Source organism: Ptychodera flava (genome assembly GCF_041260155.1).
Source record: "Ptychodera flava strain L36383 chromosome 3 unlocalized genomic scaffold, AS_Pfla_20210202 Scaffold_27__1_contigs__length_13241970_pilon, whole genome shotgun sequence".
NCBI classification, from domain to species: Eukaryota; Metazoa; Hemichordata; class Enteropneusta; family Ptychoderidae; genus Ptychodera; species Ptychodera flava.
Window position 1 is genome coordinate 12370478 of NW_027248281.1, and position 60948 is coordinate 12431425.

At 36.6% G+C, this 60948-nt stretch overlaps 1 protein-coding gene and 1 long non-coding RNA gene across 2 annotated transcripts; both read left to right on the forward strand.

Annotated features, from left to right (window-relative positions):
• The first annotated feature begins 23508 nt into the window (after positions 1-23508).
• LOC139126404 (uncharacterized) lies at positions 23509-44757 on the forward strand. The gene is made up of 8 exons (XM_070692467.1): positions 23509-23606; positions 23806-23952; positions 31327-31515; positions 31887-32219; positions 32616-32845; positions 41737-41814; positions 42869-42937; positions 44626-44757. The coding sequence occupies exons 1-8, from the start codon at positions 23528-23530 to the stop codon at positions 44755-44757; spliced, it is 1257 nt and encodes a 418-aa protein (XP_070548568.1). The 5' UTR covers positions 23509-23527.
• Positions 44758-48420: 3663 nt separating this feature from the next.
• Positions 48421-58044, forward strand: LOC139126438 (uncharacterized). The gene is made up of 4 exons (XR_011550573.1): positions 48421-48469; positions 53132-53164; positions 54730-54763; positions 56392-58044. It is a non-coding gene; the product is annotated as an uncharacterized lncRNA (long non-coding RNA).
• Positions 58045-60948: the final 2904 nt, after the last annotated feature.

The window sequence follows — 60948 nt, forward strand, 5'->3', positions numbered from 1 at the left end:
GTGAATATAACCTGGCTTGTTGGGTATCATTAGAAAGATAATTTACTAATCTTTAGAATGACATATTGTAACATGCAATATCTTCTATAGTTTTCATGAAATATTACCCAAAATTACCCCATACCCCAAAATTTTCATTGAAAATTGCAGTCATAGCTAAAATCAAATTCTACCATATTCTTTACCTAGACATATAAAATCAGGCATTTATTTGTAAGAAATCTATTTCATTCGGTAATGGGTCATGTAAAAAATATAAAATAGACTTTTAGCAGAAAAAAGATTGGAATTCTGTAGTTGTAACAGTCAGATTTTGAAGGGTACAGGAAAATCTCAGTATTCCTCACTTACGTGCATTTTTGTTGAATCTATCGTCTTTTAAGCCATCTGCTGAGCTTCTTATAGAATATAATGTAAGTTGTTAGGTATCATTAGTAAGATTATTTACTCGTCTTTAAAATGACATATTGTAACATGCAATATTTTGTACAGATTTTTATGAAATATGACCAAAACTTACCCAATACCCCAAAATTTACATCGAAAACTACTGTCATAGCTAATGTCAAGTTCAAGCAATTTTTTACGCAGACATAAAAAATTAGACAATTTTTTGTATAAAATCTGTTTTATTTCGTACTTGGCCATATCAGAAATATGAAATGAACTTTTAACAGAAAAAAATATTGGTATTCTATAGCTGTAACAGCTGTATTTTTAAGGGTACAGCAAAATCTCAGTATTCCTGATTCGCATGCGTTTTTGTTAAATCTGTCATCTTATAAGTCGTCTACTGAGCTGGTTATTGATTATAACTGGGTTTGTTTAGTATCATTCATAAGGTAATTGAATAGTTTTTACAATGACATATTGTAACAGGCAATATTTTGTATGCTTTCATGGAATATGACCAAAACGTACCCCATACCCCAAGGTTTATATTGAAAGTACTGTCAAAGATAACGTGATCAAATTCCGTGAATTTTTAGCTAGACATGATAAAAATAGCTCTGTTTCGGTATTAAATCTGTTGTATATGGTACTGGGTCATGTCAGAAATGTGAAATAGACTTTTAACAGAAAAAATATTTGGACTGTATAGTTGCAACAGCCATATTTTGAAGGGAAATGCAGAATCGCAGTACCGCAAACTGGCACCTTTTTTGTTAAATTTTTCTTCTTGTAAGTCATCTGCTGAACTTATTTTGTGACACAACCAGGCTTGTGAGGTATCATTAGTAGGGTAATTCATTCTTCTTAAAGATGACATATTGTAATATATAATGTCATTCATAGTTTTCCTGGAATATGGTCAAACTTTACCGCATACCCAAAAAGTTTAAATCGCAAATTACGGCTTATCTTAAATTTTACCATTTTGTGCTGCACATAATACAAAAGGCAATTCTTGTTTAAAATCTGATTTATTTGTTACAAAAGTATGTCACAAGTATAAAATTAACTTTTAACGGGAAGTATTACAATTTAGTAGCCATTTGGATCATTTTTGGAGGGGGAACCCATATATTGCAAATGTATGTGTTTCGGCAAATTTGCCCTGATACCTGGATACCCTTCCAAACATGATCCAAAAGGCTACAAAATCATATTATGTTCCTGTTAAAAGTTAATTTCATATTTGTGACATACTTTTTTAACAAAAACACAGATTTCATAGATTGCATACAAGCATTGCCTTTGGTATATTAAGTTAATAAATTGTAAAAACAGGTAGAGTTTCAGATTTGCACGAATTTGCTGTGTAAACCTTGGGGTATGGGGTAAGTTTTGGTCCTATTTCATGAAACCTAAACAAGACATTGCATATTACAATATGTCATTTTAAAAACTAGTAAATTACCTTTCTATTGATACCTAACAAGCCAGGTTATGTCAAAAATCAAGCTCAGCAGATGACTTATAAGAAGACAGATTTAACAAAAAAGCAAGCGAGTTGGCAATACTGTGGTTTTGCGAGACCTTTCAAAATATGACTGTTACAGCTGTAGAGTCCCAATATATTTTCTGTTGAAAGTCTATTTCATATTTCTGACATTCCCCAGTACCAAATAAAAAGATTTCATATAAAGCATTGCCTTATTTGTTATGTCTAGCTAGAAAATTGGTAGAGTTTGACGATAGCTACGAAAGTAATTTTCGACATAAACTTTGTGGTATGGGGTACGTTTTCGTCATACTCCATGAAAACTATATCAGATATGGCATATAACAATATGTCATTTAGAAAAGTAGTAAATTAGCTTTTATAATGGTACCAAATAAACATGGTGATGTAATAAAATAAGCGAAGCAGATTTCCTACAATGGGACAAAGTTTACAAAAACACATATGAGTCTGCACTGCTGTGCTTTTGCAGTACTCCACAGAATATGTCTGTTACAGCCATAGAATACCAATATTCTCTCTGTTAAAAGTCTATTTCATATTTCTGATATGTTCTTGTACCAAATAAAATAGATTTAATAGCAAAAACGGCCATATTTTTTGTGTCCAGCTAAAAAAATGGTAGAATTTGGTTTTAGCTATGAATGCAATTTTCAATGTAAACTTTGGGGTATGGGGTATGTTTTGGTTATATATCATGAAAACTATAGAAGATGTAACATGTTACAATATGTCATTCTAAAGACTAGTAAATTATCTTTCTAATGATACCCAACAAGCCAGGTTGTATTCAAAAACAAGCTCAGCAGATAACTTATAAGAAGACAATTTTAACAAAAATGCATGCAAATCTGCAACACTGTTATTTTGCGGTACCCTTCAAAATATGACTGTTACAGCTGTAGATTCCCAATATTTTTTCTGTTAAGAGTCTATTTCATATTTTTGACATGTCCGTGTATCAAATAAAACAGATTTCAGACAAAGCAATGCATATTTTATTATGCCTAGCTAAAAAATTGGTAGAATTTGAGTTTTACTGTAATTTGCAATGTTAAATTTTGGGGTAAGGGGTAAGACTTGGTTATATTTGACAAAAACTGTTGAAGATATTGCATAGTGCAATATGTCATCTTAAAGAAGAAGAAATTCCCTTTCTAATGATACCAAACAAGTGAGGTTATTTGAAAAATGAGCTCAGCACATGACTTACAAGAAGACAGATTTGACGAAAATGCATTTGGCTTGGAAAATCGTGATTTTGCGGTACCCTTCAAAACATGACCATAACAGGTATTGCGTCCCTATATTTTTCCTGTTAAAATTCCATTTCGTATTCTAGGGATCCCAAGGGTTGTGAAAAATACAGGTTTGTTATCCTGTGGGGGGGTGCACGTAGACCCCTTCTAGCCCACGGACTATGATGTAGATCAGACAAAGCCAACGTATATAGAACGCATATAAACGCGTACGTTCTTGGCGCGTTTACGCGGCTCCCGCAGTATGCCCGTTGGCGTACTATGCGCCCTCCAACAGTGAAATGCGTATTTTTTACAGAGAACATGCAATTATCATGGTTTTAATCTTACTACGTTTTATCTGTATTACCAAATTTTACTTGGAGATCAGATTGCGTTCGATTTCAACATATGCTGTGGAAGCTTCTGAATATTTCGCCACAATGCAGTGTGAGTCCACTAATTTTAAGGGGTACTTCAAAATGATTTTATTCTTTTTGTCTCACCAAGTTACATAAGTAACTTTTGCGCTACATTTGCGATACAAGCAAGCAATGTATCAGTGAATGTAACCAAAACTACCACCAAATGTGTAACAGAAACAAAAGTACCAGTATATCGTTCAGGTATTAAACTTACACGTAAAATACTGTACAATGTATTAAAAGTATCAATACATCAGATGCATTAAATGCGCAAACTGTAGCAGTTAGTAATGAGCAAAATGCATTTCAATGAAAGATGGTAGCACTTAGAATGTAAGAATGCATCCAATGTTTTATGTTGTTTTGGCATTGAAAATTTGTTAAAGCTCAAGGCACTTGATGTCATCACTACAGGTAAACCGCCAAAAGTGTTTGGTGTTTGTGAGCAAAGAGGTAAAAGGTGTAATTTGACAATGAGGCTCAGGGAAAGATCTCAAAATCAGTGAAGATTTCAAATTAAATGAAATTTCTTAAAATCGACGGTACAAGCTGAAAGTAAAAATAGCACACTCTTAAATTAAGACATCAAAAGTAGATGCAAATTTAGGGCTCAACAAAATCAATAGTTCATATCAAAGGAGCGATTTCAAAACAAAAGGTGAAAGTGAGACAAACGGAATGGTTCAAAATATAGGAAAATTGAATCTCTCAAAATCGTCTTAAAGTTAAATATACTGAAGACTTCAAATTGCAGGAAAGATGCCAAAATATATTTTCCAAGACTGGAAATTAAAGAAAAAATCTAGAAATAAACTGTACAGACTGAAAGTCACAAAAAGTGAACTATTCAAAGTAAAGAAACGTTTTCAGAACCGGTGTTACACGAAACACCATTGAAACTAATTTCGGATAATTGGATAGTCAAGCAATGTATGTTTAATCTAAGATTGTAAACTTATCTGGTTTCATTTTTAAGCTACACACTTGTTTTTGTGAGTAATTTGTTACATCGCAACATTCAGCTATAGGGCACCTAACATTGTTGAGAAATTTGAAAAATATGAAGATCCAATAATCAAAGAAATATTTTATAACCTATTTCCAAAGATGAAAACCAAGTAAGGTTCCCAGCATAGAGTAAATGAAAAGAATATACAAAAGCATACAACCTAAACGCTAAACAAAAAGAGATTATTACAGCTGAATATACATTTTATAAACGCGATAAAGTCTCTTTATACAATTTATGAAAGAACGTTAAATAGGAAAATACAATGTTCTCCTAGCAAACCAACGACGAATAAAGTCATAAACAACAGTTCTCCTTGTGAAATTGCTGACCAGAAATCTAAAATAACTCGCAAAATCCTCGGCCAATGTATCAACTGCTTTCTTCAGATAATATCCACCAGATCAATTTATATGTGTTCTATTTGCCAACAAACTTGTTTAAAATAGTCCACTGTACCAGTCTCTCATGTAGCACACACGCTAACGTAGCTACGATGTTATCGATAGCAAATAAAGTAGGATTCCAGATAATCATTCCCAGTGTTGATAACAATTACACACCACAATTTAATATGGATACCTTTCTAGAACAGTCACCGAACAACAATAACAATGTCTTGACATTTACACAATGTGAAGGTCAAAGACCTCCCTGGATATTTCAATATATAAATGTAGAATATGACAGAACTCCATGACCTTGCCTTGACGTTTGTGTGGTACGGAAGTTATTTTCACGAGTGATGCGGTGTATCCTGCGGCCGTATTTTCACGAGCGAAGCGAGTGAAAATACAGCAAGGATATTTATTTATTTATTTTTATTTATAATATTCATCCACAGCGGACACGATACGTGTACCGACATAGGATAGGATGACTGAAACAGGTGCGAACCACCTATACAAAGCCAGTCACCCTAATGAAATGAAATTTGTACAAATGAAAAAAGCAAACAACAATAACATACAGGAGATAAAAAATGAAGAAAGTCTAAAACAAATCAAATAAAATCTACATAGGTCTACACCTGCTACACAGACAACGAGAAATCCACGTACAAGTGTTGTCTGGATCAAAACAGTTATAAAATTTATCCCAATACCATTTCGTCAATGTTACTCTAAATGTACAAAGTGAAGCAGTGGTTCTAATTGTCGCCGGTAAATTGTTCCAGAGAATGACAATTCTATTAAAGAGAAGGTGTTGGAAAGTGACAGTTTTACAATGGTTTCTATCAAGTGCATTTGTATCAGCACTAGAACATGTATTAATTTTAGATGAGTGAGTTTTGACATACTTATGAACATTTAAAGAGTATTTCCCAGTAGTGCATTTATGAAAGAAAATCAGATCAAGAATCTCCCTGCAAAATGACAACGGTAAAAGGTTTACAGCAACTAATCTTTGTTTATAATCAATGTCAGTGGGATAATTAAGAATATACCTTGTTGCTGCTCTTTGGATTTTTTCAATTTTTACTAAGTTGCGCTTAGACTGGGCTGCCCAAACGACACTTCCGTACTCCAGATGACTACGCATTAGTGAGCAGTAAAGAGCTTTAAGTGTTTTAGAGTCACATTTGTAGCCACAAGTGCGCTTGATCATGCCAAGCAATCTATGAGATTTCATGCAAATACGATCAATGTGAGTATTCCAATTCAAGTCGAAAGTGAGATCAACACCTAAATCACAGTATTTTTTAACTGATGCTAAGTCATTACCATTCATGATATAATCAAAATTCAGAAAATTTTTACATCGTGTAAAGTGGAGGACATTGCACTTTCCTGTATTAAAAGTCATACCCCATTTGACACTCCAGCTATAAAGAGAATGAATATCTCTGTAAAGCTTCACAATCTTGTGAATTTTTTATCACACGAAAACACTTGGAGTCATCAGCAAAGAGAGCTAAGGTAGTCTTAGGAGATACACAGACTGGCATATCATTGACATATAATAAAAATAAAAAAGGACCCAAAATGGATCCCTGGGGAACTCCTGAAGGAACAGGCAACCAATCTGAGCATTCATCTTCAACAACCGCTCTCTGTCTTCGACGTGACAAATAATTAGAGAACCAATTATGCAGCATACCATTAAAACCAAAAGAATGCAACTTATTTAATAATTTTTCATGAGGTACTTTGTCAAATGCCTTTGAGAAGTCCAGATAAAGCATATCCACCTGTCCTCCTTTATCTAAGACTTCTCCGATGTCATGAACAATTTGTACAAGTTGGGTACTACATGACTTCCCCTTGCAGAAACCATGTTGTAAACTATATATCTTTTCAGATAAGATTGGATAAACTCTATTGAATAAACACCTTTCCATCACTTTGCTGGTTGAGCTCAACAAAGAAACAGGTCTATAATTACAAACGTCTTCCCTCAGACCTTTCTTATACACAGGAATAACATTAGCATGTTTCCACTGTGATGGTAGCTTTCCCGCATTCAATGACATGTTAAAAAGGTCACACAGAGAAGGGAATAACTCCCTGGCACATTCCCGAAGAAGACGGGGAGATAACTTGTCATTGCCCACAGTCTTATTGGGATCTAAATTTTTAAGAACATTGTAAACTTCATCAACTGTAAAAACAATATCACCCAAGGCAGGATTTGAATGGGCATCGCTATTAAAATTAAATTCACTATCAGCACAAGTACTATCATGATTAAAAGTTGAATAAAAAAAATCATTAAAAGTTGAGCTTTGTCAAAAGCCGTTGACACATCTTTGCCGTTACCTTTTAAAATACTAGGCAAACTATGTGATTTAGTCTTAGCACTATAAAAGCCCCAAAATCGCTTAGGATTTTTATGCATATCACTTGCTAAGTTGTCAAGAAAACTATCATACTTCAGTGAGATAAGATTTTTAACTTGTTTCTTAGCTTGCGGTATTTCGCCCAATGAACACCTTTGTTAGACAGGATTGCTTTTCTCCGGGCACGCTCTTTAGATTTGGATAAGTGTACTACTTCTCCATCAATCCAGGGTGGAGTGGCATTTTTTCGGATTTTCACTTTAGGTATGTACTCATCGACAGTTATAAAAACCAAATCCAGCCACCGTTGCCACGAGGAATCAATGTCGTTCTCTAAAAGTCCTGACTTCAGGGGCACATAAGACAAGTGCTGCCTGAGGCCCTCAAAGTCAGCTTTCTTATAATTATAAACATCTCTAGGTACTTTGTGTTTTCTGTCAGGTTTACAGTTAATATGGAACTCAACAATACAGTGATCAGAGTCAAAAATATCATTATATGTAATAACATCACTAAAAGCTTCTGGAAAATGAGTTAAAACAAGATCAAGTATATTACCACTTGAAAAAGTAGGATTGTGGTTTAACTGCTCCAAAGAGAAATCGATAACAAAATCACAGAAATCATTTTCAATGCCTGAGCCGACAGTCGAAGTGACTGACGACCAGTCTAACTTGGGTACATTAAAATCACCTATAATACAGACCTTTTCGAAGCCATTTGATAGGATAGAATCGAGTGTAAGTCTTAAATTATTCATAAAATCAGTGTCACCCCTAGGAGGTCTATAACACAGTACAAGTGCTATCTTTGATGACCTTGATGGACGTAATTCACACACAACAATTTCACTCCCAGGTGTCAGTTCTTGGCGACTGAGAGATAAGATGTCATCACGAACGGCGAGCAATACTCCACCACCTCTCCTATTAGGCCTGTCTCTTCTATAAATTAAATAACCACTGGGTAGGATTTCACTGTCCAAAATATCCCCAGTAAGCCAGGTTTCAGTCACACCTATCACTGCTGGTCTTCGTGAATAGACAAGTGACTGAAACTGATTAATTTGCAGCCAGCTCTGCTAACCCGTTTAAGTGAATGGGCATTTAATAACACAGTATGTAGACCACTTCTGCTAGCTGGTCCATCTTGAAGTTCATTTACCGATTCATCAGAAGTATTGTCCACACTTGAAGAAAGTGAACTAGACGATGATGAGTCAAAGAATGATGAATTGCAGTTGGAAAACGGAAGTGATAAGCACTGTGTGCAAATCCATGGATCAGAACTTGAAATGAGTCTGTTGTAGTCTGCTACTGACAAGTTGGGAATGCATTTGTGATGCCAATATGAATAACAGCATTCACAAAGTAAATTCCTCTGATTGCACTTGACGGGTTTTGAACAACTACCACAAGGATCCCTTGCAGTGGTACCATTGTAGGAGATATGAGGACCAGGGTTAGACTCAATATCTCCTGCAAGTTGTAAATACTTGCATGTGAAAGTTGACATAGAATTTGCATAGTAGTGAATAGGACAGTGACTGAACTTGTGATGTCGTTTGAAGTTGAACTTTGTTCCATTGTACTTGTAACTACTGAGCTTGTATGGACAAATGTTCTCATCGCATATTAGACAGCAGGTGACAGTAATTAGCGCCAATGATGCTACTGAAAAATTCATCCTTTGAAAGGCAAGTGCATGACCGACAGATGTACCTCTGTAGGTATCCAATCGTAGCAGTGTGCTATTATGATGTAAATGTCAACCAGAGCACAAGACAAGCCTTTGAAATGTAGATTATCCCACCATGAAAGTTGTACACTGTGCAAGGAAGGACCAGATAAATCTTTGCACGACGATTTCCAGGGTCTAAGGTAGTTACAGCAAAGAACCAGATCAACCTGAAGATGCTCCGAGTGTTCATAGGTAGAGTGTCCGGAGTCAGAAACTAGGAAGGTGTTACGAGTGAAAATAACTTTCGTAACACACAAACGTCAAGGCAAGGTCATGGAGTTCTGTTACTATTACATATGTTCCCAAATTACACACGTTGGTAACTTTGTCGAGCAAGTAAATTCTTCGGGTCGGCGGATGGCTATTACCTAACCAATAGAGTTATTTGCCCCTCAGCTGGTACATTCAAACAACGTCACTAACACGTATGACACTACAAAATGTTTTCAAGCGAAACAGTTTCGTATTTTATATCATTATAATCGAGATTCATGTACACTGGAACAAGAACAATGAGTAAAACTTCAAAACGAAAAAGTCTAAGTATGTTATCGGTTGAATTATCCAATTGGAATCGGAGTAGATCACTGCAGGTCGGCGACATTTGGAGGCGATGCAACGTGGTATACAGGTGAAGACTGTTTAGATAGGGAATTATTTCCAGTGATGTTGAAGGTAAAGTTGAACGATCCACCACTGATGTGTGCATTTGAGAACATCCCTGGTAGTTGCGGCAACTGATGGAGGGCATTTGATGCATTGACGACAAGGGACCTCGAATAGCATACGAAGGACCGGCCACCGGTCGCGGTGTATGTTCGGCCGGCATCAGGCTTGTACTTCCGGTCTCGGCCGGTCGGTCGTGGATGCCGATTGTGTACCGGCGAGTATGTTGCTCATCTGACGCTGATGGTCTGCACTGGCCACAGAATAACTGTTTAGTTTTTGTGCCCGCTTAGCTTAGTTGTGAAGCCACAGTTGGTGTAACGCCGGCATCGAGCAGTCGTTGTACGCAGGCTTTACGAGCACTGTGTTTACTCAATTTGTCAGTGTAGTGAGTCCCGTCGCTCAGAAAAAAAACGGGCTAGCGATTGATCTAACTCAGGTGGTGGAATGTTCAGAACTTCGCAAGTTTCTTCTGTCATGGTGTGAAGTCATTCCTTGAAAACTGCCACTTCGCGTCTTGTTTTCATTTCCGTGTTTTGGTTTTTCTGCGCTCCAACTTGGACGTCGACATCAGCTGTGTTGACACGGCCACATATCCCTGTGCTCGCAGTCCCAGACGGCACTGTCAACGACGCTACCGTCGCGTTATCCTAAAAAATACTTGTTTCTCTGTGTCACAAGGTGTTTCCATTGTGTCTCCGTAATAAAATTCAATTTCAAAATGATCAACATATTCGCAATTTTGCCAGTCGTAATGCTGGTCCTCAATCGAGCTGGTTTCAATATACAGCAGACGACAATTTTTACCAAAGTATAAAGTAGTCCGCCAAATTTGATACTCATTTGCATAATTTAGCGTGAAAATACCGAAAAATTATTGAATGGGCACGTGACTAATTTGCATAGTTATTTGATGGCTTGTGACATTCTCCTTCAGTCTGTAGGTACGTTTTTAGCTGTTTGACAAGGAGTTTATTGTTAACATTTTGTATTATCATGATAAAATTAATAAAGTGTAGGAAGCAACTGTGTGGTCAATATGATATGCAATTTATCCTGCCAAAAACCGAATTTTGAAAAGGAACTATTTTTCTCATATGCACATTACTGAGATTCAATACCAACTTTATGTGGTGGGGCACAATAGAATAATCTGCAGTACATATGTAATAATAACTTGTATTTCACGTTTTTATGTGAAACAGTTGCTGCTGTACGGATTGACCCAAACATTGGGCCAGCCATCACCATCGAATCTTACTTAAGTTGTTATGGTGTATTTAACCTTGCAGTAATTAGATACTTAATTACTATTTTTATGTTCATGTGATCACGATTGCCATAACAACTTAGAGGGAATTAGTAAGATACTCGATTGCTACTTGAATGCACGGTTATTTTCTATGTTGCATTTTTATTCTGTCAAAGATATGATTCATCTCTGGAAAGATGCATCGTGCATTTTGCAGGCCATGTTAACGTAATTGTCTCGGCAGCTGTTCCAATAATCTGTCAACAACAGTAGCGGTAACAGACCCTAGAACGGTCAGCCGATCTATCAGTAAACCATCATAAGTCATGGAGGGCAGTCAACGGTTGCATATGTCATCATGGCTAATCGTAGATTAACCTGATATGGCTATTTTATCTAATTATAGTTGTCGATCTTTAACATATGCTTGGGTGTAGTATAGTTCCAATGTTCCATTGTGAGGCGAATTTCGGAATGGGTAGCAGGGCATGAAACTAACTTTATTCCCCGGTAGTCCCATTTGGCTACCATTTTCTGAAGTTGGTAGCCCAGTGACAAGATTGGTAGCCCATGCATGATCTTTTTGTAAAGGATATTTTTATTGATATCTAGACAATAAAAGATTTATTTTTCATGATTCTATCTATGAAGTGACTTTTCTAGTCACTTGACATCAATACGTGCAGATCATAGCCTTAGGAGAATGGTACAGCATGTGTAGTGGACAACAGTGACACCTCAAAGTTTGGTGGCCTATTCACACATACACAGAGCTTCTATGCAAATCTTGATGTTCGCCATGGCAACTTTCACTCAGAAAGTCGTGTAAACATAACATGTCTTAAAATAGGTGATGAATTTTAGGATAACATCTTGGTACAACTTGGTTTCTAATACTTTCGTGGCATTTTTTGCTATACTTCTCCACCATAGTACACTATCATGGCATGATCTCGTACACTTCGGAAACCGTCATTTGTGGATGGCCTTACAGCTTTTTCTTCGCAGTTTGAATAATTTTGTGTTTAATTATGATCGATACATTGTGATTAGAAAAGTATGAAAATGAATTTTCGTTGTCAATCATTTCACTTGGCCTGACATCTAAGTACATCACTTCAGATAATGATATTTTATTGAAAGTTTGTCGCAACATATTCGACTGCACTGTTGCCTATTAATTTGCATAACAAAGTCATAGTCTGGCCTTTCTGTGTCCAGCTGGGTTGACTGTATGAGCGTCGGTCATCTCAAAGCGATCAACATCATGTCCCCGGCTTTGGTAGTCCGTGTGGGCTACCATTTCATTGGTTTTGGTAGCCCCAGGGAAAAGTTGGTAGTCAGTGGACGCTGGACTACCGCTAATTTCGAGCCCTTGGCAGGTTAGCCTTACAATCGAAGATATCCGTAAAGCTAATGCTAAAGACTTGAAGAGACACTCCTACTAAATACCGTCAGTCGTCTCATGTATTCGATTGCATCTAACAACCTTCCGGCGACGAATGCCCAGTAAAGTGTTGTCCGTGCCCAATGCTTGCAGTATATGTTCACTGTTTGCAAACGATAATTCACTGTGGACTCAAAATCAGGTGATTAATAAAATCTCACATCCCCAAGGACTTGGGATCAGAATTTTCACACGAATTGGGGATATTTGACAAATATCCCTAGTGAGTGTGAGGTCCTTGGTGTGCGAGATGTTTTTTTCTCTCATGACCACAAAAATGTATTAAATTTACAATGGAAACATTGGATGTTTAGCTGTGTCAGCGACTATTCTACTTTGCGGTCATCTTAGTATCCCGTGTCACTAAAGCGAACTCTGTGGCAAGTTCCACTGCCAATACTTCAACTACTGCTGCGGACGAGATGTCCGACAGAAAGAAATTGCTATACGTTCCAAGTGGCCTATGATCACCAGTTATTTTTAAATTTCGGCCGTCTTTTATGAGTCTGTCTCCAACGACGTACAGCATTATCAATAATCGTGACAATGCTGTCGTCTGCCACTTCACTTTGTTACTTACTTTGTAATTGATGTCCGTGTTATTCATCGTGCCGTTGATAATATTTTGCAGTTGGAACGAAAGTCTATTTATAATGCAATCAGACCTCGTGTAATACTTACTGCAGAGTGTGGGGCGATTTTTGAGAGTGCGGGGTCGATTTTCCCACATCCATACTCCAGTGGTCAGCGTGAGAAATCAATTTTAACGTATGCATAACTTTATTTTCCGAGCCGTTTGCATCCCTAAAATTATAAATAAAGATTGTTTTATTATATGATACAAATTTGTGAGTTTCATAGTTGAAACTTTATCAAGTTATAGATTTTTGCCAAAGAAATGAGATATCTGTGCTAGTTCATATATTTTCAATATATATGAATGTGAAAAACCTGATTTACTATATATTGCGGTCTATTTTTTGGGCTAGCAAGTATTCAAATGTGCAAGTATGTGTAAATAGAGATTTGACTTAATATATGGAAAATGACACGCAGGGGAAGTGTTGCTATAGTTTGCGCGCTATAGTTTTGGCAGGGTAAAGTTTTTCGTACAAAGACCTTTTATGAAGAGTCACTATATTTCACAGCAGCTTTGTAATTTCTTACGTCTTCCGATTTTCTGTCAGCCGAAATTCAAAAATGCTCCTATTGTCATCGCTTTCCTGCCAGACTGATGTTCACAAAAAGTACCATCATTTTGAAATGTTAAAAAAATATTTTACTATTCAAGAAAATTCTTTTTGACGAAAGGCTATCGGCAGAGAGCAAAGCATGCTACCGACATTTTGTTTTGCAGAAAGCGTAGTACGCTGTATTGTATATTTAAATTTATATTTACCAAATCCTTGCTGAACAATTAAAATTTATTCAAGCCATTATACTTCTTGGAATCCACCAATCAACAGGTCATGGTAAATGACACAGTCAAAACCTATAATTTAGATGATTTGATAACTTTGAGAATATTTGTGGCCATACATCGGAGCACCTTGTCTTTGTTTCAAGTTTTAATAAACTCGATCTCGGCAAGTCTTGGTAATGGTTTAGGCCTGACAAAACAAAATGCTTGTTATGCAGCAATACTGGGTCTTTTAAGATTGATTTTCATCTGAACTTCCTGGTACTACACTACACCCTAGTACAACTTTTTTATTGAAATTGGTCCTACAACTTCTCAGCAATGGCTAGCAACGTATGAAAATCGAAACACAATGACCACCATATAAGATGTTTTAGGAAAATAAACTAAAGTGCGTCTGTATGTCTTGGCAAAATGGTAGAATGAAAATCAAGTAATGGAACATCAAGATACTGGCTAAAAATAGACATCTAAAGTAGTGCTTGCGAATTACAGCTTTTGAGGTCACTTGCTGACAGCATTACGACAAGTACTAAGACATCGACTAATATTCCCAGGGGTAAAAGCTCAAAAATGACTGAAATATTTGTAGGCATGTCTTATAATAGGCGTACATTAGGCCTAATTAAATATATCTTTTGATCATGCAGATGAGCGGATTATAATAAGTCATACTCAGACTTAGAGTTAGGTGCAACGACTTCAAAGCACCCTGTACTTGCCAATGTACATTCCTAAAACTGGCATTGTTGCTATTGAGAGATGGGTCTCATTTGACTTTTTCAACATCAATTGCAATAATGTAGTTTTGTTTGGACATTTCAATTCGGTCCTATGTACTTTAAGAGGTCCCATCGACCTTTGACTCTCTCAATTACCCTCTAGGTTATCATTTTATTTCACTCGGATATTCAAGTCATAGCTTGTCATAATACTTTTAGTTACACCAACAGCTTAATTAGAATATGTCTAGAAAATTTGTACCATGACACCTTGTTTTTACTGGCTAAATAATTAGTGCGATATTCATGTTTCATTTCACGAGTTGTGGTGAGAAAAGAAATGTTTGCTTTCCATCAAATTTGCATCAGTTTGTCATATCATTTTATCACGATGTATATATATATGTGTGTGTGTGTGTGTGTGTGTGTGTGTGTGTGTGTACTGTTTGCTTACGGAAAGAATAAATATGCAAATGTGATAATAATACTGGTTACAGAGAATTCATCCGACTCTTAGGATATAAATGCAATGTATATGTGGGACTTTCTGAAGTCTAATAAAATTTAGTATGTTCACCTTTGATGATTTATGACCAAATTACAACAATCATTAAACATACAAATTTGCTAATTGTGTGATATTTATTCTCATCAGACATAGAGCATCGGCAGAACTAATTAGTTGCCAATAGTACCAAAGGCTACTAAAATATCTAGCATTATCCTTAACAGGTTTGTGAACATGGTACACGCGAAATGCTGATAGACACCTTTCATATACCTGCAACTGAACTGCACCATACTATCTAAACATATTAATGAAACACACAAATTTGAAAGAGGTCGATAATTTTAAAGCAAATTTTGCCAAAGAGTCAAGATGTATATGTCTAACTTCGAAGAATTGCTATTTTATAAATATTCGGAATAATACTCGTTAAAAAAAGAACACTAGAAAAATATGTGGTGAAAGGCGCAAGTTAATAAGTGCATATCTTTACAAACTCTGTGGGTATTATATCTTAATTACAGAAATTCGAGGAGATTGCGCTACTATCTTCATACCATCACCATTTATTACAGGATAAATACTTTCCAAAGAGTTAATCCTCCAGTATCAATATTCAGACGTTCCTTGACTTTTAGATTTTTTTACTTGAAAAACTTTATGAAACTACCACTAAGTTAGTGTTCAGGAATATTAGTAGGCCGTGATTGAATTTCATCTATTTTCTCCATTTTGGAAATGCATTAACCGATGCCGTAGATCTGTTACGACCGAGTCAATGATAGCCGCTGAAGAGCGCCCCTAACGACGATTGTGAAAGGGTAATACATGCAATTAGTGAATTCAAGTATATACTTTGCCAAAAAGCATGGTGACATACCCACTATGTTTAGGAAAAGTACAAAAAGAGCTATAATAGATAAGTGTTTAAAAAATTGACACCACAGGAAGATTGTGATATTTCATCGAATAAAACTTCCACTTTTTGGCGGTGATTACGGCAAATTAAGTGAAAATAAATCGTTCAATTTATTGATAAATTTTTGTATAAAATTAAGATTATGTACTGTTCCAATTTTTTTGTTATATAGCGATGATAATACTAATATTTATTTAAGGTGGAGCTGCATGTTGCCAACACAGATTTTTTTTCAAAGCAATATTTCTCATAAAAGATGACAAAGAGACCCCCCACACTATATATTTTCATAAATGAGAGACTCTAAAGTTTAGTATGGTAAGAGTAGTTTACTCGAAAGAAGACGTAGGTGTGTATTTGGGGTAAAAAACCTCAATTTTGGTATTAATGATAAAAATTAATTTAAGTAAAAAACATGACGCTATTTTCTGAAATTTAATATCTCGCTTGAAAGAAGAATATATGCAGAAAAAAGACCTTTATTTTGCATTATATATCTTATCCTAAAAAGGCAAGGGTTAAAGAAGCAAGGAAATCAGGTGATTTGCATATATTTGCATAACTTAAGATTTCTGTATCAAGCAACTTCCGACTGCTAGACAAGCTAAACGGTAAACCCAACCAAAATTTTAATTTTGGTTGACAAATTAATTAAAATTGAATACAAATATTTTAAATAAACAAAATGAGCAAAATGCGCTTTGTTTTTGGTGCAGCGCCTCCTTAACAGCATGGACTGAAGATGATGCCGACTTTTAATCCTGTTTAAGAAAGTTAAACATAATGATAGTCCTTTTCTTTGGCTTTAGATTATTCCAATATACCAAAAATAATAAATCTCTAATTCAAAAGCATTGCTGTAACAATACTTTTATTTTTCTTATCCTACACCCTTTTGATTGATCCTACATCAATAGCACTTATGTAACGCCCCTACCTGTAGAGATTTTATCTCGAAGCGTCCCTCACATGGCCAAGGCGTGTGAAGGTCATTGACTCAGATCGTACGAGAAGCAGATAAGAGATTGTGTGATAGTTTAATAAATTATTGGTTAAGATTTCATTGAGAACAATCGAGAATGGGATATTCCATGGTGTGATCTTCTTTAATCTTAAGAAATAATCAAAGACTGGCGGGAAAATTACCACGTGATAACTTTTGTAATTATGTAAGTTTGAAGATGTATTTAACTTTGTAGAGAGTTTAGACTGGGACTTGAGATCAGACCGTTGACAGTGAACGACATGGTCGCCATCTTGCAATAAAGTACAATGTTGTGTTAAATCTACATCTTGGTGTGTCAGCTTCAGTTACTGAAAGCATTACGATTCAGACTGGTACCTCAACTCGTAAATTCCCTAACTAAGAGCGCAACACTTATTCAGGTTTAGAGTTATGCGAAATAGGTTCACGAATAGCTTGTATGCTAACGATCATTTGTGAATGTCGAATGTCGTGGGATATCTTTGTTACAACAATTCCGATTGACTCTAATTCGCTGCCGGCCGTGATCTTCAGCATATCAAACCCATTACTATCTGTGTACACTGATTTCATTCTTCTCTGATGATAGATCGAGTATGTCAAAATTGTACATCTCACATCACAGCTCGAACATAACATTCCATTTTTACAGGCTACAAAATGAGACTGTCACACTTCTTAAATTTTACAATCGCCGGAATGTTTGAAGACCGATGATGCAAATAGACAAATGTATGTAAAAATCGCCGAAATGTTTGAATACTGATGATGAAAATAGATAGATGAAAATCATGATTGTTTTGTTTTAATTTTTTATCGATCTGCATCTGCAATGCTTATAAAACATAAACACAGGAGCAGAGAAATATAGATGTTTACATTGAAAAGCTCTACATGTAAGGAAGGAGTGAAGTTTAAATAAATAATCTTTAATGAAGTTAAGGCATCATGTGATTTGTTAATGTATTGTTTTCTATGCCTCTGAAAATTGCAATTCATACCTTTGAAATTGATCATGTGAACATTTAGTTTGGTTACATAAAATAATTCGTTTGAATCAAAACAATGTCATACAAATACTCCCACAAATGGAACTTTGACCACAAATATCATTAGAAAGCTGCTGACAAAAATACAGGAAAAGGTTATATAATATTTTTTTTACCGAGGGAGACTATAAGTGTGCGTCTTCGGCTTTTGTGTTTTCTTTCAATGATCGTTTTTGGTTAGTTTGCGGTCCTTAGCTACATTTAATGGCCCTGATAACTTTGACCAATTTTGCTCCCACAAAATTTTGACGACACCCCTGAAAGTGTAGCTACTTTAAGGAACCACAGAAGATTCTCTTCTCTCTCCATGAAACCACAGGATTTGCATTTTCTGATAAATTGCATTTCAAAACAAAACAAAGCAAAACAAAACAAACCAAACCAAACACATTAATGGTGCAGATCAACAACGACATGTTTATAGCGGTTCAATTGCCCCAATCAGTGACCATTTTCCTTTTAAGTAGGGGATATTAAATAAATCAATCACGTGCACAAATCACATTCTCTATCCGTTCTTAGGAAAGTCATGATATACAATAAGTAAAAGAGCATTCTAGAAATAGACGTCTCATTTACTATGTAACAAATTATCACATGAACTGGCTTGTATCACCAACTGTGTGACGTACGCGACCGCAGATAAGATATCAATATTACCCCTGTTGAAAGTCTTCAACCGAAACTTTTTCCTGCAGCTGGGTCATATATGTACGCCGCGACGCAGACCGATTTGTCGTGATCTATGCCGTGCTCTCATGGCATTTTTTACAAAAAGGTGACCCGATAAATCAAGACATGGAAACATAGAAGGCATGTCCGACGAAATTTTGAGTCGCTAAAGCTTTCAGCTATTCCCAAGAATTGAATGAGGATACCGTCGATCGTTTTAATGGCTCAGTAATGACGCGGCTCCAGTCGAGTCGTAAGGCTCAATGTGAACCTTGTACCTCGGGATCCTGATCGGCGATAAGCCCAAAATATTCGCCTCAATGTAAGTTCAACTAAATAAATGAGTACTTATAGTCTTCGGGAAAAGCGACATAGGGGTAACGGCCGACGATAAATTTCCTTCAAAACACAACAATTCCATTAATTATCGTTCGGAATCAAACCTGCAGCGCAGAGCTGTAGTGAAGACATAAGCTGTCGAGCTGTAACCTAAGTCTGCCTGCAATGCTGAGGAATACATTATATTTCGAAAGTTGACTCGGACAAAACTGACAACAGAACAGTGTTCCCGCCGAGTGACAAAATTAGGATGTATATACGGGCGATATATGTGTCGTGGCAAATATCAAAGTCGATAAGATAAAAACATTGAATTGACAAGTTGACACCGGCGGAGACCGGTGACAGCAGCGTTCGCGCTGTGCCTTCCACAAGCGTACTCTCTGTGTGTCATCGAACGGAACAGTTCGGGCTTGTTACAACCGATAACGTAGTAACTAACCGATAACGTATCAAACCCGATAACGTAGTAAAAATTAACCGATAACGTAGTAAATCAACCGATAACGTAGTAACGAACCGATAACGTAGTAAATTTTTCTAACCGATAACGTAGTAAAAATTTACCGATAACGTAGTAATTTTTGCTAACCGATAACGTATCAACAAATTTACCGATAACGTATCACATCAACTGATAATGTATTGGATCAAGAGATTCATGGGAATAGATTCATAGGGATAGATCTATCTTCGATCGATCGATCAATCTATTGATAAATCGATAGATCTACCGATTGATCGATCGATGCACTGATCTATCATTTGATCCATATTTCTATCGATTGAATGATTGAATGAATTGATCGATTGCTCAACTAACAGAACGATATCTAGATTATATATATATATATCTATATATATATATATATATATATATATATATATATATATATATATATATATATATATATATGTATGTATGTATGTATGTATGTATGTATATATCGATGGATAGATAGATCGATCGACGGATAGATAAATAGAGAGATAGTGTATCAAATCAACCCATAATGTAGCCAAGTGAACAATAACGTATCAAATCAACCGATGACGTATTCAATCAACCAATTATATATCAAATCAATCAATAACGTTGCCAAGTCAAAGAGAAAAGATTCCAATCAACTAATGATGCATCAAGTCAACAAATAAATTATCAATCGACCGATAAAGTATCAACAAATGGAAACTAACTGAATTTAAATGAGTGTTGTATCTTTCGTTTTTTTGTCAAAATCAATCAGTCACACCTTAAGGGTTACATATACTTGGAGTATACTGTTTTCGTGATATTACTCAGAGATCATGAATCGAATTTCATCCATTTAGGAAATGCGAACTAATTAATATGTATTCCTGCAGGATGAATTCAAGATACGACACACATGTGAGTGTCTTTATCGACACACTCTCAAAGTTTGGAAGACTTGGAAAAAAGTTTCCAACCTGACCGATTATAAAATTTCGTTACTTGCAACGTCATTATATCAAAATGACAATAAGCCTTTACAATATAACTCTCATTCAATTCTCATTACTATGTAACTCTCAGGTAAATCAATTGAATTCCTTATAATCAACATTCATTAATTGTGCAAGTTACTCCTGTAAACAAGCCAAGTCAACAGATTTTGTAGACAACATATTACTTTTTCTTTCCTTTTCATCCTTTCTGTCGTGATTCACATCAAGTCACGTTTTTTTTTGAAGTAGGATTACAAAGACATCGCAAAATAATTGAGTAGTAGTACATAGTATAGTACTAATAGAAAAAAAACCGCTTAGGCCAAGAAAAATAAAAAAGTTTGTTTCTCATCCTCGCGCTAATCAATTGAGACCTGCCATGTCAACCTTTTTCTGCTCATTGGGAAAAAATGAAAAAAACCCCACAAAACACGCGACGATAGTGCATTACACAGTGCTGCATAAAACAGAACTGTAAACAAAATAACTGACATTCCATTCAGAATTATACACATGTCACTGTTATATTAAGTTGACAAAACTGCATTACTGAACTAAAAGTCAAACCTCAGAACTGTTGCTGTACAAAAATACCAAAGCAACACTGCTGTGCATTTATTTCTGCGTGCATTCCTTTGTCATTTTCATGTTTTGCGTTCTTGTAGGTTGAAGAATAAAATAATTGAGAAGAAAAACAAACCGCGTCACCTCATCATTTTTGCAATATGTCCAGGATGAGAAACAAACTTTTTATTTTTCTTGGCCTTACCAGAGTTCACTAATACATATATATTAGGTTCCTGCATATTAATCACTGATATGCTTACCTTTTTCAAATACGCCAGATGGAGATATTTTCAATAACATGAAATATCGTCAATTGTACGAATAAATCATTAATATTCTTTGGTTAATCACTTATACGCAGTTACCTCTATCGGTGACGTATCCAATATGTGTGCGAAATTTGCGATGTTGGCTGTCGGTGATTGCGGTATTGTAATTGGTCTGCTACAGCCAAAAAACAGTCCCGAAGGAAAAAAGGTTCTTTCGTTTTGTTGCTGGTCCGATTACTTTGTTAAAAAAATGTTTTGTGATAATCACATTTATATGCGAAGCAGAGTATTCCCGCGATTTGCCTGTCTAACTTTTGTTGCAGTACGAACCACTAACTTGATCTAAATGTTGCTACACTTCTGGAATGGGGTTGGAAAGTTGTTTCTGCAGAAATTTGTAACAATTTAAGCTAAACGGAAAAAATAAATTGTAGAAAACAAAATTGAGTACGAGGCAATGTGATAACAAATCGATCTATAGATCTATCTATATATCTATTAACCAATTTATCTAATCGATTGATCGATCTATTGATTAATTGATTTATCTTTCTATCGAATTGATAGATTCTTCGTTCTATCGATCGAACTGCCAATCAATTTATCTATCGATCGATTGATCGATCGATCACCCGACCATCTATCAAATATTGATAGATAGATAGATAGATCTATCGATTGAGTGATCGATTTAACTATCGATACATCGATCGACCTGTCTATCTATCTATCTATCTATCTATCTATCTATCTATCTATCTATCTATCTATCTATCTATCTATCTTTTTATCTGTCTGTCTGTCTATCTCTCTCTCTATCTAATATCTATCCTTCTATGAATCGATCGTTCTATCGCTCCCCATGACTCGCTTAATCAGATATTTTCACTTACTTGATACGTTATTGGTTGTTTTGATACGGTAATGGTTGACTTCTCTATGGAATTGCTTGATTTAATCGTTATTGGTTCATTGATACGTTATCGGTAAATTTGTTGATACGTTATCGGTTAGGAAAAATTACTATGTTATCAGTATATTTTTACTACCTTATCGGTTAGAAAAATTTACTACGTTATCGGTTTGTTACTACGTTATCGGTTGATTTACTACGTTATCGGTAAATTTTTACTACGTTATCGGGTTTGATACGTTATCGGTTAGTTACTACGTTATCGGTTGTAACAGGGCTCGCCATCGTCCTAAACTTGTGATATTTTTAAAAGCTGCGGCTTCTCAAAGAATGAGAACTACTCCATCGTCGTTTCATATACTTCATAAAATATTTGTAAATATTCTAAATAACTGAAAATACTATGACTATCAGTCACAAGCGCGGTAAAAGCTACGTCCGCCGTTGGCCGACTTGCCATGGCGTACCCCGCGCGTCGGGACAGCGAGATACAATAATTGACATGCTCACGTGACCAAATCCGTATGTCTGATTGGTGGAGATACCATTCAGTGTATCAAAATTTCAATTTGATCGGATTTATGAATAAAACTATACCTGTAAACTATTTGCATATCTCCTAGATGACGGGCCGCTTCACTCATTAAATGAAAGTAATCCGGGTAAATAAAACACAAATCGTGACAAAATTATGCAATTTGTGATAATAATTTTGATTTATCCACTTCAAAAGAAAAATAAGAAGACTGTTCATATAACAAATACTTCGGCTCCAAGTTGTACGGCTCCGCGAAAAAATACTCCTCTACGATGACGTCAAATAGAGAAAAATACCATAGGATTATAATTATGAGAGAGACACACATAGAGGCATAGAGACACAGAGATATATTGTACTACATGGATATGACGAAATAAATACCTTAGCAAGATTGGAACCAATTTTGGATAATTGGATGGTGAAATAATGTCGATTTAATCTACAAATGTGAGCTCATCTACTTTTCTTTTTAAGTTACACACTTGTTTTTAAGAGACAGTAATTTTTAATATCGCAGCATTCAGCTATAGGGCACCTTATACTTTTGAGAAATTTGAAAAACATAAAGATCCAATTATACCAAATTAGTTCGAATCTTATTTTTTTCGAACGCACTTTCCAGTAGACGTGTTTTCTGTGTGTTATTAGTATGATTTATTGTTTCCACAGGTGGTTTTTGAAATAAGTTTGAACAATGATCCTGGAACTCTTTGTTGCATTGGCAACATTTTTTCCGTCGGATGCCTCATTTTATTACTGTCCAAGACTCACAGGTAATGATATCTCTATCTTGGAACTCACTTTTGTGCTATGGCTTTCACTGTTCACGTATTTTTTCATAATTCAATTTTCAAGCCCTGGCTGAGAACTTTTTATGATTTATTTGTATACTGACATTGTTTTGCAGGCAGCTTTGTAAGATGTACATGATGAAATATTTCAGTAAATATACCAGTTATCTCTTCGTTTTAGGTCACATATACAAAGGTCAGTATGTAGTCATTGGACAACCAAACACCCACATTTACCTTTCGAAAGACCATTCTCTTCTTCTAAATAGCAGTTTACTGGTACAAGGAATTAATCCACCATCACTGTGCGTGAACCGAACTGACAAAGGTACGATTTTTTATATTCACAGACCAAAGTTTAAAATATCAAAGCATCTAAATGCATTTCTCGTTGAGCATTATTTTCTTCGAGTGCTCTGTTTCGTTGAGTCATCTTTCTCTCTCCATTTTTGATCGCAATATACTCGCTCGTCAAAGCTTTATTTAGAATCTAAGCAATCCAACGCATATCTTTGATTGGAGGGACAGGCTACATGTGATAATATATGAATTACTTAATATATATATATATATATATATATATATATATATATATATATATATATATATATATATATATAAATTACTTTACAAATTTCTTTTGTATATCACATTTGTGTCATATTGTTGTTTTATCGAAATTAATTTATCAATTTTCATAATGCACAAATTAACTTGCATGTTAAGGTGGGGCTACATATTACCAACGCAGTTATTTTTTCAAAGATGACAAGGAAACCCCTTATACTATACATTTTCAAAAAGCAGAAAATTCAAAGCTTAGTGTTGTGGCAATACTCGAAGAAAAGAATGAAGGAGATATATATCCTTGGGGTAGAAAATCTCAATTTGGTATTAATGATAAAATTTATTTTTAGGCCATCGTCTGGGCTAATGTCGGTCAAAATGCTCAAAAAATCTAATTTTATTTTTTTCCTTCATTGTCACCCTCGACATGTATACTTTCAAATAAGCTATATCATTCTTCAAAAAATATTAACTAAAATCGAGAAAAATCGCGTTTTTTTTCCCACTGACCCCTGGTCAAATTTTATTTAGTCTAATTATATATTCAAAACAGGTAAATCGCTATTTTTGGTTGCCTAAAAACTTTGTTGCATTATGGCATCATGTATGAAGTATTAACCATTTGCTTGCTTATTGAAGCAGCTTTTTCAGAGGTAAAAATATTGCGTTGTGGAAATTGTGAGTTTGAGACTAATTGCAGTCTTAAAAAGCCAGATCAATGAGTAATCGGGAAGAAATTTGCAACAAATGCTTCTGTTTTATATTTTGTGTGGATATTACTGTAAGGCATATGAAGATTTTCATTCTTGTATAGCAATTAAACCAGAAAACAAACCATATTAGACGTTATGGTGTCCATATACATAACAAGTAAAGAATCTCACATGAATTTCATTATCATGCTGATTATAAAATCAATGTTTTTTTGATAATTAACAGTTCATTTTTCACTTAGAAAGCAATTACAACCAGGCTTTTATAAATAGAATTCTAACTGACAATTTAAACTTGTCCAATACCCTATTTTGAGGTCGTAAACTTTGCATGAAGTATGAGTATCACCTTTATGTTGTAAACATTTCAATCCAATACTCCTAACAATTGTGTTTTGTACTGCATTCGTTTCTTGTGGCAGTAATAACTCTTGAAAGAATGGTTGGAATGCAATGAAAATCAGCCAACATATGTGAAATTAAATACTTTACAAAACAAACTTCAAAAAACAAGGTCATCCAATCATGTCATAATAGAAACTTGACGGAAAGTTGTGAAATTTATTAATTTTTCAATCTTACCGAGATGACTATGATTTAATTTATATTGACATCTTATACAGTCATAGATTTAGGTTCATATTGTAATACATATACATCTGAATGCTACAGAAAAAATTCGGTTGTTGTATGACTTTTCGTTCAATAGATATCTTTGCCACAAATTTCCTCATATTTTTAACCCTGAAATTGTCGCCACGGCAACCGAATATCCGGTTTTCCCCCTGCACTGCATTTTACCATCTACTGCAACAAAAAGATGACAAACTCTGAAAACAAGGTACTACACGGTTAGTGTTTTAAAATAGCCCCTACAATAGCCTTAAGTCACAAAACTAGATACCATTTTCTGGAATTAAATATTTCACTTGAGACAAGAGTATATGTGGAAACAAACAACTATTTTACTTGGCATTTCCATCCTTATTTTTAAATGGGGTAAAAGACTTCCATTCCAATAAGGTGATTAAAATCATGATAAACAAAATTAAAACGCCTCTTATTATAAAACTTTATTGCCGCAGAAAAATTGTTGTGTTTAATAGAATTTTAAGAATATATTGTGAAAGTTTCAGATGATTTGACACGGCCAGAGTTGAGTTAAATTCTTTATTTAAAATCTTGAAAAATTGAGAAAAGAACAGGCCATAAAATCAGGTGATTTGCATAGATTTACACTTCTTTACCTCCTGAATTGTGACTGCTTGACGAGCATAAAGGTGAACCAATCGTACAACCCGTACCCGTACAACCAGCAATGTTAGTCATACACTGTGTATTCATACGGTAATCTAGACCCTATCATATACGCAATTTTGTATATGCCCAATTAATTTAGAGTAAATCGATATAGTCAATATTTAGCACAGCAATTTATAATCCAATGAAATAATTTTGATGAAAATCGAAAAAGTATATTACATGATATATTATATAATACACGTTAGAGGGCGCCATAAAAACTGCTGATCACGACGACTGGAAGAAAAATGCTGTCATTCACCCAGTTTCCGTTTTCAGTTTAGACTGAAACTTTGCAAACAGCTTTATGAAGATCCCTAGGTGCCGCTCAGGTGATTTTTGCTCATCTTTTCATACGTTGGCAGAAAACCCGATCAATTTCAGTTTATGTTGAAGAGCTCTGCCTACGAACTTTTCATGGCCTTTGTTTGCTTCACTCACTACCATCGCATTCAATTGTGAAGTCCAGCTTCCATCACATACTTCTCAGTAATATATTCAGTGTTAACCATGCCTGGTAAATGTAGTGAGTGTGGATCCAATAAAAATGTGACCTCCACACCTGACGAATCGCCATTATGCAGGAAATGCAGAGCAACGCGAAAGGAGGTCTCATCACCAGTTGATGATTCGAGTGTAGAGGAGCAGCTCCAGAAAATCGCCTCGCAAGTCAAATGTTTACCAAAGCTCTCAGAAACCATGCATGAAGTCAAGGCATCTCAAGATAACGTCACCAAGTCGCTGGAATACTTCAATTCCATGTTTGAAGAAATGCGTACCCGTATAGATGTTATCGAACGTGAGAACAAAGAACTGAAAGCAGAAAACAGCATGCTGCTGAAGAGACTAACCCAGGTAGAAAGAGAGCAGGAAGAACAGAACCAGTATAGTCGACGAGAAAATATTGAGATACATGGTATTCCGGAGATGGCAAACGAAAAGACGGACGAAATAGCAGTAAAAGTGATAAAGATAGTCAATGCGGACATAAAAGCTGACGACATTGAAGTGACACACAGAATAGGGAATCCTTCGAAGACAAACAGACCAATTATCGTCAAATTTAGCGGCAGAAAGAAACGTGACACGGTCTAATCGGGACAGAAAGAAGATCCACTCAACTAAAACAGACGCGCTCGGATACAAGAACAGTAACTTTATTTATATCAATGAGAATTTAACGCCGTTCAAACGCAACCTGATGGGGAAAGCTAACGAAAAACGAAAGTCACTGAAGTACAGATTCCTGTGGACATTTAACGGACGAATATATGTGCGGAAGCAAGAAGGATCGTCTCCTGTTGTCATCAATAATGAAGACGACTTGCAGAAAATTGTGTAGTGAACATTATTTATGAATTCCTTCTTTTTCCTTCTGTACCCCTGTATCTGCCACATTCGAACCAGTCCAGTTCATAACAGTAAGCTTTTCTATTTTTAATGATCTTTGACCGTGACGAAAATGATGCAGATGATATATTCGCAATTAATAATTATGCTTAGAACCCTCCGCCTTAAATGATAAATTCAGCTCTACATTCGGCCGCTCCTTTTCTGTATCGCATGTAAATGCTCGATCTCTTGGTAATAGCATAGATGATGTACGTCTGTTGTATAATCACTGTATTTCTGGTACGTTCGATGTTATTGGTGTGTCAGAAACTTGGAGAATTGATAACCCAAGTTTATTTCATATGCCAAATTATTCTCTTGAGCTTAAGTGTAGAAACACAGGTCGGGGCGGTGGAGTAGGTGCGTATGTGCACTCCTCCCTCGATTATAAATTGTTGAATTACAATGTAATGCATTCGGAATCAGTATGGCTTGAAATCTGTGGTACTAAAAATCGTATCATTGTTGGTGTACTGTATCGCAAACCAGGTACTAATATTGAGGAATTTGAAAACAGCCTTTCTGATGTTCTTTGTACTGTTAAATTAGACAAAAAGTATTGTATCCTTATGGGCGATTTTAATCTCGATGTTACAAAATCAGACCACAATGTTAGAAGCTTCATATCTAGAATGCAATGTTTTCACCTTGAGCAGTTAATTTCACTACCTACTCGGCTTACAAGTACATCTAGGTCAACAATTGACCACATCTATACAAATATTAGCTCTTGTCAGATAAATGCTGGTACAATTATTGCAGATATCTCAGACCATCTCCCAGTATTCTGTATTTTTGATAATTTTCACATTCATTCACCAATTGTAAAGTCATTTTATAAGAGAGATTTCAGGCGTTATAATCGTGACAGTTTTGTTTTCTGACCTACGTAATGTTGACTGGGATAGCGTTTTTAACACCAGTGATAGCAGTGTCGACATTTCTTTTGATTTGTTTAACAATCTTTTTACTCAGGTATGCGATCGCCATGCTCCCTTGAAAGTCAGAACTGTTAAAACAAAAAGGAAAATAATCCTTGGATCACTAAGGCTATAAAGAAATCTATTAACACCAAGCGTAAATTGTACGCCCAAGTTATCTCCAGTCACCATGATCCCAGGGCAGTTTCTCGTTTTAAATCGTACAGAAATATTCTCACAAGCGTTCTAAGGAATGCAAAAAAGAATTACTATGCTAATTTATTCAGCGTAAATAATGGTAACAATATGTGGAGTGTTGTTAATGAATTGCTTGGTAAGAAAACCAGCCCTGATAAAATACCAGACCGCCTACAGGTTGAGGCAAATGGTGTTGAACACATTTTGACTGACCCAGCTGATATTGTACGGGGTTTTAACCACTTTTTTGTAAATGTTGGTGAAAATTTGGCAAAAAATATTCCACATTCTGCAAACGATTTTAGGAATTACCTAAGTAAGCCAATGACACACTCTTTTTTTCTCAAACCAGTAACACAGTATGAGGTTCACCAACTTTTAGTAAATTTAGATGGCAAAAAAGCGAGTGGATGGGACAATTTGCCCCCGAGACTTCTCATTGATGCAGCCATTGTCATTTCAAAACCTCTGGCCCATATTATAAATGATTCCTTTTCAACAGGTGTGTTCCCCACCGCTTTGAAAATTGCCAAAGTTACGCCCATCTTTAAAAAGGGAGAACGAGAACTTGTTGGGAATTACAGACCAGTGTCTATTCTATCATTGTTCAGTAAAGTCATCGAAAAAGTAGTTAACAAGCAGCTTACCTCATACCTTAATAAGTTTAACATACTGTACAAACATCAGTATGGTTTTAGAAAGAAGCACAGCACAAAGTTATCTTTGATTAACTTAGTAAATTATTTGTTGCATGAAATTGACGAAGGAAATTCTACTTTAGGGGTATTTATCGACTTTAGTAAAGCTTTCGACACCATAAACCATGACATTTTGTTGTCAAAACTTGAGCATTATGGGTTTAGGGGCCCCTGCCTACACTGGATACAAAGTTATTTATCAAACCGTTCTCAATTTGTTCAATTAAATGACAATGTGTCAGAGAAATTTAGCATTCATCATGGTGTACCCAAGGATCAGTGTTGGGTCCGACTTTATTTTTAATATATATAAATGATCTTCCAAATGCTTGTCCTTTTTTTGATTTCCGTTTATTTGCTGATGACTCCAATCTTTTCCATACTTACTCTGGTTCAGATTTTATAGATCTTACTGCTGTATCATCTTACTTAAACGATATACAATTGTGGTGTGATTCCAACAAACTGACAATAAATAGGAGTAAGACAAATTTTATTATATTTAGAGGCCGACGTAAGAAACTGAATGTCTCGGGTTCTGTTTACATCCGTGACGAGCAAATCAGAGAGGTTGATGTTGCCCCTTTTGTGGGTATTTTGTTGGATAAGCATCTCTCTTGGTCTGAACATATTGATAAGATAAATAAGATTATTCGGAAGAAATGTGGAATTTTGTACAGACTCAGATCCATTTTACCTTTACACATTTTGTTACTTTTGTACAATGCATTTATACTTCCCCACATCAGCTACGGCCTAGAAGTCTGGGGAAGTACGTACTCTACACGCTTAAACTGTATCTTAGCAGCCCAGAAAATGATTGTTCGCACGATGATGTTCAAATCAACCACAGACCACTCAGCTCCTTGTTTCTCTCAACTTAATATTCTTGATGTTTTTAAACTCCATAAATTCCTTCTAGGTACCTTCGTGTACAGCTTGATTCACAAGCATTCACCACATATATTATCAGATTACTTCAGTGTCAGTTGCCATGACTATAATACTAGAAATTGTCAACTTCAAAACCTACGTCCATATCATGCAATGACAAATTCAGGCCAGTTTGCTGTTTCTTTTTCTGGAGCAAGAGTTTGGAATGACATACCTTTCCATATAAAGTCCACAAACTCTCTCCATAACTTCAAACACACTTTTAGACAATATTTGATCAATCAGTAACAGATTTCACTTTTGCCATGTAGTAATTTAGTGATCTTCTACGATATTGTAATTATTTCAGCACTTTTCTTTTATTTACTTAAAGAACTATTTGTTATTGTTATCATGAGCCCCCTTTGCTAACTGTTTTTTCAGACAAGCTACCATGACGGGGTTTGGGCTAGACTAGCTGTAAGCTATTTCCCGACTCCCCATTTACCCTCTACATTGTTATTTTCTCCCTCTCGAGTTCATGTGTCATGTAATTGACTTTTTCAAATCGGGTAAATAAACCAATTATATTATTATTATTATTATAATAAGCGTATTGTTCACTCTACTGTCGGAGATTATATAGTTGTATCAATAAAGATACTTAAATTTCATCTGGGATGTTAACAAACACGTTAATATTAGAAATTGTCTCTTCCATAAACGGTTATATTGCTTGATTCAGTCTTTTTTATATTTGCTATACAATTTCTTACAATTGACTGTAGAACGTACTGCACGAATGGAATAATTTAGTCCTAGATTAATCAAACTCAGCTCAGGAGCGGGATAAAATGACCTACATAACACATTGCGTGTTTTACCATTTTGTAAACATGGAACAAATATATTAAAATAAATATTGCGAAGCTCCTTATCTGACAGCCAGTCTGTCCGTCTATCTCTCCCTCTCTCTATCTCTCTCAAAACACACACACACACACACACACACACACACACACACACACACTTCTACCAGAGACTGAAATGATTACAATACTGGGATGCACCGGTAGTTCAACGGACAGTCGTATTGACCATGAAATTATTGACATTCTTGGTTACTACATGCTGCACCTAAGTGACTACCACTATTTTAGCAAACAATACACGCTTTGGCGCAAGGATACCAGAGAGCTTATTACAGAATATTTCATTGAATTATTACGTAAGTATAGCGTTTGGTTTATTTCATGAAGTATCTTACACGGCAAGATATATGGGCGTTATTCACCATATACTCGCTCGTTCAGGATTTTTACAGTTGGCAAGTAAAACAGAGGAATTACAGCTGGAAAAGCCCAAGAGATGGAACGTGTCTTCTTGCGTTTCACCATTTCGTGCTGGGTAAAAAAAATGAAAATATCGGTAATCTTTACAGGACAACTGAATAGAAACAAATGTTGACCGTTGCACATGTTTCTAGTGTATACACATTACAATAATCAAATATTTCAGTAGTAGGTTTTTTTAAAGAATGGATCATTTAATAAACTAAGCAAAACGTTATGGTAAAAACTCATGTCTTCTCTCATATAGCCGATGACTCAACCAGATGGAAGGTTTTAATCCGACAGCAAAGATCTACATCGGTGATACATCACCTTGGATCAAATGCACAAACTGTGACTTTTCACATGGCAGAATCACAAGACGACATTGCAGTGGCTTGGTTGGAAAGAGGGACCGCATATTATTGCCACCTGTCCTTTTCTTCTTTCGAGGATGTCTTATTTCTCACGGCTAACTCTAGCTATCTGTCATTGACATTCAGCGGTGAATTCTCATTCTATGGAAATTACACTATACAAGTGACGTACACAAATGCGAACGTCTGGAATTACTCAATAGAGGTGGTTCAAGATGATGAAAGTAAGTAAAACTTGAATGTCTTGCCTTGAAACGACAAAAGCACAAGCACTTGCATTTACACGGTATAAAAATCTAACATCTTTCTTAAGCTTTGAAAGCAATACATCCGGTTTATTTAGGGCACAAAAGTTCAGGTTATACGTAACCAACTGAAGTGAAGTTCATACTAAGTATTAATTTACATAACACTCGTTTGATAATCAAATGTATTCAAAGAACATGTTGAAAAGAAAACAAAGCTAAATATCTGTTTTTAAATATAGCACCACTATTCGGAAAATACTTTTATATATAAGATACTGGTAAAGTGACTTTAGACATAGTTAAAGCCGGTTTATATTAGACTCCTACTTGACTTACTTGAGGTCTTTATTTTATTCATATCCTTACCGGTAGATGGGAGTACCACGCACACAATATCCCCATCGGCGCCATCGGCCTATCCGCCAGATGAGAATATTACACAGACAGTATCCCCATTAGCGCCATCAGCTTCTCCGGATGAGAAAATCAATAGAGTTGGCGCCATCGTTGGAGGCTCAGTAGCAGCAGTAGTAGTACTATTGCTACTAATGTTCGTCGTATTTAAAATAATAAAGCGCAGAAGATGTAAAAACAGACAAAGCGTAAGTACACGCATCATCGTGTTTATCATTGAAGAGCTCATATAACATTTAACCACACGTTCGAACTCGGAACAAATCATCACTAAATATAGGCTTTCTGCTATTTCCTTCTCTCTATTTTTTCAGAATGATGATTTTGCGATACAACATTTTACTTGCTGTAAATTAAATCATGGGCTAGTTTACGGCTCTTTCGCTTAACAGGCAAATGTGCGGCTCGGATAATGTTTTTGTGTGTTTATCCTGTACTGCTAAAAAGTCCACTGGGGATCAGATCCGTTTTAACATAAGAAAAAAATCTTTACAAATCAAAGCTTTATGGTATATTACGAATGACATAAATGCACACTTCATAAATATTGACAAGGTAATGCCCGGGAAGGATGTTGGTCAAGAAGAATGTAAATGAAGGTACATGTGAGAAAAAACGTACCTTGCTTGACACTGGGTGATTTTAAGTTGTGTGAAGGCTTTACGATAAATAGAGTATTTATATCTAGCCGGATGCGGTAGAAAGGAGCGCTGTTGAAATACTGATAAGAGATTAAAATTCAAAGTCAGCCTTATACATACTGAAATTATAAAATGTAGTTGAATACAGTTTTCTTTTAATCCATATATATGAAAAACTCCATAGCACTTCAAACTTCGGCCATTAAAAGAAAAATCTTTGTTTGCTGCATGACAACTTTTCCCCACACAGACTTAGACGGGTTGGCTGTGACCAATCTTGAATGAAATTGGTCTTAGCCACCCCGTCTATTAAAATTCATGAGTTTACTTTTCTTGTGTACGTACATACTTATATCAGATGGAAATCTGAGGATTTGCGATTACATCAGATTGAGAACCCCCCACACGAGAGCAATGAATTAAAATTACTCTTTACAAAGCATGCGGACAAATTTGATGGTTCCACACATGTCACTTACTCTTTACAAAGCATGACAAATTAGTTGGTTCCACACATGTCACTACAAATACAACACTAACGTTCATTGGAAAGGGACAATTTGAAGCCGCCTATTAAAGCTCGTGCCCGTGTGCAGTGATATGTTCGTCGGTAATGCTGTGAATGAAACATGAACACAGCGGCCCACAAAACATCGTAAGCTTACTATCGTGGTATTTGTACGTGCGTGGTACGTCCGTGATCGTATTTGAGTGCATAAGTTACCGCAGGCTACCACTACCAGTAACTCGCGGTTACTTGAAAAGCCGAGGGTAGCCTAAACTGAATTTTCCTGTAAACGTCTTAATTTTTCTTAAAGTACATCACAGCAACTGGACTGCGAGTCTCCTCTTTGAAAATTCATTCGCATTTACTCAATAAAAATATATAGGTGAGTAACAAGGTTTTGAGAGGGTGTGCAACGTGCAAAGTAGAAGAAGCTGCCCCAAGGCACTGTGTAATTTGTCTACTGTTTGCAAGCTGGTTTATCGCGATTCTTTGGGCACGCGACATGTTTTGTTTCCTTGTTTGAAAGGGTATCTCTAGAAGTGCGAGTTTAGCAGCTTCAGATAGCTTTGAGGTTTTTGTATTTGTTGCTGTTCGTAAAATGTGACTACCCTACATCATGAGACACAAACAATCACAACAACACCAGTTCAAAGAAAAGTCAAATTGGACTCCACGAACAGCAAAAACTACAAAAACCTGAAAGCTATCTGAAGCTGCTTAACTCTCACTTCTAGAGATACCCTTTCAAACAAGGAAACAAAACATGTCGCGTGCCCAAAGAATCGCGATAAACTAGCTTGCAAACAGTAGACAAATTACCATAAAAACCCTTCGACAAGGGTCGGGTTTTCGTCTTTGTCAACAGAAAAGATTATACGTACACGAATGCGAAAGGCAATTACGCAACACTAAGTATTATACACAACCAGCCAGTGACGACACAGAACAAACAGTAAACAAAGTACACGAACTATTAAACAAAATGTACGAGTACAAACACATCGATCATGATACTTGTAAGTATCTTGATCCAGAAAACATAAAATCCGTACCCCGCAGTGGTACTTATTGCCTAAAAATTCACAAACCTCGGCAAAAATCTAAAAGACTCACTAATCAAAACAAAATTTACTGAAGTAAAGAAACATAGAACAAACAAACTGAACCACCAAACGGACTCACAATGAGACCCAAACATTAATATACTTGCCTCGCTACTCGAAGAGCAAGACCACTAAAATGCATTAAAATAATTTTTCACAAACACAAACTAAGGAAAGAATCTACACGGCGACTGATGAGAAACCACACTCGGGTTTCGAAACGCAAGCGTCAAAGGGCCACTCTATCAACTTGTAACATAATAGGTCCGGCTGCGTCTCGCCATAAGCTTTCCCCACACAAACAATACATTACCGTACACACTAATCCAAACTTTCCTACAAATATCCGAGGCGAAACAAACATTTTTATTAACACAAACAATCGGATTAGAATGTAGGAACACATTTTTGCAACGAATCAAACACAAACTCGACACAAAAACATTTTGGATAGTTAGGTGGGGAGCCTCCTTCACATTTTTACATTCAACTTTTAATTTTAATTGTTTTCCAAGTCAACTATCCAGGCATTTTAAGAGGGGTGATCAAAAAGGCCAGAACAGCCGATTTTGACCAACCGGTTCAAGAACCCGGGAAAGGTGTTAAAAGTGTGCGATAGATGTGTTTACGACATAAACATTACGAACAGTAGGATTAAGATAGGTATGAAAAATCCAAACTGCCCAGTTTCTGTGTGGGGAAAAGTTGGAATGACAAAGCTATTTTTGTCAACATTTTACAGTACAATCTTGTCAATGCACCAATTATAAAAATATTCATTGCCACCATTTGAATATACTTCAGCAGTGTAATGGTCATGCTGCTTGACACTTGAATTAAGGTAGCTTTCTGCCTTTGTTTTGGTATTTTGAGATAAAAACACGATTTTTCTTTTATCCCTGAAAAGTATTCCTATAATATTGATCTTCCTTGTGTGTAGAATATCTTGGTCGTGAAGTTCCTGTTTTTGGGTGAAATTTTGGAATAAAAATGTACGAGAGGCACAGGTGTACATTTTGGCATTTGAGACTACCGTTAAGTCTTGATTGACAAGGGATTACGCTAAGCAAGCAGCGTCACAGTATTCACATGCACTTGGACAACATCCGCTCTGAAAATCCCATTAACACCTACCGTTCACTGCGTGGGTCAAGACCATAGAGTGTACCTGGCGGAAGATGGGTCTTACCGTTTTTCTCATAGGGGTGGCCGCTCCCAAAAGATCATAATTTATCGACACAATCGGACAAGGTCAGACTTATGACACTGTTGACGGTACAATTTCAGATTACAAAAATGGCCCACACACTAAATGTTTTATCTGGGACATTTTTGTGCTTTTGTAAAAGCACCAGGAGTGGTGGATAAGTTTCGTAATGTTAAACATCTTTGAAGAGGCTGTCCCGTATACATAAATGGTACGTTCCACTGGCGGCCTCAGTGACAGCGGGAACACTTGAATACCGCAACAGACACCCTTCAAATCTTCAACATTCGGCCTCTTTCGGCCGAAGTTTCGGCTTCTTTTGGCCCCAAGACATTTCGACACCCCCGTTACGATTTATTTTTTTCCCTTCAAACTTATAAGTAACTGACAGACCAGTCATATTCATAAGAGTGACCTTTGCGTTCTGACCAGTATGACTTTTACAGTGCCGTTTAGGCGCCGCTTTTCAAACTTTGACAGTGTCGGCGGCTATTGCTATCGAAAATGATATGAAACTCTTTCCTCACGGTTTTTCACCATGTTCTCACAAACTTTAAAGCATGTGAATGCTGACACTATACTTCTCAGTGTTTTGATTTGTAACATTTGGCACGAGTTCCCCCAACCTGGTAGTGCCGAAACGTCTTTGGTCGCGTTGCCTAAACGTCTTGGCGTCGGAAATTGTGCGGCCGAAACGACTTTGCGCCAAAAGGTCTAGAAACCCGACATTGTCCGTTCGATGAGAATACTGAGTGAGTTGAACAATTTATGAATAAAAATGAAATCTCAGAAACCGCGCCTCTTGAACTACTTGGGATTAGAAAATACAAGGTGGAAACAAATTGCATGGGCTTCAAGACATCGACAGGAAATTTTCCCAAGGCAAAATACGTAGCAATGCAGAAATCACGCGCCACAAAACAATAGCTGCTTTGGTTTGCAGACGTTTTGGCACAACGGAAGTGAACTGAAATGTCGAAGTCGTTTCAATCCCGCGGTCCCGTTTTTCCTTGTCCCATTTCGTTACCGACCTTGACAAGGTAATACGTCGACCACAGTCCCTCTAGAGGGACTGTGCGTCGACTAACAAATGTTCATCGTACACCGGACGAATGTGAATCAAATGATTTTATGGGAATGGACACGACAACATTGTTATCAGTTATCATGGCAGTGGCCAAAATGCTGCAGGACCGAAGACAAATTTCAATATGAATTTGACCGTCACAACGTAATAACGTAATCGCCCTGAGTTTTCATCAACATGTCATCATTGGTCGGTAAACCATTGAATGAGACGCTTACGGGCTAACTACTTGAATACAGTGCAAAACACCATCCTAATCCTGAAATTTACATGTAATGAAGACGGGTCTGATATCATATTCGCCTGGAATCGATGGTACTCATGTTGGATACGAACGACAGCAGAGAGTTATCTATCTGTGACGTATGACGCTTGACGAGCGGTCTATGGCATGCAACTTGCGCTTGATGAAATGACGTACTTTTCTCTATGTTCATGTTTTCTCAACTTCTCTCCTTTGACTTTTATGCCGCCGACAGGCGATTGGCTCATCTTAGCATAAATGACTCCAGAAACGGTCTTCACCCACAGAAATGCTGTACAGAGTGAGGACGAACTATTGTCTCAGAAATTCTCGTAGTTTGATTAGTGTTAATCGGTTTTCAAGGCGCGTGAAGATCTAAAAAATTGGCTGCTTACTAGAATCCTCGGTTACTCTAACCGTAATGGATCACAGCATGGAGCTGTTCTTTTTATCTCCATGATCACAGACACCGCAAATGTACATCCACATACAAACGCAGATATTTTTGTTGTCAGCCAATATTGTTTTCTCTATATCACTCATCGGGCTCGCTTTCATTCCGCAGCCGTGAGTCATTTCCGAGGTCGAATCGAATGCTGCCATAAACTTACACTACAGTGTACGCTTGTCATGGAGGTAATAAGTCCAAACGCTCGTGTAGACGGCATCGAGGTGCCGTAGCAGTTCCGACAGTTAGGTCGAACAGTTAATACTCTATTTAAGCCTTACAACTAATCAGTCAATAGATTACGCATAATCCCTTCCCTGGCACTCCCCAAGTTTATTTACTCATCAGCTACTGTGTAGATTGCGCTCTAAAAAGAGTACAACGCTCCCAAAATTCACCCATTTTAGCCTCATTTCGACCGTTGACAGTGATTTCAATGAGTGAATATACTGTTGAAGTTGAACACTTTGATTTCACTATCTGGTTTTAGTGTTTTGTCGATTGAGTACATTGTTTATTGCCATTCAAAAGGAAAAACCCGAACCAATTTACTAAATCGCCTTTTTCTCAGTTCGGCATTTTGTCACATTGCAGCACGTTCAAAAGAGTTTAACTCGAGAACGCGTGAACGGAAGTTCACCAATTTTTCACAGACGTTTGTCGAGTAGATTGTCTCCAAAACCGTGTCTCAGTTTTTTTATGAAGATTTTTAAAGTCGAGTTATTGCTGCTTAATTAGGCGGCATTGTAAGACTAATCGGTGGATAAACTTTGACTCAACGATGTGAAAAAACTAAGGCCTTTTTCAAAAATCTGAGACACGGTTTTGTAGCCAGTATTCTGAAGACCAATTGCCCGTTAACACCTAAACAATAGCCCCTATCCGCTCAGACTTAAACTTTTTACGTGAGACCACCCATTTTCTTTACACTTTCACTAAGATCTTCAAAAAAATTCATCGCACACTAATTTTCTCGATAAAACAAAAAAATTCATAGAAATAGCTTTCAGGTGATATATAATACTTGGGTAAAAGTACACACCTTGATGGCAAAATTCACGTTTGAAAATAGGTCGTCGCAAAGGTGGAAAGCTACCTTAAAAGAATCTCTACTAGATATGTATCGAATTAAAGGGACAAAGTTGCTCATTTTTGACATTAGTATTTTGCCATTTAAATTTCTTTTGATAGATTATTCTCACTGAAATATGCTCACTCTCTGGTTATTGCAATTCAATTCTCACTTTTTATAAGGCACATTAACATGTGAAATTTACTGTGACAATTTTTGGTACATACCTTAAATTAAATTATTAAGTGACCACATGTTATATCCATGCATGCATATGAGTTGAGCTGTGACAACCAGAGATTGCAATTGAGCCCATTTCAGTGAGCAGCTGAAAAGCATATTATATTCAACGGAAATTAAAATTACCAAAATTTTGTCAAAAATGAGTGACTTTGTCCCTTTAATGGCCAATGAAAATGGCTAAATTCCATGTTTGCTGTTTTGTTAGTTTTGCCTGTCAGTCACTGTAATTTGAAACAATGGTGTATGGACAAGATGTTGGTTTTGTTGTTTACTTTGCAGGTCAGAGTTATATAAATTCATAAGATTTCAGAATTTTTTAGCATTAGCTGCTGTATTTTAGCATGATATGCTCTGTGTTGATTCAGTTTGTCAGCCTAGCTTGATGACACTTGAGCAGTGGTGTCATTTTTTTGTGTCAAGTGAAGTCTGTTTTTGTGGTTTGTTCCACATTTACAAGTGTGCTGACAAAGTGGAAAAATAGAGCATTTCATCAAACTTGTGCATAAAATCAAACAATGAATATATTTAATCATAGAGTTTATCCTATGGTGTTCCCCAGAACAATCCACCCATACCACACTGGAAACAAGAATACTAGTACTCCTTTATCTGGTGATTGGTTTACTAAGTTTAACCTGTTCACCCCCAATTCCCTGTAAACAGGTCCACACTCACCATTGATAGCAATGGGATTGGGCCAAACCATGGTGGTGAAACGGTTAAACAGTGTAAGAGTTAAACAGTATGTTAAACCATTATCATAACAATCAAAATGCATATTGTGTAAGCAGAGAAATCAGGGGTTTCCCTTTCATTAAAAGTACTGAAAAATCTGTAGCATAGAATTATCGAGATTTTTTCTACAAGAGTAGTTTTACCCAGGCTGGTCAAATGGGACTGACACCATGTTATTGAAAGTATTCTTAGGTAAGGCTGACATCCATATCTAGACTTGTTCTTGTCACAAGCAGAAGCAAATAAAAATTTTGCAGACATCCCTTGCTGGTATCCATCTGTATTGACCTGTGTTGTAAATCCCCACCTCAATTTTTGAACGTTGAAGATTCGATCAATTTGTAATATTGTATTTTTTTGAAACTGGGGGAGGGTCACAAATTTTTCAGCCTTGCTTTGGGGGAGGATCATAAATTTTTGGTCACTCTCTTATACTAATTTACGTCCAGTCCCTAAGACAAAAAAACAGACACAAACAAAGACGTTTCAGGACAGAAATCTTACATATTTTAAATACATGTGAACAAAATTGGTATTTAGAGTAACAAGATCAATAGTAATAAAAATTAGAATGACTGAAACTTCCAAATTGTACGCGAAATTAGACTAATCGGAGTCCGAGTACGGCTGTCAGATCTACGGTTACGTGAATGAAACACGGTGGTGTACGGACATCTGGCGAAGAAAGACGCTGTTAAGAGTTGTTTTCTGAGGCCGCGATGTTGAATGTGAAGTTGAAGACTCCTCCGGTGATTTGAGAATAGCCCGGGTAACTGGTTTTGAACTTGCTGGCTACACCATTGCAAGGATTGCGAAGTATTGATCGCCGCGTTGTCGGAGGAGCCGATCTATCACATTTGTCTTTGCCGTGGCCGCCACGGGTATCGATACTTTTCGTGGCTGTTTGTGTACGCTGACGTAAACCGGCAAGATTTACGTCACGGTCGTGGGTCAAGCTCGACTGGTACAAGTTCCCGTTGTTATTGTCCGAAGCCAGTCGTTGAAGACAGCAACTTCGGGACGCGTTTCCGTAACGGTTTTTTTCCGTTTATTTTCTTGCAACCTGACGAGAGCTTTGACGTCTTCGGTCGAGACCGCAGCAAATCATGCAGATGTCAATGCTTCGATGTACCTTCGCCGTTACACCGCTTCCATCGTAGTCACAGTATTCTGTTCCGTCCGTGCCGAGATATTATTTTCACATCGATAATAAAATTCTAATTCAAAATGTTCAAAATAAATACAGTTCTGCCAATCGTAATAATTATTTTCTTCCAGACCACAGATATACAATCCGCTTAAGTATTTATTGTTGTTCAGGAACCGGCAACAATATTTACCAATAGAAAGTAGTACGGGATAATAACTAATTTGCATAATTTAGCGTGAAATAATTTCTTAACCATGGTTTTCTATGTAAACATTTAATGGCACGTGACCTGTTTTCGAAATGCTTTGAAGTTGATAAAACACGTGAAATACTTTGCTGAAAGCAAGCAATTAGTAAAATATTAAAAAGCATCGATAATATTAGCTCAATCAAAAGCTAAAATACTTAGAAACGTGTCAACATTTTTAGAAAATTCAAAAAATATACAGGGACTATATTATCTCTGTCTGTGAAAATACCAACTTTATTTCACTGCCAACATATTGGTAATCTGTGGTACATATGTAATAATAGTGTTTATTTACGGCCATATCTAATCTCGCTTTATATAGACTATATTACTAGAAGTGGGTATATCCGCGATTTTTTTAATTTTTTCACATACATCTATGATATTATAGTTGATACCGGTTGACGCACAGGAACCGAAGCAGGATGCCAAATTAATTGAATCGAAACGCTCAACAGATGAAAGAGTGGTAAGTGTCTTTACGTCCTATGTTCATACGGAATCTGTGTGCTTCAGAATCTAGTATAAATTAGGGTAGGGTTATTAATATGCGCATTTAAAATTCTCTTATAAGTAACAGCGTAAAGCCAAACCTTAGAGAATGACATTTTAAATGTAGCTTTATACCATGAATCAATGTTAGACATAGCAATCTCCCTCACAGCAGGAATTGAAAATACATTTCAACGATGTTCTCTAACTTGATCACATTCTTATGTATTTCATGAACATCATTTGCCGCTTATCTTTTTATGTATTCGTCTATTTATTTATTTATTTATTTATTTATTTATTTATTTATTTATTTATTTATTTATTTATTTATTTATTTATTTATTTATGAAATCGCTTTTAAAACACGGGCTCACTAAAACAATATGAACAGCCAATCGCACAAAGCAACGACAAGGAAATTCAATGGCAGAGATGATGAGCTGCTACGCAATTACTGTACAGAGGGGACTGCAACGATGGTAAAATAAAAATGAACAGTTATCAAAAGCAAGGTTATATCTATTTTACTAGGCATCGATTAAGGGAAATGTTTGTCAGAGAAATTATTCTTGTAATACTTTGAAGAGCCTTCATGGAAAACCTGTGTCAGTTTAGTTCATTATTGTCCTAAAACATTTCTGTGTTCCACAAAGCCCTTCCAACTTTTACATCGGCGACATCGCTCCCAAGGAGGAGAGCGGTAGCCATTTTGTTTGTTTACTTTGTTTAATATAAAATTGCAAATATAGTTCGGGAACGCTCTAAATCCGATGACGTTTATCGTGCATATGGCGGGTCTCTTAAGCTATTCTTACTTTTTGTTACCTCATTGGGCTGCGCGGTCTTGTCTACAACACTCACTGTTTTTCTGAAGCCAATCGGTATCCGAAATGCATTGTGTAAATAATAGTGTTTATTTACGGCCATATCTAGGCTTGCTTAAAATATTCTACATTACTAATAGTGGGTATATCTGCGATTTTTTTTAATTTTTGTCACATACATCTATGATATTATTGTTGATACAGGTTGACTCACAGGAACCGAAGCATGATGCCAAATTAATTAAATCAAAACGCTCAACAGATGAAAGAGTGGTAAGTGTCTTTAGGTATCTTTCGACATTAAATTCGGTCCTATGTTCATACGGAATCTATGTGAATCTAGTATAAATTAGGGTAGGGTTATTAATATGCGCATTTAAAATTCTCTTATAAGTAACAGCGTAAAGCCAAACCTTAGAGAATGACATTTTACATGTAGCTTTATACCACGAATAAAGGTAAGACATAGCAATCTCCCTTACAGCAGGAATTGCAAATATTATATATATATATATATATATATATATATATATATATATATATATATATATATATAATATATATATATATATATATATATATATATATATATATATATATATATATATATATAAACAGATTACTTCAAGTACAAAGTAATGAAATCTATTACTTAAGTTTCATGGATCTTGCAATCCTCAGATAGAGTGAAAGGATTACTAGCTCGACATTCTTACATATATGATTGGGACGAACCATACTATTTGTAGGTAGTGTTAAAATTCGATAAATAATATTTGTTTTGGTGGCGACATTTTGAAACCAACTCAGAGCGTTTGTTTAACAGTGTAGATTTGTCAGCATTGATAATGTGTAGCTTTTCTGATATACAAAGATTACACCGCTTGTTCATGTTAGAGTAGCTCAATGCTTTATCAATAATTGACCATGAAATGTCAAAGTCTTGTCCCTTATTTCTTAAGTTCCATACAAATTTTGACAACTCGGTGTCGTTTTTGTATCTCTTTACGGAACGATTTCATGTGATTAGTGTAGCGCGTCTTGAAGGTGTTATCAGTGAGGCCGATATAAACCCTCTCTCCGTTGTCCTCCATTGATACTTTGGCCTTGTACACCACGCCTTTGACTTGACAGTTACCCTTCAAGGGGCATGCCGACTTAACCCTGCAATTGCAATCAGCTGGTTGATCCTTACGCTGTTCTCCGGAGATTACCCTCTTATTGTGTGATTTGATTATACTTGCCATATTCTTCATACAGCTATAACTCACTTTAATTGTGTTTCCATTGAAGATCTTGTGAAGTTTAGACCCCTTTGGAAAATACTTATCGACAAGTTGGAGAAATTTCCTGCCGATGTTAGTTTCAACGTTCTTGCTGAAAGGGGGGTTGAATCACGTGACATGACGCTTCCTGTTATTACTTCTCCTCCTTGATTGGTTGGTCTTGGTGAATTCAATTTGCTCGGTGTAACCGTTTGCCTTTAGCGCTGTATTGTATCGCCCTTTATATTTATCAAAGATGCCCTTATCACTAGATATTGTTGAGATGTGTTTGCTTATTGCGTCAGGTATGTGATTAATAATGGTTGGCGGGTGATTAGACTGCTTATGGACATACATTGTTTGGTCGTTTGGTTTACGATACGGGTAGAACTTGCCGTCGTTCAGATTAAATGTCACATCCAAGAAGTTTGTAATCTTCTGGTTTTTCTCGATCGTGATTTTCAGGCCAATGTCACGAAATATCTTTGTGATTTCCTTTCTGATCTTATCCGCCTTGCTGGCGTGATATTTTTGAGTACACCAAGCCCGTCATCCCGGTATAAGCCGATATGATTCTTATCATACTTTTTGGCGAGTGTGTTAAGTATATACAGACCCACCAGTTCGCATATTTCAGCACCATCGAAGCTGCCCATCACCACATCGAATAAATCCTTATTCTCTCTTTTAATCCAGGGTGTGATGTCGTCAAAAAGGAGGGTCTTCCTCGAGTGCATTATGATATCAACCACTTCATCAGAAATCGAAGTATATTCTCTCGCAAAATCAAGCGATTTACGCAAGAGATCTCCTGAGATAGATGGATAGAAGTTGACAATGTCTAATGTAATGAATCTACATTTTGATTTACCTCGTATCCCCTTGAACCAGTCAATTACAGCTGATGAATTCCTCTTGTCGATAAGTATTTTCCAAAGGGGTCTAAACTTCACAAGATCTTCAATAGAAACACAATTAAAGTGAGTTATAGCTGTATGAAGAATATGGCAAGTATAATCAAATCACACAATAAGAGGGTAATCTCCGGAGAACAGCGTAAGGATCAACCAGCTGATTGCAATTGCAGGGTTAAGTCGGTATGCCCCTTGAAGGGTAACTGTCAAGTCAAAGGCATGGTGTACAAGGCCAAAGTATCAATGGAGGACAACGGAGAGAGGGTTTATATCGGCCTCACTGATAACACCTTCAAGACGCGCTATACTAATCACATGAAATCGTTCCGTAACGAGAGATACAAAAACGACACCGAGTTGTCAAAATTTGTATGGAACTTAAGAAATAAGGGACAAGACTTTGACATTTCATGGTCAATTATTGATAAAGCATTGAGCTACTCTAACATGAACAAGCGATGTAATCTTTGTATATCAGAAAAGCTACACATTATCAATGCTGACAAATCTACACTGTTAAACAAACGCTCTGAGTTGGTTTCAAAATGTCGCCACCAAAACAAATATTATTTATCGAATTTTAACACTACCTACAAATAGAATGGTTCGTCCCAATCATATATGTAAGAGTGTCGAGCTAGTAATCCTTTCACTCTATCTGAGGATTGCAAGATGCATGAAACTTAAGTAATAGATTTCATTACTTTGTACTTGAAGTAATCTGTTTATTTATAACGCTCTGCTTTTGCATTGAGCACTGTAATTTCCCACGAGGACATCTGAATACTTCGATATATATATATATATATATATATATATATATATATATATATATATATATAATATATATATATATATATATATATATATATATATATATATATATATATATATATATATATATATATATATATATATATATTAATTCATTTATTTATTTATATTCATGAATACCCTTTTAAAACACGGACTCACTAAAACAATATGAGCAGCAAATTGTACAGAGTAGCGACAATGAAATTAAATGGCAGAGATGATGAACTGCTACGCAATTACTATACAAAGGTGACTGCAAAGATGCTAAAATGAAAATGAACAGTTACCAAAAGCAAGGTTATATCTATATCACTCTGCATCAGTTAAGTGTTTGTTTACACTGAGAGCTACCATGTCAACAGGCGTCGCGTGCGACATCGCTGTCACGCCTCTCGCTCACTGCCTGTTCGGAGGTAGACCGTCCCGTGCGAACGGCTGAATGTTTGCTAGAGCTTGTTTAAAATAAGGGAGCGTTCAGTTATTATGGCTGGGGGTGGGCCGGCAAATTCTTCCTGCGCATCAGTCAAAATAAGTGAACCCCCCCCCCCTACCCGTTGTACCGAAAAATTGATGACCCCCCTTTTAAGATGATAAAAAATTCTTGACCCCCCCCCCCCTCACACACAACAACACCACATGCTTGAGTAAAGCTGCACACACGAATACCTCGGGGCGGGGTATGGAGCGATAGAATCCCCCCAAAAGATCTTACATTTTTTCAAATGACCTTCCTTACAAACTCACAAGGTGTTAATGCTTAGATTTCCACTTCTGACGTGCTATAATTTTGAAATTACCCCTCACAGGGGTTGGACAGAAATTACAGGTGGATCGCAATATTTTTGCGCAAGCGTGTGTGTACAAAATTTTGATATTTGGATTTTTAATTGAAAATCAGCTGTTGATAATGTTGATTCACTATACATGGTAATGTATGAGAAAACTATGTAATACTTTTTCAATGCAAAACTATATCTATGCATTTATAGATATTTGATAATTTACATAAATGTACTTAAATGAAATAGGGTTGTTACAACTGGCATGTGGACAAAAAGTTTGACTTTAGAATTTCACCAAAAATGTTCATCCACTATACATGGGAGTCAATGATAAAATTGTGAATAATTTTTTCCAATGAAAAACTTGGTATACTTGTGCATATAGAGACGTTCAATAATTAACATAATTGTACTTGATTAGAATATGATGGTTAAAGGTGTATATTATGTGTGCAAGAAATCTGATTATGGAATTTCATTGAAAACGTTCATCCACTATACATGGGAGTCTATGAGGAAAGTATGAATAGTTTTTTTTCCAAAACAAAAATAGGTAAACCCGTGTATTTATGTACTCTCGATTATTGATATTAATGTACTTGATTAGATTATGGTGGTAGCAAATGGATGTGTTTGCCAGAAATTGGATTTTGGAATTATACCAAAATGTAGATTCACTGTACATGGGAGTCTATGAGGAAACTACGAATAATTTTTTTCCAATAAAAAACTATCAAAATCTGTGTATTTATAGACATTTGATAATTCATTTTAAAGTACTTAGTTAGCCTGGGATTGTTAAAGGTTGATATGTGTGCAAGAAATTGGATTTTGGAATTTCACCGAAATGTTGATTCGCTATACATTGGAGTAAATGAGAAAACTACGAATAATTTTTTTACAATGCTAAACAAAATTAATTTGTGCTTTTGTAGGTGTTTGATAATTGATACAAATGTACTTGATTCCAAAAGGGTATTTGAAAGTTCAGATGTGGACAACAAATATGATATTGGAATTTCACCTAAAAGTATTATTTAACTTTTCATTGTACTAGTAGTCTCAGTACAGTAACTGTTAAATAATTTCCCTGACAAAACTTGCTATATCTCTAATATGTAAGTAATAGAAATTGTTCATTGCCCTCAGTGAGATATATTTACAATAAGACAAGCCTCAGAGTTGCCAAGTCAAGATGTTCATGTGACAGATAATTATACTTTTGTTCTGATTTACAGTTGAATAACTTCAGAGAATGAAATCATGCAACAAATCATTATATCCCCCAGTATATTTCTTAACACTGAAACTGCCTTTTGATGGGACTGATACTTATGAAAATTAAGTGACCCCCCCTCTGAGCTGTTTGAAAAATACATGACACCCCCCTTTGCAGTTTTCAAATTTGAGGTGACCCCCCTGGATTTTACCGGCCCACCCCCGGCCATAATAACTGAACGCTCCCTAATGCAAGAACTTTAACAGAAACACCACGGGGAAACATTACAAGACTCAACATGTTATCTCCGTATTTAGCAACCCAAAATATCCGTTTTCCTCAAAGCCCTTCGAATTTTTACGTCGGCGACATCGCTCCAGCCATTTTGTTTGTTTACGTTGTTTACCATCAAATTGCAAATATAGTTCGGGAACACTCCTAACCCGATGACGTTTATTGTACATAGCTCGGGCAGTGGGTGGGCTAAAGTGGGCACCCTGATCTCGGAGATGGACGACGTTGAATTGTGGGAACGGCATCTGCAACGAGCATCATTCTGGTTAATAAAAGAAAAAAATATTACAGCCAGTAACCGAAAGTATTGTTAAGTTTTGTGAACTACAAAAGATAGGGAAATGAAAACATTTGGATGCATTCATATGTACTTTATATGACATCTATAGAAGCAAGGTCCAATACTAAAAAGACATGACCTATTTAATTTGTTCATCAAAAAAGCAGTTAGTGGTGTTTTATTTCAGGCTGGACGCGTTCCGAGTAGAGTGACGTTCACAGACGATGGAGAAATTGTAAGTAGCACTTTGTGTAACACGTTTTTACATCATTCGGTTGTCTTTGACGGTGTCAAATTTATTTTCGTACAGCATATCGTTCGAAACAGTTAATGATCTGCGCAAAGCTGAGTTCGTAACCTAATTAAAGTGTATATTTTTCTAAAAGCCAGTATATCGTCAAATGCTGTTATTTGTATTTCGTAATCATTGTTTACAGTAAGAGTTACATTGCAGTCAATTTGAATATCCTAACAGAATCGGTATTTTCATCCCCATGTACAAATTACTACAGTGCTTCCAGACACAATTAGCACAGACAATTGAGAATATCTAAATGTATCTTTTATCGGCTCTATTTTCTGTACTGACCCCTTTTTAAAAAGGGGTCAGTAAATTATAGTGTCACAAAAAATATTCAAGACCCTCAATCTACATTCCAAGACACTGTAAACAATTGACAATATGTTTTACCAACGAAATGTAAACAGTATATATTTCAGCATTTGTACCCGGTAATGAAAAAATGAAAAGTTATTGAAATGTTCTGTCAAGTAATTCATTTTACAACAATAATTATAAAAATAAAATAACAGTTATTGTACTAAACGATGTGCTGGATTTCTGAAAATATTTACTTCAGTTTGGTTACAAGTTCAGTTTTTCAGGGGATAATATATTGTTTGGAAGTGCCAAATGCCTGTCAGTAGCCCTTCATGCATGGCTGCTTTGTAAAGGTACAGATATCCGTGCTCGAAAAACAGTGTGCTTATATTTCTGATGATTGTGTTGTAAAATTATTATGTGTAGCAAACTGTGCAATGCATGGACGTACTTCTACCTGTGTGTTTGAAAACCAATTGTATCCCTTAGTGTAGTTGAATGACATGCATAGATAATAGTCGGTTGTTAAGTCCGAATACCTTGCTTTATATTCGATAGGAAAGATACAATACATTTTTAAAATTCGAATGTCGCCCTTTGTTAACTTTTCGTATTTTAGAAATAGGTGTTTGTGAAATCGCAAATAACTGCATTTTCAGAGTGCAGTCCTGTATCTACCGCCATCATTGGAGTGATGAAGTCTCTATAGAATAGTACCCAATATCGCATGTTCCTGTGTCGTATCAGCATGAGTGTCATTTGTGATGCGTCAGACACGAGACGAAGTCGAGTGTCTGACGCAGCACAAATGACACGAATGCTGATACGACACAAGGAACAGGCGATATTGGGTAATAACCGATTTATCATATAGCCATGCCCATAATTTTAGGGAATTTTTACAAATAGAACGAAAAACCTTTAATTTTGAGGCTTTACTTTATTACGCCTTGCGCATAAATATCAGAATGATTATGTAAACAGGCTTCATTCATAAAGTATACAACGAAGATGTCAACATCACGCGCGACATCGCTGCAAGTCGTCCATATCTCAATGAAACCCAAGAAGAAAGACACCGGGATACAAAAATCGTCATACAGAAGGAACATTTTAAGGTGCAATATGCTATTACAACTGTAACCGATCAAAAACTGCTCAGCTTTAAATCTATCCTGATTTCGATCGTCGTACGGCACGGAGCTCGCGCGGAGAGGGGACGCCATTTTGTTAGTTTACCTTTAGAGTTGCCATGTCAACAGTCGTCGCGCGCGTGACATCGCTGTCACGCCACGCGCTCACTACCTGTTTGGATGGAGACCGTGCATAGTACAGTGCCGGCGCCGTGCGAAAGGCAGAATGTTTGCTAGAACTTGACCAAAAAAATACCGTGGGAAAACATTTCAAGACTCAACGTGATATTTCCGTATTTTGCAACTAGAAATACCAGTGTTCCTCGAAGCCCTTCAAGTTTTTACGTCGGCAACATCGCTTCGCAGGCGGGGACCGGCAGCCATTTTGTTGTTTACGTTGTTTACCAACAAACTGCTAATGTAGTTCGTGAAAACTCTAAAACTGATGACGTTCATCGTGCATATCTCGACGTTTACCGTGAAATATCACGGCTGATATTTTACGTTGAACGTCACTGGGATGTAGCAATATGGGCATGGGTATATGATAATAATATATGTCAACTGAAAACAATTTATGATAAGCAAATACGGCCTTTAACATTATATTGTTGCAAGAGAAATTTAGGTATATTAATAGTGGCAACGAATACTGATCGAGTTCGGGATCATACTCAAGATGACATTGATCAACAGTCTGTCTTTAAATGGCGACTCTTGCGTTGAATCACCAAAAATGGGTTTAAAAAAACACAGATGCAGTAGGCAATAGGAGACAGGTATTGATAAAATTCTAAAAGACCACAAATCATGAGAAACCGAAGAGCATGAAAATGTGAAAATTACCACTAACACGATTGGAACTAAATTGGGATAATTGGATTGGCACAATTTCTCAAAAATTTAAGGAATTTGTTAAATATTACACCATATTTACTAACCATCTTTAAAATTTTATTCAAACTTTGCGATGTTGTGCTTATGTTATGAGTAAGAATCATTGCATGACTGCATCTAATGCAATATTGTTCAATACTTATGAACAATATTTATATTTGAATGAAAATATGCGAACTTGTCTATGCTTTCTTTGGTACTGAAATACTAGTTTTAATCTCGATTTGTTACTTTTCCCCAACCAAAATGAAGTTTTTCGATCGATTTACGGTTTAGATAGTCAGGGTCATTTCAAAAGTGCCTGACTACATTTAGTGTTTTTTAAGCCCCAAATTGACGAAAAAGTAAGGGACATTTTAAAAGTGCCCCGACTCAAAGTCATTAATTACACAAATTTTATGCATTTTGTCTCGTTTTTTATGACATTTACACAAAAATACCACCTTTTCATAGAAATGAATACGGTTTAATGGATATACAATAATTGACGTGTTTTTGTTATTTTGTTTGATGGAAACAATATTTTACTTTTTACAGTATTCTATCATTTTGTAAAATTTAAGCTGTAAAAATTTCGATTTCGTCAAACTTTAATCAAAATTACTCTCATCCAATTATCCCAATTTAGTTCCAATCGTGTTCACTGGAAATTATAGTCAAGAACGACAAAACTACAACTCTATTAGATACTTTTTCAGACTACGAGGTTTTTTGTTTAATTCTACATCTCCAGGAAATATTGTTAATATATCTTCTGGAATATTGTTCCAAGTTAAACCACCAGTAAACTAAATGTAGGTTTGTCCTTCTCAGGTTCTGCAATTTGAAGGATGACAAACATTTATATGTTTGGATCGAATACTATATGTACGACCCATTGAGTAAAAGTAAGATTTGAAATGCAGTGAAAGTTTATCATTTGAACTACATCACTAATTACACGATTGGAACTAATTTGGGATAATTGGATCTTCATATTTTTTAAATTTCTCAAACGTGTTAGGTGTCCTATAGTTGAATGTTGCCGTAATGGCGACCCGAAGCTTGATACATACAGAAATTTACGTTTCCTAAAAAAGGCACACCATGATCATCATAAATACTGCCTGATTTAATAAACAGAATTTGTTTTGAAAGACAAAAATATCTAAATTTGTGGTTTGAATGTACTACCTTCTACCCAATTAACCCAGGGAGATGTGAGGTAAAATGAAGGCGCTACACAGCACATATGGTTTGTCGGACGATACAATTCAAGTAATAAAATGTGGCAGCGGGGCGTAAACTAGGGCCATCACGTATCCCACGACACGAGCGGACACATGCTAAGAGAGAAGAGAGATTCGTATGGTGTGCTCAACCGCTGAAGCGGTCACGCTGTCTTTATTTCCCCATGTAAGACATAGAATAAGTTTATGTGAGTTGCCGTGTCAAAGACTGCAATAAATTTTAAACTTCAAGAAATACTTCTCAATCCTAAAATATCTTCACAGCAAACACAATAACAGTTCACTCTAGACCTCCAATAACACTTTGATAAAAGGTTTGATGACGGATGGCCAGCGTATGAGCTGATAAATAAATGTTTAGCTGATAAATAAATGTTTATGAAGAGAGTGCTTACTATTATAAGATATAATCAATTCAAGTGCATGTGAGTTGCCTTATCAAAGGTGGAACTCAGGGACATTCCCTTACAAGCCTGACACAAAAGGGCGTTAACGACAGTTCTAATAGGATGTATTTACATATTGTTCACGTCACTGAAACCATGAAATTGCGTGTTTAAACAATAAATAAAAGAAATTCTAACAGCAAATTTATTTAATGCAAGTAACACCTAGCCACAAAAATAAACCAGATAATTTATAGATCTTTTTTTTAAGACAAAATCATGACATTTTCAATACAATCAGGCAGAAATGTCCGATTTATTCATCATACGCTGCGCTATCCCTGTCCCCACAAAACTTTCAGTATCTGTAAACCATTTGTACAAACATTACTTTATATAGCATCTGGAAGGTACATACTAAGAATTCGTCAATCTACTACTTTTTCTCATATATATGCTACACTAATAATTTGTACGCGTAATTAGGGCCGCGCTGGTATGGGCCATGGGGCTAATACACTCTGAACCAAATAGCGAGAAGGCCGTCTTATATTTGTTTTAATCTCTTGGCCCATCGGTAGTCAGCCAAATAGTCTTTTTTACTAAACTCATTTATCTTTTTCCATGTCATCCCTATTATCATTCAATTAGGCAGAGGAACCAACAAAGACTGTCGCCTTTATTGTAAGTATCACTTCGAGCATTTTTGGCCAAGACAGACACGTTTTATATGGTAGACTTCAGTTTTATGAAGTACCATCCAATTAAAGCACACTCAGTACCGTAAGAGCCATTCAAAAGGCAATCATCAGAGGAACTGACTATGACATTCTTTCTAGCGGCGAGACTGTTTCAGGATCGCATTACTATCCATTTTGGTTATGTATCCTGTCTTGGTAACTCTCGGTTGCTGTTCAAACTTTCTCTTAAACGCTAAACTCTGGCTTTCTACCCTGACTAGTAAGAGTGTGTTGCTAAAGTGTTTCGAATGCTTACTACGGCCAGTATCGAGGGTGAAACCTATGGTTTTATAAGAATATTGCCATGCTTTGTACTGTTAATGCTTTCAAGTAATTTTCAACACAGTCCTCGCTGGAAGCAACTTGATAAGTCCCTGCAGCTGGACCGCCGGTGTGGCTTTCTTGCCAGTGTTTACTGGGCGTCTGTGAACACTGTTTATATGGCTGACTTTGTTTGTGGTCTAATTTCTGCAAGGACCGCTAAATACACTTTAGTGACAATACCGTGGAACAAATGACGTCAGTTGTACCTGTTGGTCAATATGCAATTACCGCTGCCTGGCTCGGCGCGAAGAGGCCCCTGATCACCAGGCATGAAAAAGGAGTCAAAGTTCGCCCTTCGCGCGCTTCTTTCAGAACTGATACAATATGCAAACCTATTGACAGGTCCCCCAGCTGAGTTTTCGAAGGGAAAAATAAAACCTTTGGAAATGATGTCACAGGCCCTTTAAACTGGTTAGATATTCCAAGTACCATTTCCCTGTAGTATGGCACGTTCGTGGAAGGTGTTTTCTTGGTCCAATATACAGTATCATTAGCATAAAATTTTGATACCAAAACAATACTCATTTTAACAATTGATTCAGATTATTACTAAATTATCTGTCGAACCCAGCACTAATATGGAGTTAGGCTGATTGCCATCATTGGAGAGTTATTTTGGCTGAGACGTATTTCGTTGTTTTTGCAGACGTTGATCCCTGTGGATGCTCCAAGCCCATATTAGTCTTGTGTACTGCTGACTCCCTGTTTTAAAAAGAGATATCATGAACGTAATAGTTATCACATAAACGATCGGGTCCGAACTCACAACATACGGCACCCAGTAGCCTAGCGGAAAGGGAACACAGAGAACCGCTCGACCAAACCCCACTCTCAAAAAGAATGGTTCAAAAACGGGGCTAGGTTGTTACATTCGTCTGATTGCGACTGCTCCACACGTTATAGAGTTCTAAAGCACTCACGCTCGTACACTCACTATCACACATCGCACACACACAAACTTTATCGAAGCAATGAATACATCGCTTAAACTGGGAGAAAGACAGCCATATTACTGGTTTCGATATAGTTACAATGTATGCATAGTAACACCGATAGAAAATATGACATCTGCCGGACAACAATAACATAAAACAGATGAAACAACTCAAAATAATAAGAGAGCAATTTCTAGCGAATGTTAACGTCAAATAAAAAACATATTTTTTTTTATTTTTTGCTTCCCAGGAAAGTAATAATGGAGAAGATCCGGAAGGAACTGGTGAGTGAAAAATAATGATTTAAGATAATTTTTGCTTCAATGCAAAGTATATATATATATAGTCGGGGATTTGCTTGGGTCAAACAGCTTTTGGAAAGTCCTCGTCTTTATGGGTAATCGCCTATACTTCACACATTTCACGCACGCGACACCCACCGATACACGCACATACGCACACACACATACACATAACTTGGCACATATACCATAATTCATAAATTTCAGTCATGTATGGTCAAGGCGTACTTACGTTACGGACCCCGAGTCTCGCAAATGCAATTGTTACAGATGCCAAAAGAGTCAAATTGGTCACTAATTGGTTTTCTGTTTGGGGTCTATGAACAATCGTCCGCAACACTGTTTTGCCACCGGTACGTGTGTTGCATAAAGGTGCCGCAGTAAGAGTCATGATATAGTATTCTACATCATGTTCAGGCACACGTAATAGAAGATTTTTCGACGTTATATGTATTTGTAAGGTTGTATTTTGCGAGTAAATCTAATATATATTGCAGTGTAGAAGAATTACTATATAGAATTGCAGTTATTTCTGAAATATCCAGAGAATATTTATAAAATCATTCATGAAAGAAGTGCGCAAATCTTCATATTTCATAATTTCAGAGAAAGGTGCCGTAACGCACTTAATTATATCTATACCGTGGACCTCGCAAATCGATATGTACAAAAAGGGTATAATACTAAATAACAAAACGTAATATGATGTATCTAGCGATAATGTGTAACATTACTAACCGCCGGTTGTATTTTCATACCGGTATATAATACACTTACGCATCGGAACGCATATTTAGGGTCTATGAACAATGTTTTCGGACCCTCTTTAATCAGACTTGGCGGCGGTTACAGTGGTTGTACCAAGAGCTCTCCTGTTTGTTGTGACTTGCCATAATATTTTTGTCAACTACCAACAAAGTGGGCACGTCACCGCAAGCATGTAGCATGTAGGATCCTTTTGAAGATAAGCTTTATTGCTGATTGATGCAGACTTTCACTGTACATGGGAAGGACCTTTGACTGTAGAGTACGAAGGTAAAAGGCGAAAAACGTTGACCGCCTTGGCTTAGGGGGACACACCAACCTGCAACTTTAACTTGCTTATAACTATCTATAGCGCTACTAAATGTCGAATATGGGTCAACTTATCTCCAAGCCCTAGAGATTAATTTGAAGAGTTGTTGTTTTGGGCATAGCATAGACATTTTCACAATGATGGCCGTTGTTGTACTTGTTTTATTTGATGTTAATGTCCATCATATCCGATCGATAACTTATATTGTGCGTGATAAGATGTCAATGAACAAAGTTGCCACAGTAAAGACGCTCCTCTTTCACATACCCGGTATCCATGCTAAGGGTCTTGCAACTTCACGTACAGTTTTTCTCTCGTTTATTGTCAGATAATCGTCTGTGGCCATCAGTTTCATTACAGTCAACCGAACTGATCGCCAACATTATCAAGGCCGTTTGAGAACTATTTTGTTCATGCTTGGAAACAGTTTCGAAGTAGAGCAAAAGTATGTCTTTCACTTCCGATGTTATACTGTTAATATTTAATGCCGCATGAAGAATAATCTTAACGAAAGTACATTTCCATCTACCTCTAGATGTAGGTATAGACCCACTGAGTGTACTCTTCCTTGCCCTTGGAAATAAGCTATCAACAGATGACCACCGTACAATGGTGAACCTTTTATCTCGTCAAATAAACAAATGTGATGAAGAGAATCTAAAAACGCCGCAAGATGTCTTCAAATATTTACGAGAAAAGGGCGACATAACAGAAGAAAACTTGAGGCTGCTGAAAAAAGTGTTTCGAAGCATGGGAAGACTCCCACTTGTTGATGATATCGATGGATATCTAAAAGATAAGGATCGTTATTCGTAGAGCAGTAGAGACAACAAAAGTAACTGTCTGGATTATTTGATGTAGATAGATATAGTTACTAAATGCACTTCATATAGAAATATATATTCAGCTGTCTATTAGTTTTATTAAGATCCGGCTCAAGATAAGAACCGAATTTTCTTTTCATCTGAAAGTGTCTATGTAACATAAGTTGAGTTATGGTGTGATAATTAGTCTTCACAGCACATTGTACATCAAATGTGTTCCAGTCTGAGTTTTACTTCTTAAATAATACCTTAAATTCGGAAAAACAACATATTAAATCTCGTCAATGGATTGTAGAATATCAGAGCACGATGATTCCTTCTTTTAGAATGATTTTTTGTTGTTAAAATACACTTCCAGCTCTGTGTTGTACATTGACAGTTTTGTTATTACCTACCGCGATAACGGTGATAAACCCTCAATGAATTCGAGTGCTGCCAATATCAGTGATTATCAATCAAGGAATGGAGGGAATTTATCTTAACGTACTATCCAACGTTTTCTATGGAGGAACACAGTAATTAAGAAGTAACCCAAGTACAAAATACTCCTAAGTAGTCATTAACCTCGTTGCCAGTCAGTATTCAACGCACCTACAAAGTTCCCATCAGTTGTGCAGATGTATAATTACGGTTTCATTATGTGTCTCGCACTATAGTCTTATTACAATCTGATTTATCACTTGTAGCAAATTTTTGTCGAAGTTGTGAAAGTTTTTTCGTTCGCATTTTACTTTGTTTGTTAATTCTTAGAACTTAGAGAAGTGGTTGATGACAATGATCACTTTTTGTTGAGCTTGAGCAAACGCTGAACACTCTGCCTGGTAATACCCGAGTTGTAACCCCTGTCGACGTGTTATCGCTGCAGGCTTGAACGAAGAAAGAGGAGAGAACATGAATGATAAAGAACAACGAACAAAGCCATTAAAATTCCTTTTCGTAAAAAAATACAACTGACGATCCACGGCTTCCTCTAAACTATAGGGTATAAGCCTGCAACAAGTAACAATAGAATTGTAAAGTATTTTGATAAGGAAAATATTTGGTAGATGAACAGAGCGGGTTTCGAAGTGACGGATCGTGAAGATCACACTTTCCCCTTATTTATAGCTCAGTAAAAAGCTTCGTGCTTTTCCGATTACTATATGTGTGTACTGTGTCTGTGTGTCGTCTGCTCCACGCACACTGTGTTGCTCGGTTATGCACAGAATTGCAACATCTAAGTCGGTTACTGTGACCAACTCTTTTGGGTTGGAAGCAGTGGCCGACTGGTTTTGTGTGGGGCCTAGCAGCTAGGCGATGTTGCCGTGATAGTGTGGGGGTTCGAATCCCGTTTGGGTTATAGTTAAATAATAACACATGAGAGCGAGGACAAGATCACGATTTATTGCCTGCCCAAGGGATTGTGGTCATGATCGAAATATTGGTGATGCCCGAGACGTAGGCGAGTGCATCATCAATATTTCGATCATGACCACCAGCCCGAGGGCAGGCAAAAAATTGTGATCTTGCCCTAGCTCTCATGTGTTATTATTTTTATTACACCGAACAAACTTCTTCGAGTACACTTCGCCTTTCTGCATGAGGCAGGACCTCAGCGTAAAATGTTGTCAGTGCCAAGTCTAGGGTTGCCGCTGAAAGTTTGCCGATCTCCTCGGTCGCGTATCCAAATTTGTTGCTTGCATAGTTGGTGAACACAGAAATTGCATTCCTTGTTGCCATTTTCGTTCGTTTGCTGTTTACTTGCATCAAAATATCGTCTAACTGTGCCGGTGACAGCTCTGCATGACGTTTCGCAGCAATAGTAGCAAGTACAAGCGAACGACAATTTGTTATGCGCAGAAAGGATGCACAGTAAGTAAAATGACGTCATCCATGTAATATCGAATGCAGAGGGCATCATCAAGTTCGCAGAGGGCATCACCACGTTCTTTTACATGTCACGTGAGTCGTGTTTAACCAATGGCAGTGCACGCTGAATGAGTGAGGTGTAATATAAAAATTATATTTCTTTAACCTGAGTGGACAGTCCTGCTGGTGGATATTTACTTGTCCCCGAGTCTGTCTGATAGCTCAGTAAAAAGCTTCGTGCTTTTCCGATTACTATATGTGTGTGTACTGTGTCTGTGTGTCGTCTGCTCCACGCACACTGTGTTGCTCGGTTATGCACAGAATTACAACATCTAAGTCGGTTACTGTGACCAACTCTTTTGGGTTGGAAGCAGTGGCCGACTGGTTTTGTGTGGGGCCTAGCAGCTAGGCGATGTTGCCGTGAGTGTGTGGGGGTTCGAATCCCGTTTGGGTTATATGAGGGCTATAGCGCCCGTCTATTACCCCGAGGGGCCGTGTGTTACCAGAAAGACATCGCTATTCCCCGAGGCCATAGGCCGAGGGGTATAGCAACTTGGTAACACATGGCCACGAGGGGTAATAGACGAGCGCTACAGCCCGAATAAAGACCAGGCTATAGGTGTTTTATAACACACCACATGCTCATTTTGTATTGTTATATAGTTTTTAATGTGTTTTGATATTTTGCACTGCAACAATCCACTGTGAGAAGTTCACTTGGCGATGTTTCCACAGTGGTTTCAGTTGTACGTGGTACCACTTTCTTTCAAAAAAATATTCTAAACATACCTAGCGACATCCTTTTCCGTCGATGAGCTGTTCAAGTTCCTATGCTGTTGGAATGTTGGAAAATGTTGGAAAATATGTTTTACAGAATGTGTCGTCACCTATCCCGGACGCACATCACGTTCTATTCACGCACCATTGTTGCAAAGCTGCAGACGACACTACGGTCATGTAACCGGGCACTTTCCCAAATTTGGTCAGGACTATTTCACTAGGGAAATAGCTTTTCTAAAAATACCCTCTGACGTCACTTTTGTCGATCCGATTGGGACTAGACGTATCTATTTTCTCGTCACGTGACGTATTCAGGCGAATCGCGACACGGAATGAGCATGTGGCGTGTTATAATAACATTTATATTTCTTTAACCTGAGTGGACAGTCCTGCTGGTGGATATTTACATGTCCCGCGTCTGTCTGATAGCTCAGTAAAAAGCTTCGTGCTTTTCCGATTACTATATGTGTGTGTACTGTGTCTGTGTGTCGTCTGCTCCACGCAAACTGTGTTGCTCGGTCGCGCAAAGAATTGCAACATCTAAGTCGGTTACTGTGACCAACGCTTTTGGGCTGGAAGCATGCAGTGGCAGACTGGTTTTGTGTGAGGCGTAGCAGCAAGGCGATGTTGCCGTGTGTAGGGGTTCGAATCCCGTTTTGGTTATAGTAAAATTTATATTTCATCATCAGAAATATATTATATAACGTTCTTTCTATCTTTAGTTTGATTATTTTAAAAGATCTGTGCTTCTGTATATTGTATATTGGTATTGATCGTAAAATTTATAATAAAAACAAGATTGGAGCTGATTTGGGATAATTGGATTTTCCTTTTTTTTTAATTTCTCAAAAGTGATACGTGCTATATAGTTGAATGTTGCAATATTACAAATTACTCATGAAAACAAGTGTGTAATGTAAAAAGAAAAGCAGACGAGATTACATTTGTACATGAAATCAGCATTACTTCACCATCCAATTATCCCAAATTAGTTCCAATCGTGTTTAAGGTAATGCACTCTAATACCTTATCATGTGTTAAGGTAAATGAAATGTACAAAGACCTGTTTGCTACAAATATTGGAGTAAAACAGAGAATTTTCATTCTTTATCAATAACTTAGCAATTGAGCTTAAATCATTGAACAAATGTATTTCTATTGATCAGTATAATTCTGTATATTATCATATACCTATGCCCTGTATTGTGTCTGTACTGAGTTCAGTGATATGATTTATCATGTTGATTTGCATGTCAATAAAGTGATACGCCTTGTTGATATGCATATGAAAGGTATGATCAGCGCGTCTTTCTTTCATTCAATTGAATATTTGCATATGAAAAAGTGATACGACCTGTTGATTTACATAACAAAGCCTTATACGGCCTGTTGATTTGCATATCGGACTACTTACATGGTGGCGCCCTAATCAAAACAAACCATGGTGCCCGTCTATGATGACTTTGACTACGATATCATGTCCGATCTCCAAAAATGGCAGGGTTTGAAGCATAGGGAAATGTGGGGTAACTAAATAAAACACATGTGACGATATCGGATTAACCTGCTAGTAGTGCTACCAATTTGAACAAATTAAAGAGCAGAGCATCACACTGTACGGGCACTGACAGATCGATGAC

Bases quoted from the DNA above. Each gene is read 5' to 3' on its own strand.
- LOC139126404 (XM_070692467.1), top strand. From the start codon at position 23,528: ATGATCCTGGAACTCTTTGTTGCATTGGCAACATTTTTTCCGTCGGAT. The intron at 23,953-31,326 runs GTACGATTTTTT...CACTTCTACCAG, and splicing joins CGTGAACCGAACTGACAAAG to AGACTGAAATGATTACAATA. The intron at 32,846-41,736 runs GTAAGTACACGC...ATGATATTATAG, and splicing joins GATGTAAAAACAGACAAAGC to TTGATACCGGTTGACGCACA.